Source organism: Chenopodium album, chromosome 13 (genome assembly GCF_948465745.1).
Source record: "Chenopodium album chromosome 13, dcCheAlbu1.1, whole genome shotgun sequence".
NCBI lineage: Eukaryota > Viridiplantae > Streptophyta > Magnoliopsida > Caryophyllales > Amaranthaceae > Chenopodium > Chenopodium album.
Genome location: NC_137846.1, coordinates 1,934,354 through 1,995,301, shown reverse-complemented (window position 1 = coordinate 1,995,301; position 60,948 = coordinate 1,934,354). Strand labels below are relative to the sequence as shown.

At 35.6% G+C, this 60,948-nt stretch overlaps 5 protein-coding genes and 3 pseudogenes across 13 annotated transcripts; 7 read left to right on the top strand and 1 right to left on the bottom strand.

Moving 5' to 3' along the window:
• Positions 1-394: 394 nt before the first annotated feature.
• Positions 395-5,627, top strand: LOC145574201 (glucan endo-1,3-beta-glucosidase-like). 2 transcript variants are annotated; one of them, XM_081631942.1, is made up of 2 exons: positions 395-538; positions 4,439-5,627. In XM_081631942.1, the coding sequence occupies exons 1-2, from the start codon at positions 442-444 to the stop codon at positions 5,551-5,553; spliced, it is 1,212 nt and encodes a 403-aa protein (XP_081488068.1). In that variant the 5' UTR covers positions 395-441; the 3' UTR covers positions 5,554-5,627. The 2 variants fall into 2 exon arrangements, with proteins under 2 accessions (XP_081488068.1, XP_081488069.1); XM_081631943.1 differs by lacking the exon at positions 395-538 and adding an exon at positions 4,044-4,166.
• Positions 5,628-6,812: 1,185 nt separating this feature from the next.
• On the top strand, positions 6,813-8,540 carry LOC145575909 (glucan endo-1,3-beta-glucosidase-like). Its single transcript, XM_081633700.1, has 2 exons — positions 6,813-7,031; positions 7,393-8,540. Exons 1-2 carry the CDS (start codon positions 6,938-6,940, stop codon positions 8,337-8,339), a joined length of 1,041 nt encoding a protein of 346 aa, XP_081489826.1. The 5' UTR covers positions 6,813-6,937; the 3' UTR covers positions 8,340-8,540.
• Positions 8,541-20,021: 11,481 nt separating this feature from the next.
• On the bottom strand, positions 20,022-28,605 carry LOC145574200 (vacuolar protein sorting-associated protein 35C-like). 8 transcript variants are annotated; one of them, XR_014098020.1, is made up of 7 exons: positions 28,230-28,604; positions 27,611-27,805; positions 27,266-27,346; positions 27,123-27,179; positions 26,704-26,829; positions 26,486-26,605; positions 20,022-20,226 (listed from the first exon to the last, which is right to left on the bottom strand). XR_014098020.1 is itself a non-coding variant. In XM_081631940.1 (6 exons), the coding sequence occupies exons 2-5, from the start codon at positions 27,684-27,686 to the stop codon at positions 26,741-26,743; spliced, it is 303 nt and encodes a 100-aa protein (XP_081488066.1). In that variant the 5' UTR covers positions 27,687-27,805; positions 28,230-28,604; the 3' UTR covers positions 26,326-26,605; positions 26,704-26,740. The 8 variants fall into 8 exon arrangements, 1 of the variants encoding a protein (XP_081488066.1); XR_014098026.1 differs by lacking the exon at positions 20,022-20,226 and having other exon boundaries at positions 26,326-26,605; positions 27,101-27,179; positions 27,611-27,655; positions 27,737-27,805; positions 28,230-28,602; XR_014098021.1 differs by lacking the exon at positions 20,022-20,226 and having other exon boundaries at positions 26,326-26,605; positions 26,704-26,848; positions 27,101-27,179; positions 28,230-28,605.
• A 1,226-nt stretch (positions 28,606-29,831) lies between these two features.
• LOC145575908 (glucan endo-1,3-beta-glucosidase-like) lies at positions 29,832-31,159 on the top strand. Its single transcript, XM_081633699.1, has 2 exons — positions 29,832-29,945; positions 30,067-31,159. The coding sequence occupies exons 1-2, from the start codon at positions 29,867-29,869 to the stop codon at positions 31,008-31,010; spliced, it is 1,023 nt and encodes a 340-aa protein (XP_081489825.1). The 5' UTR covers positions 29,832-29,866; the 3' UTR covers positions 31,011-31,159.
• Positions 31,160-32,370: 1,211 nt separating this feature from the next.
• Positions 32,371-33,515, top strand: LOC145575907 (glucan endo-1,3-beta-glucosidase-like; annotated as a pseudogene).
• Positions 33,516-34,340: 825 nt separating this feature from the next.
• On the top strand, positions 34,341-35,862 carry LOC145577054 (glucan endo-1,3-beta-glucosidase pseudogene; annotated as a pseudogene).
• An 8,337-nt stretch (positions 35,863-44,199) lies between these two features.
• LOC145575906 (glucan endo-1,3-beta-glucosidase-like) lies at positions 44,200-45,437 on the top strand (annotated as a pseudogene).
• Positions 45,438-47,818: 2,381 nt separating this feature from the next.
• On the top strand, positions 47,819-49,232 carry LOC145575905 (glucan endo-1,3-beta-glucosidase-like). The gene is made up of 2 exons (XM_081633697.1): positions 47,819-47,903; positions 48,277-49,232. The coding sequence occupies exons 1-2, from the start codon at positions 47,819-47,821 to the stop codon at positions 49,230-49,232; spliced, it is 1,041 nt and encodes a 346-aa protein (XP_081489823.1).
• Positions 49,233-60,948: the final 11,716 nt, after the last annotated feature.

The window sequence follows — 60,948 nt, the reverse complement described above, 5'->3', positions numbered from 1 at the left end:
TGTACATTTAATTTGGACAATGCAATAAATGAAAGGTTATTGAGGTTTTACAGTCAAATTTGACACACATGTCATTTATAAAGTTAATATCACTATTAAACTTTAAAATAGAAAAAAAGAAATTTGACACTGCTTCATTAGCTATTTCGTCAATTATCATCCAGGCCAATTACTTGATAATTTTGACAGGACTTCATTTTCATGCATTATTGAACGTACAACATTGACATCTTGGACAAATCAACAACAGTAAATTGTGTAATTTATTTGAAATTAATCAAATTTAAATTTAGGAATAAGTACTACTTGTATCTCCTACGTACTACAGTTTCTTCTACTAGTATATAAAGAGACATAAATAAGGCGTTACAAATATCAAAAATTAATACTTGAATTTAATTTGCTTTTACAATTAACTCCATCAATTTCTTTTGTTGAAAAATGTCTATGGTCACCCATAGGAAACCTCCTATGGCGGTCGCTACCTCGCTGTTGTTCATCGGAGCATTTATATTGCTTATTAGCCTATACTCCACAGGTATCTTCCCCTCTATATTTATAGTATTATAGTCACTATTTTTTTGAGAGTTTAATTACTTGAAAATAAGTAGCTAGTGATTTTCGAACTAGGTAGTTCAATATTTCGAATGCATGTTTGGGTTCAACTTTGAATTTATGAGGTATATATTAAAAATACCTCATTGTCATCAAAAATCTCTCTCGTATCAGAGTATTCATCATTATCACACGCGTATTTCCTCAGAAATTCATCGAATCCGTCTTCTTTACCTTGAGATCTTTCAAATTCTTGAAGATCAGCATCGTATGTTGTACGCTCAACCTCCATTGATTCAGAATTTCCACGAAACCCTAATTGTTTTTCTCGAATGAAAATTGTATCGAGTCTAAACCTAATTTGTTGTGTTTTTGAAAACGTCTCGTGTAAATCAAATTTTATTCGCTTTCCTATTTTTATAGTAGATGAAAATAGGTCGGTTTTTAAAGATCTACCCGCATTACACTAGGATATGATTATTTTTTTTTTTTTTTTTTAATTTATCAAAAATTACCGAGTAAGAGACTCAAGTGGAATACTAGTGACTTAGTGAGTGGCACTAGGGATGACAATGGATCCGTATTCGACCCAGATTTGTGGATCCATATCCGTTTTTATAGATATGGATCTTGTAAAATTGGACCCGACGGATCCGAATTGTATACGGATCCTATATTGAAAAACGAATCTGGATACGAGTCTGACCTAAATACCCGTATCCAGATCCTTTTACCCGTTTTTTTAAAAAAATTATTTTTAAAAATACAAGCCCATCCCACCAACTTCAACTTGTACGCTGGTTTCCTAAATTAGCATTTAGCAGGACCATATGACATGCATGAAGGAGAAAGGTAGCTTTCAACAAACATGTCTGAATAATTTACTATAATATTTATAATATCCATCTTCAAATTGCCAATCTACTTATAACAACAATTCCTCGTACTTTTATACAACTAATGAGTTACAAGTCAAACCATTGTTTTTATTGAAAACTAGACATTTTGTTAAAAAAAAAAAAAATAGGTACAATATGTAGGATCCGTTTTGGACCCGTTTTAGACCCAGATCCGTAGGATCCAACGGATATGGATATGGATCCTCCTTCTCCATACCCGACGGATTCGGATCGGATATGGATCCTGGGTACATAAACGGATCTGGATCTGGATCCATTCGGATTTGTTCCAAATTCGACATGTTGCCATCTCTCTAGATCTCAAATTCTCAACCCTTTTCCCAAAAAAAAAAAAAAAAAAAAATCCCTTTCCCTAAAAAAAAAAATTAACGTACTCAAATTTAAATTGGATTAGAAAAAATATTTACTCCTATCAAATACACACGCTGAAATAGTTAAATTTTCCATTCATACTGTCATACATAACATATACTACTTGTTGAACCAATTTGACTTTTGACGTAACAACATTTAGATCCTATTAGATAGCATCTTTTAAACCGTTAAATGTTAATGTTCTTGGAGGATAATAATAAATAATCAAATTCATTCAAGAAAATTTTAATTTAATTAGAATAATTTCACCTATTAAGGTAGTTATTAACTGAATATATCCATAATATTTGAAATGTTTGATTAATCTATGATTGAGCATCAAACGAGACTTCACATAAATTTCCCCAATAATCATGTGTTTGAGAGTGACTTTGGATTAACAATAAGGAAAATTTACTAATTGCAATCATTTAAAGTTTGTATTTTGCAAATTGCAACCTAAAAGTTCTTATAAATTGTAAATTACAGCCCTATTTAACTTTTTCATCGGTTTACATATCAAAAAATATTCGGTTAAGATTTTAGGGGCTATTTTAACCCTACATTGAGATAAATTCGAAGTTTGGTTGAGTCGTGGAAAGAAGTATTGGATTGTTGTGTACAATCTTAACTCCAAAAATATTACACCAAATCGTTGGACTTTTTTGAACAATGATGCATCATGAGATAAGCAAACTAAGAGTTTATTTTGACTAATTTGACGTCACTTGCTGTCATTTTATTAGTGCACTTTATTAAAGTTGGTACTACTCCTTCCGTTCTTTTATTTATTAAAGTTCAATTTCTTATTTTTTACGGGAATTAAGGTTTTTGTAAATTTCTTAAACCATAAACCATGTGATTGGAAGTAATAAAGTACATTAAATAATTTAACAAGTGAGAGAAAGAAAAAAGAGAATAAATAGTGTGCTCATAAATATTTGATACAAAAAATTGTAAAAATGAGGATTAAAAATATTTGGCACAAAAAATCAGTATAAATTGAGGATAATTAGGGGATTAAATTAGGAAAATGAGCTTAAAAATGTAAAAAACCACTTACTAAAAAGGGAAAGATTCTAACAATGGGACTTTTTGTGTCAAAAAAAAAAAGATTTTAATTTTGATTTGCTATAATAGGAATAGTAGATTCAAATAAAAGGACGGAGAGAGTAATAGGTATATAAGTCGATGCGTAGTTAATGACTTAATGTCACATATATAAAACAAATTTTAATTCCTTAAATCGATTTTTAAACCCTTTATTTTTTTCCTAGATTGGTAAAACTAGAAAATAATAATGTATATATGCTTTGTAACCATTGACCCATTGTATATAAAACTTTCCAACTTTAATATATTATCATAAAATAATCATTATGACCAGAATTTAAATAACTAGTTGTAGCTTAATGACAAGCAATGGAAACAAAAATGCATTAGGATAATGCAAGGACTAGATTAGTAAGGCTTAATCAACCACTATGTTCATCATTTTCTACCCACATGTGATTGTACAGAGTGTAACACAGTTTTTGAGTGGAGGAATCCTCTAAATAAGAAAAGAAAAGTAATAAGACAAGTATTTTATTTTTATTTTTTTGAAAAAGTGGTAAAATACTACTTCCGTTTTTTTAGTTGACACATATTCTTTTTAGGAAGTTTTTTTTTTAGTTGACACGTTTCCTTTTGGGGTAAGTTTTTTTACATTGTATTTACAAGCTACCCCACTTGCTTTATTATTCTCTCTCACTCTCTCTCATCTCCTTAATATATATGCCTAAATCAAACGCGTCAACTAAATAGAAACGAAGGAAATATTATTTATGTATTCTTGTTTCACAAGGGCGGCCCAAGCGGCTTTCAAGTTGCTCACTATTTTGATTTGGAGCATCATATCATACATTTTCGTCAATTAGCTAGCCTCTTGCTTGATAATTTTGTCGCAACTTCATTCTCATGCATTATTGTAAATTTCTTTGGGACCTATAGCTTTGGCATATCTATAACATTGACAAAATTCGACAGTAAAAGCATAAGTTTTTTGGAAGAGTGGATAGATAATCATTCAGATTATAATAATTAATAAATCAAAGAATAAAAACTCCAACCTACTGCTTTTGCTCTATATAAAGAAAACATACATAAGTAAGGACTTACACATGTCTAATTATGAAGTAATTATTAGTACTAATTATTTTCCTTCTTACAAAAAGACTACATCTTTTTCTTTTTTAGAATCATTTTAAGGCCATCGATAGTTCATGGTCATGGCTGTTGCTACCTCAATGTTCATTATTATTGTACCATTTTTATTGCTTGGCCTACACTCCACAGGTATCGATCTCTATATCCATTGTTTTTTCTTCGATAATCCATTATCTTAGCTTATTAGACTTCATTTCGAAGAATAAAGAACTGAAATTTATTAGATAGGGTACGGTCAATATTTTTAAATGCATGTTTGGGTTAAGTTGAGCATACTATAACAAGTTGACTTTATCAATACGAGAGACATATACATAATAATTTATAACACTATATGTTAGATTTAATAACCCACTAGTGACAAGTTTTTACTAACAATAATGATGGTTTAATATATGTAGAGGCACAAATTGGAGTATGTTATGGAACGAAAGGAGACAACCTACCAAGCGCAGAAGATGTAGTAAGCCTCTATGAAAACAACGGCATAAGCGCAATGAGACTATATGAGCCTAATGAGGCGATACTCGAAGCCCTACAAGGTACGGACATCAAACTCATGTTGGGTGTCCCTAATGAAGACATTCAGTGTATAGCGACCGATCAACCAACAGCCGACGATTGGGTCCAAACCTACGTCGTCCCCTACGCTACAACAATCAAATACATTGCTGTCGGTAACGAAATCCATCCATCTGATCCGGAAGCCACATGTGTAGAACCAGCTATGCAAAATATTCTAAGCGCGTTAAATTCAAACGACTTGGGAGGCCAAATTAAAGTTTCCACGGCAATTGATATGAGCTTAATCAAAAACTCGTATCCACCATCCCATGCCAAATTTGAAAACTTAACATATATTACACCGATATTAAACTGTCTAACAAATAATGAATCGCCTTTATTGGTAAATATTCAACCCTACATTGCTTATATAAACGATCCGAATAATATTACACTTGATTACGCGTTATTTACATCACAAGGGGCTATGGTTATTGATGATAAGGGGAAGCAATACAATAATTTATATGACGCAATGTATGATGCAGTGTACGTAGCTATAGGGAAAGTCGTTACACCACGTCAAAAGGGCAACAATTCAATCTTTGATGGCATTAAGGTAAATAAGAAACCGTTGCCACCGGCGGATTCAGAAAGTGGGTGGTCATCTGCTGGCGGTAACGATGGCTTTGCTGCCATGTTGCAAACTAAAGGTGGGGGAAAGACCGGACAACCCGGTAAGATGCTGCCGAGGGGGCCTAAGCAAGGGTTGCCGCCGCCCTCGAAGGGAGGAAATGTAGCCACACCGGAAAATGCAAAGACGTTCTACACGAATTTGATCAAACATATTAAGGAGGGCAAAGGAACACCTTTGAATCCAGGGCTAAAAATTGAGACATACTTATTTGCAATGTTTGATGAAGATCAGAAACCCGGGAATGAAACCGAGCGCCATTATGGTCTTTTTAATCCTAATGATGAACAACCTAAGTATGGCCAACTCGACTTTTAGTTTGTTTAATTTACATAACTTAATGTATTGTTATTAGTGTTATCAAATTATATAAAGTCAAATATTTACTAGTATATTTAAAGTTCTAGCTTAAATTGTGTAATCTCTCATATAAAAACTTTACAGTATGTTTGGATAAAGAACCGGGAGGGAAAAGAAGGGGAGGGAGGAGAAGAGGAGGGGAGAGAAAGGGAGGGAAGGGAAGAATGATGAGTTTTCCTTTCAAATCTCTCCATTGTTGAAGGGGTTAATTTCCTATAATTTAATCCCTTCATTTCTCTTCCCTCCAATCCCCTTCCTTCCTCATTTGTTATCCAAATGAAAGATACCCCCATCTCTCCATTTCCCTTCCCTCCATTTCCTTCAATCCAAACACACCGTTAATTTAGCTAGTCTCATCATTGCCAATCTTAAATAATGTGTTATTTAGTTGGTAATGTTTTGAGAATTGAGAGTGATACATAAAATTGGAATCTAATTTAAACTAAAACCCTTGGTGTCAGGATGATCCATATGGTTGAAAGCTCGAAACTTTACTTAATATAGTATACAATAATATTAATGGTATATAATAACATATTATAAATTGTGTATTGACAAGTATAAAATTTGAAGTTTTAAGGGTACTCCATAAAATAATCCAGAGCTGTTGCTCGATCGTGAACAATTATTTGTGCAATTATTGTGCATGCTCATCCATGGATCGGAGAAAAATAAGTATTGTACTTAAATCGTACCCAAGTGGCCAATTCAATCTAGATAGTCCACAGTTTTACATTTTATAAACTTGCTGTAAATATAAATAAAATAAAATAAAATAGTACATACAATATAAATCCCCTCAATAATAAGGCAACTCAAATCAACCAAGTTGGGCGGCGAATTTAACTAGTTGTACAACTTGGACTTGTTTAAGGTGTGTGGTGTGTCATTATGTTTTCTTAACATGATGTTAACGTATCATTGCCGTTTCAGTCATTTAGTGTTAAATTAGTTAAAAATTACACTCTTAACTCTCGACCACAAAGATAATTTCTTTTAAAAAAATAAAATTGTGAGAAAACATGTTAAATTATAAAGATTGATTAAAGAGTAAGTGCAATCAAAGATATATATATTCATAAACATGTTAAATTATTAATGTTATTAGTGGAAATTGATAACTAAGAAAATTTCATAGATTAATGAACCTTAGAGTAACTACGTAGTAAACACATTTTCACTTCGGTCTGCATGTAGTCAAAGTCTTGTGGTCTTGTTTATCTATATAAGGGGCATACAATGGAAGGACTTAAAATGTACCAAAATAGTAAGCTACAAATCTTATCAGTTTTGCTTCTTTCCAAGTGTGATATCCTTCACTTAACTTTTTTTTCTTCTATATATGGCTAACCTTGGCAACCCTTCCATGGCTATTTCAACCGTCGCCACTTGTTTGTTCATCATAGCAACCCTATTGTCATGCCAACACCTTACAGGTATTTAATTGCGCCATTTTGACTTTAATACTATTTATGTTTTATGCTCTTTAACCATCTTTTATGTGAGATATTATAGGTATATCTATCTTTAAAATCTCAACTTCTTTTATATTGACTTAATTAATTAATTGTAAGAATGCCGAATGGATCTTCTTTCTTAGGCTCCACGTTATTAACTTGCATCATTATAGTTTAAGCTTACATAATTGATGTCATGCCTAATTGTTTTATTAATATATACTTCGTACTTTATAAAAAAATTGTCACAATAATGTTCATTTAGCCTTTATTTCCCTTGTGATATTATTAAGAAGAAAAAAAATTATAAAAAAATTAATGTCGACATTGGCTTATACAGAGGCACAAATTGGAGTAGCCTATGGAAGGGACGGAGACAACTTACCATCACCACAAGATGTTGTAAAACTCTTCAAATCCAACGGCATTGGCGCAATGAGGTTATACTATCCCGACCATGCCACGCTTAATGCGTTACAAGGATCAGGCATCCGACTCACCCTAGGCGTCCCTAACGACAACATTCAGTTGGTAGGTTCTAATCCCTCAGCCGCGAACCAATGGGTGCAAACCAACATTGTTCCCTTTGCATCATCGATTAAATACATTTTGGTTGGAAATGAAATTCCCCCAAATGATCAGAAAGCCTCATCAGTCTTACCAGCTATGCAGAATGTTTTAAATGCCCTAAATGCGAACAACTTAGGTGGCCAAATTAAGGTTTCCACGTCCATTGGTACAGATCTAGTCGTAAACGCCTACCCACCATCTAGTGGTCAATTTGGTAACACCAACTACATTACACCTATAGTGAATTTCTTAAAAAGCAATGGTTCACCTTTGATGGTTAACATTTACCCTTATTTTGCTTACGTAAACAATCCACAACAAATTTCACTTGACTATGCATTATTTACCGCACCCGGGACAGTTGTTACGGACCCTAAAAATGGGAAAAATTATCAAAATTTATTCGATGCCCTAGCGGATGCTACGTATGCGGCTCTTGATAGGGTTGGTGGACTTGAAGTTTCATTGGTCACATCCGAAAGCGGGTGGTCATCACGCGGTGGGTTTGCGGCATCAGCTCCGAATGCGAAGACGTACTACACCAATTTGATGAGGCATGTGAAGAAAGGGACTCCGTTGAAACCAGGGAGGCCAATTGAGACTTTCTTGTTTTCCATGTTTGATGAGGATAAGAAACCAGGGGATGAAACTGAACGTAATTTTGGGCTTTTTAGTCCTTATCAGCAGCCCAAGTATGGCCCATTGAACTTTAATTGATAATACTCTCTATAACTTATGGACTGGACAAGCCTCGTTGTGTATGTTAGATTTGGCCCAAGTGTGGTTGTGGACCTGCTATTGACTAAGTCAATGGTAAGCCTAATTTCTTGTTTATCACTTACACTTTGTAAGTTTGTAATACCACCTCTTTTTCGTGTTGCTGTTAAAATTTTACAAGTACTTTTTAATGTTTGTCAATGTAAAACGCCGAATATCAATATAATCATACGAGTATTGTGTTTTTGTAAAAATTAAAAATAAGTTTATTATTCGGAGATACAAATTAAAGCAAATCTAATAAGATTTACATAACTATATTTTTTCCTAACGTATTAATTACTGAATCGATGGTCAAAGAGAAATTTACAATGCTTTCTCCATTATTATTATTTACTTGTATTTTATAATGTAAGATATTAAAGTGTGCCTACTGCCTTGTCGTGCATATGCACGAATGTTAATAATTTAGAGAGCTAAACATTGAGTAACTTTTAAATGTTTGTAAATAAATGACTTTGAAAAATACGATATGGGCCTATTGTGATTTACTGAATTGAGATGAATAGAACTGAACTGAACTGATTGAAGTTGAACTGAACTGAATATTTTATTAGAGAAGGAAATTAGGAACTGAACTGAAGTAAACCAAACTAAACTGAACTGAAATTAAGCTAGAGAGAACAGGCCCTACAAATTTGTTTTACAAAGATGACTAGGTTGTTGCACATTTTTTATGTTCTTTTATTAAGACTAGTTGTTGGTGTGCGCGCAATGCGCGCGCCCCTCCAACGTCATGATATGGATATTGGTGCGTGTTTTCGTGTTGTTATCTTGAGAATCATTAAGATGTATGATAAATTGCATAATAGTATACTATATTGTATGCCTTAATTATGTAGGTATATATATAAGGTAGATTAGTGATTTATATTTGGGTTTTTGTATCAAGGCAAGTTTTTAGTAACTTAAAGCATATGTGATGTAAAAATAAAAAATAATAAAAAAAAGATCACATTGATTTATAAGCAATCTTGTAGCAAATGAATCAAAGTGTACCCGTCAAAAATAAAATGAATCAAAGTGTGAGATGAACGCGAAAAATAAAACAGTGTTACATATATGAATACCATTATAGGTGCAAAGGTAAATACTAACATTAGTAAACATGTATAATATTGATTTCATTTTTCAGTTCCATTCATGTAACTATCATGAGATATGACCATAATCATAGGATTACATTATATTACACAATATTGAAGTTCGGCAAAAGCTTAATGAATAACTAACTCATAGTTTGGCCTAAACAGTACATATAAGAGGATGGATGCAAGGCTAGTTATAAGATAATAGGACTTTCACTCTTAAGAAATATGATACCAATTTTTCCAACTTATGTTCCTGCATCTGCAAGTACTTGAAGTTCAGTAAAATCTTAATGAACAACTTGAAGGAATTATGTCTTCGATAAGTGCAATTACTAGATATATCAAGGATCACTATTATGGAGATAATAAGTTCATTCTATAGGGTCGTCAATATCTGGTGCTAGATATGATAATTGATCTTTGGGTTAGTTAAATAGTCCAAAGCCTTATAGAATGGATCCTATATTGGTCACACACAAGGGTATTGGGTTAAGCAAGATAGAGGCCCATTTATGGGCCTCATGAGCAATCAATTAGTCATAAGCATGAGTGGGCTAAGTATAGTTAGAGTGGGAATAGGAAGTGGGCTTGGATTTGGACTTGGGTTATTATTTAGAGATGTGATCTATAAATAATAACCTTGCCTAGGGTTGAATAGATAAGTCACAATTGACAATACAGTGAATTGTGAATCAAGCAACCACCATCCAAAGGCCCTCATCCTCCCTCTCTCACATACACGCCTCTCTCCTCACCTCTCACCCACGGCCGGCCACCCCTAGTGGTCACGTGGTGTTGCGCGGTGGTTCTTGCCTAGTTGATCGTTCGTCCATCTCCGTAGAAGGTCGATAGAAGTGTTCTCTCGCGACTAACTAGCATTAGTGGAGGTCTTAACTTGTGCCCGTGGACCAATTAGAGGAATCACGCTTGGGGTTCTTTATCTCCCTTTGTTCTTGCTCGATCGCACGTGGAATCACGCTTCAAAGGTACGATTATTTGTGCTTTATGTGTTATGCATTAGATCCTTGGATTAGGTACTGTATGAATATGATTCATGTTATTTCCGCTGCGTAGTACCTATAAACTCCTACAGTGGTATCAGTTAGCCTATTGCATTTACGCATATTGCCAATAATTCTTTGATAATCCACAATTTTAATTCAATTAGGAGGGAGAATATTTAATTATGGTTCGATTATTATATTTAATATGATTAAACTTTTGGAATCGATTAAATGAGATTTAATTATGCTCAAATAGCCATGAAGAGATCCGAATTTTGCCCTAGTTTATTCGAATTTATTCGAAAACCCTAACCCTAGATTCAAAAATTTCGAAACCCTAAACCCTAAAATTTTGATTTTGTGTTTTGGTTTTGAATAATTTTGATAGTCTCATGCTTCATGATTTTAATCTATTTGATTTCATGATAAATTATGAATTTTTCATGATCAAATTATTTAATTTAAGAGTTAAATTGAATTGGGGATTAAAATTCATGAAGAACCCTAGTTTTAAAATTAGATTGTGAATTTAATTTTAATTGGATGAATTATCATAAAAGTTATGTTTTAATTTATCATGGACCACATGATTTTTATTTAACAAAAGTTGTTGATTAAAATTGAAATTAATAAATAAATAAATAAATATAAAAGGGTTTTAGCAGCGGCAACCGCGGCTGGGTGGCGCAGCCACGGCGGCTGCCGCTGCAGGTGGTCCGGAGGGAGGGGTGGGATGGGGCAGCAAGTCGGGTCAGCGAAGTGCAGCAACAACAGCACCGTGCAGCAGTTGCGCGGCGCTGCTGCTACTGCTGTGTGCCGCTGGCAGCAGCGTACACCCTGCGGTGTACGGCCACCGTGGCTGGCTTCGGCTGGCCACACCACGGTGGCTGGCGCACGTTTTTTCAAAAAAAAAAAAAAAAAAAATTTATTTCAAGATAATTATGAATTATTTTGGGATAAAATCAGTTTTATTTTGGATAAGTTAAAATATTTTGAAAATATGATCTTTTATTTTAAAAGATAAAGTTGGTTTTATTTGGATAAAATCTTTTATTTTAGGATAAAATCAAATATTCAAAAGTTGTTATATTTGATATTATCCATATTTAAGTTGTTAAATTGGCAATTATCCTAAATTAAAGTGGTTAATTATGGATAAGATTTGTTAGGATATTCTGAGCATATTCCAAAAGGATAATAATTGATTTAAATAATGTGATTATCCCATAATTAATTTTGGATATAATTGATTTAAAATATGATTGACAAGTAATTAGGATAGAATTCCTAAATTATTTAGGATAATCATGGAATATAAATATGATTTATATTCCATAATTTCAAATAAGATTTGATTCTATCTCATACCTAAATTAAAATATATGATATTTTATAATTGGTCATGATTAATATATGATATTATCTAATTACAGTAATTAATTAAAATATGAGATATTTATAGCCATGTTTCCTTTATTATAGACATTCGATGTTGTAGTTTAGGAAAGCATGATGAGTGATTTATTATATGGCACTTTATAATATATGATATTATTTATTGCTATATATAGACTAGTATGGCCCATAGATTCTAAAATACGATTTGCGCATCGTGATGTATTTTTGTAATCTAAATACGGTCTGCGTACCGTTGAGTATTTTTGTAATTTATTTTATTTTATTTAAGTAGTAGATAGAATAGAATAAAATTACAGGTTGCAGTTGATCCAAAAACCAATGAAGTAAAGGCCCAATGGAGCAAGATGGATGAAATCCATGAAGGTTCAAGTGGGAGCATTTTACTTTATTAGTTTTCTTAGGATTAAGGGGCCATACTATGTCATGTTTTATTGCATTAGTAGATTATGCATGTTTAGGTTTATTTATGTTGCTTGATGATGCGCTAGAGTTCACTATAAAATCACAACATAATAAATCTAGATCCCAGTAATATTGAGGCAGCTTTTCCAATTAAAAACCCGACGAAAACCTTTGACATTTATGATGGGTCATGCCAAAGCTGGGCATCATATTTTTCATTGGGGAAGTGGGGGTAGGACAAATTCTACACTTTTAATTGGTTATACTCAACAAGGTTACCTAAAGATAAAGTTTAGAACCTTGAAGCTAAGGGTAATAATTAAACATGTGATGGTTAATTATTCAACCAAGAATTACAAAGAGTTGTAATCAGTAAAGAGTTTACTCACCTTGAAAATGTAATGGTTGATGGCAGGGCCAAAGTCCGGTTAATTATTGCACGAATAAAGGATCTTGGAATCATTTAATTCAATAGGGATCAATTTAAAATTGAATGAAATGCTTTAAAGTTACCAATTTAATTCGCTTATGGTACTTTAAATTTTATAAACATAATTGAATTTTGCGTTTACTTATTAGTAACATGTCGTTCTAATTTTATTATTATATATAATCTCCTCGATTGAAAATAAAGTTGAGAAACGTTCTCAAAAGAGTTTAAAAGATAATCCATAAACCTATATTCCAATTTTGCTAAGATTGTTCTAAAAGGCAAGTTTTAGAAATTCATGTCACATGTCTAAGGTTGGTTTTATTCAAAATGTTTGAGTAAAATACCAACACATCTTCATTTTGAAAAATGTTTCAAGAGACATAATGAGATGAGAGGTACAATCCCTCAAAAGACAAGTGTACAAATCCAATAAAATCTCTTATCTTCAATATGATTGAATATAAGAAAGTGATTGGAAATCTCTGTGATCAAAAGTTGATCAAATGACAATATTCTTCATCTACTTTATATAGAGTTTAATACTTGATTAAACTCAAATATAAACAATGACAGAATAGACTTAGCAAAATCATGAAAAGTGCTTAAAGAAGCATCATTTTGAAGCTAAGTGGCTCAAACGGGAAAGGTTTAGGAATATATGAGGATCGCATTTAAAAGTTATAGGACAAGAAATGCAAACAAGTTGCTACTTCTCAAACCTAGAACTACTTATATGCTAAAAGTTGTTATGAACAACAAATGTTTCAAATTAAATGGACCAATTCCAATTGATTAGAAACTACCTCATATAGTTGGAAGGTAAAAGAATGGAAATGTTCCAATTTAAGAAGTATACTATAGAAATTGATTTAGCGTATTGCTACTTCTTGGACATATGATGTCTTGTTTAGATCACTCATTGCACAATGTGATTGAACTAAAGGAAGAAGTTATTGCTAAAGGAGAAATAAATCTACAAGTTTAGAAACAAATGTTGCTACTTCACAAGTAGAATCTACAAGTATGGAAGCAAAAGTTGCAACTTTACAAGTAGAACCAGTATTTCACCACTAATAATTGGCTAGAGTTAAATAAATGTTATTCATTCTTGCCATTATCAAAACACCATTCAATGTTAGTAATGACTAAGCATCGAAGATTCAAAAACATGGAATAAATGTTATTCTATGCTTCATTGAGTCACAATGTGTTTTGAATTGCTAAATAGGTTCAAAATTCTATGTGATAGAAATAATTAAACAATTTCTATATATATATAAATTGTCTCTAAAATATCAATTAATTCGAATGAAAATGAAAGTTGCATGCGGAAGATCCAAAGGGATGGACTTTCAATATCATTGGATTATGAATCTATTGATATATGTAATTATCATTCTAATTTGAAATTTTGACTAAGTCACCATTTAGAGAAATGATGATGCGAACTCGAGGTCGAATACATATCGATGTAAGAAAACCAAAGGTTCAAGGCTAGAGACGGACAGTGAAACTTCATTTGTGATATGATCACTTGTGCTTAGTTGAAGCATAAAAGTGAAAATTTTGAAAGGTCAAAATGTTCAGTATGAAGTTCAGTATCAACCTGACAAAATAATGATTACACTACAATATGATTGTAATTGTGAAAATTTAAAGTCAAGACATGTACTTGGCAACACATTCGAAATATTGCGATATGATTGTAATAATGAGAATTTAAGCCAAGACATTGATAAACATCCAAGAGTTGTGAAAACGTTTTACAACAAATTCCAAAAGCAAACCTTGTGAAGTGTTTATGGAGGAAGCTATCAATCTATATGAGATATATTTTGATAATGGATGTAAATTACCTATCTTCCAACCATTGTTCAAGGGATATACTTTTAAGAAAAGCTACAAAACTAAACAAACTACATACGTCAAATCAAATGTAGCAAAGGCTTCATATATGATATGGATAAGAAAAGTTCTTATTAAGTCTTTCTACAAAGCAAGGAATAAAACATGTATTAAACCGTTTGATGCACGTTCGATTCCTACATAGAGCACGGGGTACTACTATACAACCATACTTAGCACAAAATGTTTGTTGCTCAAGTAGGTGCCCTTATGGAAATTGTTCCAAAAGGTCAAGTGGGAGTAGTGTAAATCTCAAAAGAGTTTGAGAAAAGCAACAAACAAACGTGGCTCAAACCATGATTGGTTCACCCTATGCTAAATATGCCTCCTCAAAAGGCAAGTGGGAGTATAAGAATCTTGAAAAGTTTGAGAACCTTGAAAGAGTTCAAGAAAAGTGATTTCGAAAATCTTGAAGAAATTTGAGAAATAATCGAATAAAAGCAACAATATGAGCATGATTCACCTCATGTCACGAACGACAACGCGTGGTCTCATTAAGTGTAATGGGATTAATAACCATGTGTTGAAGGTAGTACATTCTAAGTACAAATCCTCTATTGTCGTTTCTCATTGAAAACTAAACAAAGTTGTTGTATGAGTTTCAATTGTTGCATTCAAACCCACAATGATGACTAGCATATGTAAAACTTAGCCAAAGAAATATGATTTCATATTGACTAAGAGTTCTAAAATATTTATTTTGGAACATTATGATTGTGCAAGTAATAAAGATGATTTGACAAGTTATAACTCCAAGTGGTTTAAAACCATGAAATTTGAAATAGATTCTAAATCTGTAAGCAAGTGTATGACACTTGAATAATTTGCCTAAGTTGGGTGAAACCCATTGTAAGCAAAACAGACAAGAAAGAAAAATGTTTTCTAACTAAAGCAAAGACTTGTTAATGGATTCAACAAATTCATAGTATGACTATGATTACGATGAAACCTTTACATTAGTCATGTTGCAAAGATCTATTAAAGATACTTTAGTGATTTCTACCTTATAAGATTTGGTAGATGGGTTTCAAAACACTTTCTTGAAATTGTTCATGAAAGAAGATTTGTATATGATACAATCAAAAGTTTGGAGATCCAATAATCCTAGGGATGCCTAAAAGATCCATAATGGATTGTAGTTAGCATCAGGGAGTTAATGTTCTTAATTTTGCGAGTTAATCAAATCGTTTGATGTTCTTGTAAAATGAAGAAAAGGTCTTGTGTGTACAAGATGTTTAGTGGGAGCTATGAAGTCTTCTTGGTCTAGTACAAAGAACGATTATTTATTGCTTGAATAGTCAAGTAATGGTTAATGCATTTTGTATGAAAATCTTGAAGAAGTAGATGAGTACATTTGGGATTCAAGATCTATATAGATAGGTCTCGAAGGATGTTTGAGTTTTGATTAAGAAACTTATATTGATAAGATTCTTATAAGGTTCAACATTATATTGAAAAGAGTTTCAATCCCATGTGACATGGCACGTTGATTAACGATTCAATACCTTGAGAAAGGTTGATGAAATTTAGATTTTGAGTGATGATACTTATGCAATTTGCAAAGGATGCATCATGCATGCCATGGACTATACTCGTCTATTTGATTCACGTGTTTTAAAGAACAAGTGAAGATAGATTTCAATCGAAATCCAATGTGATGTTGGAATACAAATTAGAAATTCCAAAGTTCCTTGCGAAAGGGCGAAGGAAAATTATTAGTGTATGGAGATGAAAATGATTATAAGATTTAGAAATTGCAAAGTTCATGTTTATGAGAATGTCTCATGAACTCTACTTACAAAACCCCTTCCATGACCAAGGTATGAAAGTCATGCTAAGGTTCTTGGATTGAAGCAAGTTATGTAATTTTAGTTGTGTATGTTTTGAGAAAGTATATTACAAAAGTAAATACATTAGCTTGCAGAATTATGTTTATCAATTGAAACAAAGTTTCAATCTTATTTAATCGTGGTTTCAAGATTAAATAAAATGTCCAAAAATAATTATGGATTGATGGGCTCATCAGGTTATCTATTCGATAGAGACCTGGTGTATGAAACCCCACAGGTGAACAAAATCCACATATTATTTAAGTTCCTAGTTCGAAATCATTAAAGTGGACATAAATGATTTAAATGAATGGACTAGCATGTAAGATTGATTGGATAGCTCGGTTTCATGGGCTATAGGAGCATAGTGATGAAGCTCGGTCAATCACATGGATATGCATGAATGATGCAGGATCGAACTATAGACCAACTTTGAAATTCAAGTATAGAATTTCCGGATATATTAGTGGATTCCTTTGACATGAGTGGAACACTGATTCTATTCAATGATTGTTTTGACTGTGGTACATTCAAACGTCTTGCCGTAAATGGGGATTATAAAGGATGTTTCCCGGTCACTTCATGAATTGAGTGGGAGCTTTGGTTGCCACAAGATTGGATAGAGTCTACCTATTAAATTAGGAATGTGTCATGTTTTGGCCTCTTGAAGAAGGAGAATTCAGAAAATGCATGGCCGTGCTCAAATGTGTTACATGGTAACCATTTGTTTTGTAATTCTAACTCAGATTTCAAGAAATGATTTGTAGATTAATATAGATTACATAAGATGCAATCATATTATCAAATCGACACAAAATGACTTAAGGAATTTGAATATTGCGCACTTGTCTCAGACAAGTGGGAGATTGAAGGAATTATGTCTTCGATAAGTGCAATTACTAGATATATCAAGGATCACTATTATGGAGATAATAAGTTCATTCTATAGGGTCGTCAATATCTGGTGCTAGATATGATAATTGATCTTTGGGTTAGTTAAATAGTCCAAAGCCTTATAGAATGGATCCTATATTGGTCACACACAAGGGTATTGGGTTAAGCAAGATAGAGGCCCATTTATGGGCCTCATGAGCAATCAATTAGTCATAAGCATGAGTGGGCTAAGTATAGTTAGAGTGGGAATAGGAAGTGGGCTTGGATTTGGACTTGGGTTATTATTTAGAGATGTGATCTATAAATAATAACCTTGCCTAGGGTTGAATAGATAAGTCACAATTGACAATACAGTGAATTGTGAATCAAGCAACCACCATCCAAAGGCCCTCATCCTCCCTCTCTCACATACACGCCTCTCTCCTCACCTCTCACCCACGGCCGGCCACCCCTAGTGGTCACGTGGTGTTGCGCGGTGGTTCTTGCCTAGTTGATCGTTCGTCCATCTCCGTAGAAGGTCGATAGAAGTGTTCTCTCGCGACTAACTAGCATTAGTGGAGGTCTTAACTTGTGCCCGTGGACCAATTAGAGGAATCACGCTTGGGGTTCTTTATCTCCCTTTGTTCTTGCTCGATCGCACGTGGAATCACGCTTCAAAGGTACGATTATTTGTGCTTTATGTGTTATGCATTAGATCCTTGGATTAGGTACTGTATGAATATGATTCATGTTATTTCCGCTGCGTAGTACCTATAAACTCCTACACAACTAACTCAGAATTTGACCTAAACAGTACATATAAGACAATTTAGGATGGATGTAAGGCTAGTTATAAGATAATAGGACATTCACTCTTAAGAAATATGATACCATTTTTTCCAACTTATGTTCCTGCATCTGCAATTACTTGTAGAAATTCATTTGTTATTTCGCTGTAAACATCGCCATTGTCGAAATATAGTGTTTCAACATGAGCGTCTCACATCATGTGGCACTGGCGCACTGCCATAGCAAAGCTGAATTTGTGTATGCTTATTGACATAAAAGAAGACTTTCTTAGCACTCTTTTTCGGCTCGCCTTCTCTCTCACGAGAGTCACGACCCTTCTTTTTCCCGGCTCCTTCTCTTTCACATATACACTCTCTCTCGATCTCTCTCATTCCCGGAACTTTTTCTCTCCCTTCCTCCCTTCCTATATCTCATCCTCTCCCTCTCCCTTTTTCTTCCCCTCACTTTCTCTCCCCCCTCTCCCTCTCCTCTTTTGTCCCTCCATCCTCCATCTCTTTTTAAAGCTAGCTATTACTACGATTGTACAAACAAAATAAAACAAAACAAACAACACTTACTGATAAACCTAGCACGATTTTACAAGAATGATTTAAATATTTTTTTTTGGCTCCTTATAACTCCTTTGGTACGTTTTTTTTCTTCTCAAAATTAGAGTTGAATATATTCGAAAATATTTGTAAGATATTTCACCCCTATTATTGACTCTAAGGTCATCCTTACTCGAAATATATACTAAAACAACTTCTTTGTTTAGGTTTATTTATTACCAACCCATTTTGAATATCATGGTGATAGACTATAGACAAACAATAGTGAAAATTTAACACTTGCTCCATCTTCTCCTTTTGTCTTTCTTCATTTTTACACTCTTAATCTTGCAACTTATAATGATCATTAACTTATTACTTTTTAACACTTGCTCTCATTATCACCCCTTCTCACTTTCTCTCCTCTCCCTTTCTATCTTTCTCTAAATTTTTACAATTGACTTTTATGATTTTACAAATGTTAGAATCTTTTTTCAAAAATGCTCATTATATTTTCCTTGATAACGTTATAGAAATGGTCTTCTAAAATGTTCATCTATTTCGATCTCCTTTGTTGAAGCCTCTCAACCTTTTTTTTCATTCTCATACTCCTAATTTCTATCCTTCCCTTACTTCGTAGCCTTTTTCACTATTAGACATTCAAAATGGTCTTTTGAAGGGCTTCGCACCTCTTCCTTCCTCTATTGCCGCGAGATCTCTCTCTATCTCTTTCTCTCTCCAATGACGACCCCTCTCTGTATCTTTGTAATTCTCCGTACGCCCTCTATCCTAAAGTAGTGAATTACATATTTGCCCTTCCCTCTATTTCATGACCTAACTATTCTTGATTTCCCTCATCATCATTCATTTTGTTTGTTTCCATGGCTCCCTTCCCTTCTACCTCTTTCCCAATTTTATTTTCCCTCGTTATTTTTCATTTTCAAGCATCTCCTCCTTCTCAAGCAAATTATTTTTTCAATCCTCGTTTAGTTGGTTGATTAAATGTGTTTTTCTAAGAGTATTAATGTGTGCTTGTGAACATGGAATGCATGATTATGTGTTTTCTTCTTCTACAACTACTCATTTGTCTTCTACAATCAATTTTACAAATTTCAAAAGCCTTTTAAAATTTGATCCCCTTCTTTCTCCTCATTTCTATTCTTACTTATTCATTATAATTTTGCATAATTCATAGATATTTGATTGCTTATTCCCTAGAAAATTTAGTTTTTTATATAAAACAAACTATTCTCTATCTCCCTCAATCTTACAACCTTTGATTGGAGCCAACATCTTTATCAATATTAACTTTTTGTCTCATCTCCAAAGTGGATTAAAACCATACCATATTTCAGGTATTAACATTCAACCAATTATTTAGCAATGATTACATAATTTTATCTGATATACACTTTGAAAGTGAACAGTCAAAACCAAACAGCAAAAGGGGGGAAACCCCACAAAGATTACATGTTCATTTAAGAACTTGCCCCTCAATATATTCTTGCAATTGCACATCATTGTTTTTCTCAGACTGAAAACAAAAAGAGATATTATTGTTAGCAAGACCTGCAAAGCTAATTTTACACCTCAATCCTGTTTCACACATTATTTTACAGGCTTGAGTTTATATACAAAGCTTCATTGACACAGAAATAAAATGGAAGTATAGACATCTAACAATTGAGAAATGGCTTGCTAGTTCACCAATTTCTCATTTATAAGCTTCTCCAAGGACAGGGCAAGTTCCATAGCTGCATCACAAAAATCAATGCACCCCCTTTTTTCTCCTCTATTGAAGCGTACTCCGAGTTCTCCCTCTTTTTAAGTGCTTCATAGTTCATCCTTATTTTCGCTCTAAAACGCTCAAAAGTGATCATCTCTCTCTCTCTCTCCCTATATATATATATATATATATATATATATATATATATATATATATATATATATATATATATATATATATATATATATATATATATATATATATATATATATATATATATATTATATGCTTTTAAAAAAAATTCAAAGATGATTATGGTAAATCCCTAACCTACTTGAATATATACCTTCCTCGCATGGCTTCACGAATATGAGAGGACTTATCTTTCTCAATCTTATTAAATATTATCAAATCTCTCTCTCTTTCTCTCTCGCTATCTCTTCATTCCATTCCTTTATTCTTTTTTTAGATACGTAGCTATTTATGACATTCTTATCAAATACACGCGCCCCCCCCCCCCCATGCTATGATATGTAAATTTGTTCATGTTAATATGTGTGTTATTTTGAAGATTGTTAAAATGCATGCAAGTTTGGTTTATGTTAATTGGATATTTTTTAATGATTGTAATGTTTAGGTTTGTATGCATGTGAATGGTAAAAGCAACGTACTGGTTAAGGAAGTTGTCTAGGGCTTTCCATTTTCCCAAATAAATTCTTTTTATTTTGAAAAATTATACATTTCATTAACTATGACTGTCTACGGCTAACATCATGTACATAACGTATTTCGTAATTTTACTCATTAGAAATAAGTTCGATTGTTGGTCACTGTTGATGCCCAAGACACTGCAAAATTGATATTATAGTGTAACATTTGACTTATAATATTAATGCATATTGATATTTATGTTTTATTTGTTATTTGATTGTTGGATGACTCATCTCTATTTCTTTCTTCATTTTCACACTCTTAATCTTTCAACTTATAATAATCATTAACTTATTGCTTTTTAACACTCACTCTCATTAGCCGCCCCCCTTTCTCATTTGCTCTCCTTTCCTTTTCCATCTTTCTTTATATTTAGTAATTGACTTATATAGTTTTGCACATTTTAGAATCTTTTTGAAAAATACTTTTTATCTTTTCCTTGATTACATTATAGAAATAATGGTCTTGTAAAATGTTCATCTCTTTCTCCTTTATTGAAGCCCCTCAACCTTTTTCTTTCTTCATTTTCATACTTCTAATTTCTCCCCATCCTATATCGTAGCCTCTTCAATTCCACAATTAAAAAACACTATGTTTGGATAGAGAGAAATGGAAAAAGAGAGAGAGAGAGAGAGAGAAGAGAAAAGGAGGGATGCATATCCTATGTTTGGATATCTAATGCAAGGACGGAAGGGAGGAAATTAGAAGGATCCATTTCCTTCCCTATTTAATAAATCAATTCCCTCCATTTTCCTTCCCTCACCTCCCTTTCCCTTCCCTCTTTTTCTTTCCCCTTCCTTTCTCTACTATTGTTATCCAAACATAGTGTAAGTTGGTCTTTTGAAGTGCTTCCAACCTCCTCCTTCCTCTATTGCCTCGAAATCTCTCTCTCTCTCTCTCTCTCTCTCTCTCTCTCTCTCTCTCTCTCTCTCTCTCTAATTTATCCCTCTTCGTTCCTTATCCAAATATGTAACATAATATACAAAGTTAATCCCTACTTGGTATTCCGTCCCACTCTAGCTTCTTATACCCCTTCTAACCCTTTTCCATCTTCGTTTACAGCTTAACACTTGATTCATATGATTTTACAAAATTTAAATTCTTTTCAAAAAGTATTGTTTACCTACTCCTTGATTACATACTAAAGATGGCCATCTAAAGAGTTCTTTATCTCGTTCCCTTTCCTCAAAGCCCCTCGCCATTTTTCTTTCTTCATTTTACATTCCTCTTTTTTATCCATTTTCCTCTCCCATAGTTTCTAAGCCTCTTTTACAATTAAACATGTACAAAGAGTTGAAGTGTTTCTTACCTTTTCCTTCCTCTATTGCCCTAAAACCTCTCTCTCTCTCTCTCTCTCTCTCTCCCCCCCCCCCCCCTGACCTTGTCTCCCTGTTCTCTTTAGTTTTTTTAATGCTTTGAAATAGGTTACACTTGCTTCCCTCTCACTCAATTCTTTCTGTATTAGCCCAAAAACTATGTGCGGATAAAGAGAAATTGAGGGAAAAGAAGAGCAAAATAAGGGAATTGAAGCATCATTAATCAAAAGGATTTAGTTTCCTTCCCCTTATAATAAACCAAAATCTCTCTATTGTTGTAAAGATTTGGAAGGAAATAAAAGTTTATTTCTCCCTCCTTTTACCTCCCTTTCCCTTCCCTCTTTTTCTTTCTCCTCTCTTTCTCTTCACTATTATTATCCAAACATCATGAAACTATTTGTCATTCTCTTTCTTTGGTTGCCTTGGAACCTTAACATGCGTCAATTTTGGTTGCCTTGGAACCTTAACATGCGTCAATTTTGTCCAACTACATGTGAATATAGTGCTTGACTAGTTGATTTGGTTAGGAATGTGTGATTAGTTCCTGGTATGTCAATGAATTTGAGTATTGATTTGCAACTATGAGTAGTGTTTCATAACTCACTATTATGCACATGTGGAGGACGAAGGCATTTGTTTTTTTAGGTAGCTTTCAGATTTATTTAGATACATTTGTTCCCTTCTTGCTACCCATGTTGTTGCCTTGACTTTTTATTGTTTTTAGCCACATTACAAGCCATGTTTGCCCCATTGGTTACTAGTCCCAAGCTTGGCTTGGGGGAGCTATTAGTGAGTGAGGTGAGGGAGTTTGTAGTGTGCACATTATTTGCACAATTTGGGTGGGTTTGAGAAGTTATTTGTTCTTGATCATATTTTTATTTTGATGAGTTTTATTGTGTATATATTTGAAAAATAAAAGTGTGATGAAAAGGAAAAAGAAAAAAAGAAGTTCAAGAAAGAAAAAAAAGTGAGAAAATAAAAAAAAAGAAAGTGAACTTCTAATAAAAAAAAAAGGAAAAAAAATGAAAAAAAGAGCAAAAAGAGAAGAAAAAGTGTTTCATGTTCAAATTATCTAAGTGAAGGTTTATCAAAAGAAAAGAAAGAAAAAAATTGAGTATCATTGTAAATATTTGAGTTTGATTTTGTTTATTCACTCTAGTTTATATTATCATATTTTTATGAGTGAATTTTGTAAGTATTGGGTTGGTTTTTATGATTGGAGTATATTTGGTGGACTTGTGTTGGAGTTAGTTTTGTTGGAGATGTGTATGATCATTATATTTGGTCATGGTTTTATTAGGATATGGCTCCCTTAATGCATAGCTTTTCTCTCACATTTCCCCAAATTTATCCTACCCTTTACCCTAGCCTTACATTACAAGCTTTAAAGACCTTTTGACCTTGTGCATAGAGTTGTGTAAATATGAAAGTGTTGTTTATCAATGCAAGTTATGACTTGACATATTCCGAGTCGACTATTAGGTTGAGTGTATGTCTTTTTAAACACACGAGTGTTGTGAGTTTGGGAGGGCATTGTTCACATTAAAGGGGTTGGTTGGAGAGCGATCGAGTACATCTTTTACTCGCCACATATATGAGAGTTGAGTGTGTGAGCACTAGTCTTGAATTCTATATGCTCTTGTGGTTTGCTCTATTTGACAATTGTTAGGGAAGATTGGTAGTTGGATGAATTTGATTGATTGACTTTGATACATATTTATCGGATTTACCTTGAATTATATTTATTGATTTTAATTGTATTTGGGGTGAAGTTTTGATTTATTTATTCATTGCTTTGCTTAGGGACAAGCAAAGGTTTGGCTTGGGGGAGTTTGATAAGTCTATTTTATATATATATTTACTCCCTGTCCCACGGTCATATTTGTGCTTATTTGAGCTCTACGGAGCTATTTTTATTACTAATATACGTTTTCTAGTATTTTTGTAGAGTTGGTATTATTTTGTAGGAATTTACAAATTTATGACGATTCCCGAGCTTATTGAACCACTACAAAGATATTGGAGTTTGATCGTATTTTATGACCAATTATTTTAAGCCCAAGACCGAGCTAAAGAAATTTGGTTCGGTGATTAAGGGCTCGATATATGAAGAGGTCCAAGATATTACAAGTTATTTTATTACGGACCAAACAAGGAAGAAAATTGGGTCCAAGCTTGAGGAGCCCAATCCCAAAAGAGCAGCTCAAGAAGCCACGAGATTGATTGTTGGGCGTAATGTCTGGCGGGCCCAATCAATCAAGAATCTTTGGGCCACGGAATGCGCATGATTGCTGAGCTGATTTTGGGACTTTGATTCCTAGATTAATTTTGGCAATTTTATCATAGTTTGAGACTTTGAGTTAAGCTAGGATTACCTTTTTGTTTCTTAATAAGATTCCTTTTCTTTTCTTATATTATAAGGGATGTAGTAGTACGTGGGGGGCAAGTTTTTAGCTTAGGTTCTTAGTTTTAGTTTTAGTTTTTAATTTAGTTTTCTTTTCTCTTTTCACTCTCTAACTTTTCCCTCTCTCTCCCTTAATTAAACTCTTAGTATTATTTTCTCTCTTGTTTCTCTCTCTACAACTCTTGGTTTAATTTCAGTTATTTATTTTCTTTCTTCTATCATGTCTTCTTTTATTGCTTTGATTAGTTTAGATTTAATTATGCGTGAGTAGTTCTCTTTCTAGGGTTTATGGGGATCCATGAATAACATGAAGGGGTAATTTATTATTATTGATTGTCAATGCTAAATTAATTTCCTATTGATTGATTTAATACTATGCAATTAGATTAGCGCTGGTTTAATTGTATGAGTTACGCAATATTGATTCGAGATTCGAGAGATGAGAATTAATATTAAGGCCTAGTTTCAATAGGCAGTTTAATTTATAAATGGTTAAGTCGAGATTCGAGAGATGAGATTTAATACCGGTAAATTAACTCTGTGATTGTAATACGTAGCGAAAGCCCTTTATGATCTGATTAATTGATACATTGATGATTGATTTATATGTTTTACCCTGGAGTATTATTTATTGGTGAACCTATGCCCTAGGTCTTTTGTTCATTGTTTTTCTCCTACTTTTATTTCTCCCTAATTTTATTCTTCGTAGTATAATTCCTTTAAATAACAACAACATTCGTTATCTTGATAATTTAGATTATAATAATTAATTAGGAATAGAAAGACTAGTTTCCCTGTGGATTCGACCCTACTTCCCTATCTGCATTAGTTAGAGGACTTAGGTAATTCTTTTGATTAGGGGATACGACTTTACCCTGTCACTAAGCCAACAATATATGATTGACATTAGTTTGATGTGGAAAGAGGAAGCTAAACTGAAAAAGTATGGTCAATCTACTACTACTCCTTAAAAACTTTGTCCAATTATAATTAAAAAAAAAAAGATAAGATAATACTTGGTAATTTTCACGAATCATGATTTTCCCTTGATAAATATTAAGTTCACATATGATAGAAAACTTTGTAAGCACTACCTTGATTGAGCACTCGTATTAATAAGGATGTATTTGAATCCAATAGACAAATAATTAATTAGAATAATTAAAACTTCGGTTTTGACATAAAATAAACCAACCTCTCGAGTGCCCTCCTTTCACAGACGCTTTGGAGAGTATGGACCATTTATTATCATATTGTATCTTTTGACCAAATCTGGAAGGGGCATCTTAAATTTGAGACAATTCTAAGTTAACTGGAGTTGGGATAACTGAAGAGAAGGATAAATATCCTAACTATTAAATTTCTAGAACAAAGTAGGCTAATTAAATGCAGAGATTGCTAGCTTATTCCGAAGGTCTAAGTTTATCAGCATATATTGAAAAACTTTATAAGACAACAGGAAACCATAAAAAGGAATAGAAGGAGCACTCATCAGCAAAGTCAATAGATCAGAAGTGTGTAGAATAATAATACACTAATCCTCAGGTGTCACACTCATAAAAAATATCAAGGGTTCATACCATGCAGTGGTATTATCACTTGCTAAGTGCCAGAACACGGGAAAGCTTTGAATTACCTTCATCAACTCCTCAAGAAGACGAGGTGCAAGTTCCAGTACACGTTTCAGATCACCGTTTAATGTTGGAGGTAGGTCTGATGTTTCCCTTGTTAAATGGGCTTGAATTAACAATTGTGTCTAGCAGAAAAGATATATGTTATGTAAGAAGTCAACTCATAATTTTATATTTCACACCTAATGAATTCGAAAATAAGCTTTGAAAAGTGGACACATACAAATTGAAATTTGAGATTAGATTTTGAAATTATGTTGTCATTGCCAAGCAAATGGTAAGTTGAATTCTTCTAGCTTCTTGACACTGACCTTGAAATCAATGCTTTGCAAGAAATCTCCCTGTTTACCTATACCATAGAAGTGCCCCTTTTAATTTGGGGTTAATTGAAGTTACTTCACATTAATAAATACTTTTGCACATGGTAAAAAGTAAAATAGATTAAGACAATTAAAATGACAAAAATCATGTCTTTTTAACAACGATGAATTCACATTTGTACATTTACGCATGGGCGCATGGCTGATTGGCAGCTACCATATGTCGAGAATCTTCTTAAGCCCAATGTTTACATATTCAAGCAATTCCCACAATCTTCAAATTAAGACTTAATAACTTACACAAGCTCGACAAAAAACATGCCTGCTCTCATCCATAAGAACAATTCCAGCTTCCTCAATTCGTTGAAAGCTCCCATAGCTTCCAAAACACATATTAAAAAATCAGAAAAAATAAAAATTATTATAAACATTTGCAAAAAATCATAAATGCAAGAAATTACTCACACGAATCGATATACTTATGAGGAGAAGAAAGTTTAGAGTTTCGGAGCTCCGTAAGCATTTGAGCAGAGTACTTGAGAGCTTCTGTGAGATTATCCGAATCCAACAATTGAATTTACAACCCAAATTAAACAAAATTAGAAAGAATAATTGGAATGCTATAGAAAAGCGATTAAATATTTTAAATAAATTAAAAAAAAAAAAAAAAAAAAACTAATCTCCATGTACAATTCTCGGAACAAAAGAAAAAAATTAACCCCATAAATTATGCAGAGGAGTATTAGCAACCCAGCCAAAAAAAATATCCTTAGTTCAAACATGCAATAGTAGAGATTTAGAGAAAATTACCTTGATAATTTGACACATTTAATCCCGAATCAAACCAAACAAATGCTAACATAAGATCAAAGACGAATTCAATCATAGCAAGAAAGCAATAAAATCATAGAGAGTTAAGGATTAGAGTTTGCGAACCTTGAGAGCAAGGTCAGGGTGTTCATTCTGTTGAAGTTCCTGAATCGGTTCAAATTAAAGAGAGGATACCTAGAAAAAATCAATTACAAACTTAAATTAAACCACAAAAAACTCAATTTTTCAAATACCCACAAAAATTCACATCACCCGATTTCACAATCAACAAAAGTAAATCAAATGTTGGGTAATTAACCATCAAATGAATAACAATAATAATCAGAATTTAATTTTTTCTAATTCAAAAAAATGCACCAAAACACAAAAATCAGCTTTGAAAACTTAATAATCAAATCAAAACCAAACAAAAAGTTAGATCTCACATGCAGATTAACACATATAGCAAATCAACAACAATCTAGAAACGAAAACAAAAATTGAATAGGAATCAAAATAGGTCAATCGCAACAGAAAAAAAAAATCAAACACGAATCAAAATAGATCTGGAAAACTAAAATTGAATCGCTGAAAACAAGAATTAGGAGAGAGAATTTACCGGCGGCACCGGTGACGAGGACGCGAACTGGTTCTTTGGCCATTTTAGAGCGACGAATTCGAAGGAGGAGAGAGAAAGTGAGATGAGCCAAGCAGGTGAGTGGAGAAGAAAATTACTCAAATTCAGCCCAAAAATGACCAGAGCAAGTAATCTATGGAGAGAGAAAGCAGTCAAACACCACCGCCATGAATGAATGAATGAAGGAGCAAGAACACAGGAAATGGGGAAAAAAGCACCGACTTAAGGGGAAAAGCAGAAGGGCAAAATTGGCAATGTATTAATTTTGGGGGCAATGGGGTAATAGCGCCAGAAGTTACTATTCATAAGAACAGTAACTTCTTCCCTCTTGAACTTTTATATGGTTTATTATATTATTATTATTATTTATAGATAAAGAGTTATAAAATTAATTTATACTAAGACCAAGAGGACGGATGTATAGTATTATATACATGTGGAAGGATTGCATTATTATAATTTTGTCTCACTAAAAAGATAAGAACAAATCAAAATGCTCTAAGACCTAACAATCAGAAAATCGGGACTCGATTAATTAGTCATACGTAGACCATAACATGTATATAATCAACAAGTCAAGAGGAAAACAAAACTTGTGGAAATTCTGATATATATGGACTAGTTAGTTACTTAATAAATAGGTTAGACTTTTCAAATTTGGAGTGTTCAAGGTTTACAAAGCTACGCTAAGCCACGTACGAGGCACTAGGCATGCACGCCACACATTCATACTCAGCTGGCACATAATATCTCAGCTACACTCGTTTTAAATTAATTGTACATTAGCTTTTAATTAATTTCATGTCGCATGATCAACTCAACAAAAAGATCTACATAGTATAAAAAATTAATATGTTAGAAGATAGATGATTCCTTAAGCATTCGGATCATTATATACCTAAAATGGAGTGATGGTTGTATTTAGAGTACAATTCAATTACGAATCAAGTAATCTAATTTGATCATTCGAGTTATGTGAGGTTTAGAAAAAATCGATTGTGAGTTACATAGACAATTTCCTCAAGCTTGCTTCCCTCCCTCAAACTAATTAGGATCAATAGTTTTTCTTGTACTGTCTTTGTTGTGATCTCTATCTCAATATTCAAGATCCCCTACTTTTGTGTACAGTCTGTATACACCAAATGCATTAGTTTAAAGGTTTCAATCAATGTAAATGATAAACTCACATACTAATTCCGTTTCATATTAGAGATGATTCGTTCATATTAGTGCAATAAGTAGCTCATTTTTGTAAATATAAAAAATTCAATTGATGCACATAATGTGAAACAGAACGAATAGTATTAACAAATTTCTAACCCACATCACAAGTTAATCCATACGAGGGCTGCTATATACGCAAAAAAAACGTTCAACCTGGCCTAATCATATTTTATTTTTTTTATGCGATTTGAAATGTTGTAGATAAAGGACATAATTTGCGTTTGAAATAATATACCAAGCAGCCATATTGTTAGACTTATTCATATTTATTATTTATTTTTTAATTATCGTGTGGACTTTTCAGCTACTCCAATTTCCTTATAAATATTGACCCTTGCATGATAATATAATCTACAATTAAAACTATTAAGCTTTGTTCTTAAATTCAATTTCAAATGGGGTTAATAAGCAAATTTTCTGCAGTTGCTACTTTGCTGCTTCTTGCAACATTTCTACCAAGTCTTCAAGTAACAGGTATGCAAAATGCTTAATTATTTGTTCTTCTTTAGTTATAGTAGTAGAAATTGAACTTAATTAAAGTGGTAGATAAAAATCAATCTTATAGATCAAATATAATTTGTTTCATGTAATGCAGAGGCGCAAATTGGTGTATGTTATGGAAGAAATGGGGACAATCTACCATCCCAACAAGAAGTTGTTACCATGTACAAAAATAATGGAATAACACGGATGAGACTATATGATCCCGATCAAGGATCCCTCCAAGCCCTTAGAAATTCAAACATAGGGCTAATCCTCGATGTCCCTAACGACAAAGTCATATCACTCGCGAATGCTGCAAATGCAAGGACATGGGTCCAAAACAATATAGTCCCTTACGCGTCTAATGTGAATTTTCGTTACATTTCAGTAGGTAACGAAATCATGCCTGGTGAGGCCGCGGCAGGATCAGTCTTACCTGCCATGCAAAATGTCCAAAATGCCCTTAATGCAGCTAACTTAGGTGGTAAAATCAAAGTCTCCACAGCAATCAAGAGTTCAATCGTTGTAAATTTCCCACCTTCTAATGGTGCTTTTATATCTTCACAATACATGAATCCAATTGTTAACTTTCTAAAGAGTAACAATGCTCCTTTATTAGCCAATATCTATCCATACTTCTCTTACCTTGGTACTGATTCTATAAAACTAGATTACGCGCTCTTTACTTCACCCAACGTCCAAGTTACTGATCCAAATAACGGTTTGAAGTACCAAAACCTCTTTGATGCTCTAGTAGACACGGTGTATGCTGCATTGGCAAGGGCTGGAGGCTCTAACGTACCAATTGTCGTGTCCGAAAGCGGGTGGCCTTCGGCTGGTGCTGATAGACGTGGTGCTGCTAATTTTGGTAACGCCGGGCAGTATTACAAGGGTTTAATAGGCCATTACAAGCAAGGGACTCCCTTGAAGAAAGGAGCAATTGAGACGTATTTATTTGCTATGTTTGATGAGAACAGAAAGAGTGGTGGTACTGAAAATAATTTTGGACTGTTTAGGCCCAATAAGCAGCCCAAATACCAACTCAGTTTCAATTGAAATTTAATTACTCGTATATAGTTTTCTGATATACTTCGTATAATGTTATAATCACCATAATGAATAAGTGAAATAATGTTACACAGGCTTTGCCTAAATATGTAATAAATGTTTTCAATTTTAGTTGTAATATAATATTATTGATATTATGCCCGTCCAAAAAAAAAGTATTATTGAAGTATTATGCACTACTACATGATACTTCGTATTAATTTTATGACGAGAAATTCGTTCAATATTATTGGTATTTCGGTTGCTTTGGCATTGTGGGCCAAATTGCCCACGTACTTTTTGGGCCGCATGCCTTTTGGGCCTATAATTATAGAAATGTATGTGTGAAACGTGTATAGAATCATTCAATATCGTTAATATGAATATTTATTTTTGGTGTATAGAGAATAAAAAAAGACAAGTGATGAGAATTGATTCTAAGATCTTTTAAAAATACTAATTGAATATTGGTGTAGTGATAATAGGGACTACACTTGCTAGGTAGTACCTGTGTTTGATCTCCCAAAATAACAATTGGGAGGGGATTGGAAACTAATTGAAAACAAATTGATACACTCTTGTCACTTTCTTTTATTTTATTTTTTTAGTATCAAAAGTTCTTTGTTATATAACTACTAGTATATACAAAAACAAAGATAAATTATGACACATTTCATTTCTTCATTAAACACTAAAAAATTTCCCATCTAATTTTTTTTCTATTTTTTTTATTTGCCAAAATTCTCTTAAAAAATATTGTAAAAAATTAAAAGCTACTCCGTATTACGGAGTATATTTTCTTTCCCATTTGGCTATCATCTTTGCTCTATAGTCCATATACATTCAGCTATGTTTTTTTTTTTTTTTTTTTTTTCTTAAAGGAAGTTTTAACAAAGATTCATCAAATTCCTCTATTCTTTTTTATGATTTCAATCTTCAAGTCCACTTTACTTTAGCGTACACCCCATGCATTTGTTTAAGGCTGGTTTCGACCAATGATGATGATGATGATATACACATTACATATAATCAAATTTCTAATTACTCTCGTCACAAGTTAATTAATAAAATGGCTAGCTACTATACGCAAAAAAAAAACGTAAGTTCAACCTGGCCTAACCAATTAACTATGATTTGTTTTTTAATGCATTTTGAAATATTGTAGGTAACAAAGGACATTTTGTGTTTGAAACAATGTACCAAGCAATTATGCAGCTAGTAATATTAGTAGACTTTTATTCATACTAATTAATTATTTTTGAATCATAGTGTGGACTTTGAGCTACTCCAATTTCCTTTAAATATTGCCCTTTTCATAATAATTTAACTACAATTAAAACATAATCTTAAGCTTAAATATATTTTTTCAATGGGGCTATTAAGCAAACCTTATGCAGTTGCTACTTTGCTGCTTATTGCAATATTTCTACCTAGTCTTCAAGTAACAGGTATGCAAAATGCTTAATCATTTGTCTTTCTTTAGTAGTATAGTAGTAAAGATTTTTTTTTTATGATAAATGGAAGCGAATAATCAATCTTATTCATGTAATTTGTTTCATGTAATGTAGAGGCGCAGATTGGTGTATGTTATGGAAGACTCGGAAACAACCTACCATCCCAACAAGAAGTAGTAGCGTTGTATAGAAATAATGGAATAACACGAATGAGATTGTATGGTCCCGATCCAGGGTCTCTCCAAGCCCTTAGAAATTCAAACATAGGGCTAATCCTCGACGTGCCTAACTCCGATGTCATATCACTAGGCTCTAATGCTGCAGCCGCAAACACCTGGGTCCAAAACAATGTAGTCCCTTACGCGTCTAATGTAAATTTTCGTTACATTTCAGTAGGTAACGAAATCACGCCTAATGATGCTGCGGCAAGATCACTCCTACCCGCCATGCAAAATGTCCAAAATGTCCTTAGGTCAGCTAACTTAGCTGGTAGAATAAAAGTCTCCACATCAATCATAAGTTCAATCGTGTCCGGTTTTCCACCCTCTGAAGGTGTATTTACATCTGCATCATTCATGAATCCAATTGTTAATTTCCTAAGAAGTAATAACGCTCCTTTATTAGCGAATATTTATCCATACTTTTCTTACCTTTACACTCCATCTATAAACCTAGATTATGCACTATTTACTTCACCCAACGCACAAGTTACCGATAGAAATAACGGTTTACAATACCAAAACCTATTTGATGCACTAGTCGACACAGTGTATGCTGCATTGGCAAAGGCTGGAGGCCCTAACGTACCAATTGTTGTGTCCGAAAGCGGTTGGCCTTCGGCTGGTGGTGATAACCGTGGTGCTGCTACGTTTAATAACGCTCAGACGTATTATAGGGGTTTAATAGGCCATTATAGGCAAGGTACTCCTTTGAAGAGACAAGCAATTGAGACGTATTTATTTGCAATGTTTGATGAGAATCAAAAAGGTGGTGCTATGAGAACAATTTTGGATTGTTTAGGCCTAATAAACAACCAAAATACCAACTTAATTTCAATTGAAAACTATTTAATTAGGGCTTGTTTGGCATTGTTTTTTGTTTTCAGTTTTTTTGAAAACAAAAAACCAAAAACAGGAAACAAGAAAAAGGTGTTTTCACTTTTCTGTTGTCAGTTTTCAAAATTAGCATGATTTTAATAAATTTGACTAATTTTGGATTCATTATATTACATATATTATACACTTTTAAAATACAAAAAACCAAAAAACTGAAAACCACAACAATGTCAAACGAACCCTTAGTTTTCGGATATGTATTTTAAACTATACATGATGAATAAGTGAAATATAACACACGGGCATAGCCTAAAGATGTAAGTAATAAAATGTGTTTTTTTTTTTTATTTGATGAAAAGATGCAACAATATATTATAGTTGAAAAAAATGTTATGTTATTATTATTAATATTATGTATTACAACGTGATATTAATTCTTACTACTGTATAATACAAATCTTGTGAAATTTGTGTTGGTTCAACATATAGTCCATATTAATGTTTTATAAATTCTTTGTGTCAAAAAAAATTGTTCAAATATTTGAGGAGAAGTTTTTCAACATCATTGCTGTTTCGATGGCTAAATATCATGGGCCGAATTGCCCGCATACTCTCTGGGCCGCATGCCTTTTGAGTAATGTATCCACACTTTTTTTTTTTTTTTTTTTTTTTTTTTTTAAGAAACACACATGTATTATTATTATGACTTTAGTTTTATTCTTTTTTATTATGACTATTTTTTTTATTAGTAGTATGACTTTAATAATTGTCTATATAAAGTGGCATGTGACAAATGAAATGATCGACTTCAAATAAACTTCACTCCTCCAATGGCTGCCGCTACCTCGTTGCTCATCACAGCATTCATATTACTTAGTCTACATCTTACAGGTATCTTTGATTTTGCCTATTACTGTGCCAGTGAGTAGTAACATTTTTATGAATCGGAGGTAGTCATTGATTTATATCCGATTATGTAGGATGACCAAGTTATCTATCCTTGTATTTCATGTCAAATTCGAGTCATATTATCTTTTCGTGTAGATTCAATTCATAGGCTCTATGGTAAAATATATATTTAATATGCTTTAAAAATTAAAATAGTACATATGTGTGTCAAATAACAAGTTTTTACTGCAAAAATGTAACATAAGTATTCGTAACATAAATCTCATTATCTCATCTAAATTAGCTAAGCAAGCTTATTGAAACTTGTACTAATGATGAGCAAAATGTACTGTAGAAGCGCAAATTGGAGTATGTTATGGAAGGAAAGGAAACAACTTACCAAGCGGAGAAAATACAACACAACTCTACGACTACTACGGCATAGACGCAATGAGACTTTACGAGCCCGATGAAACGACACTCGAAGCCCTACAAGGAGCAGGCATCAAGCTCATGTTGGGTGTCCCTAATGAAGAAATTGAATGTATAGCGTGTGATCAACCCACCGCCGATGAATGGGTTCAGACCAACGTCGTCCCCTATGCAGAATTTATCAGATACATTGCAGTCGGAAATGAAATCCATCCGTCTGACAAACCAGCCTCATCAGTTGAACCAGCTATGCAAAATATTTTAAATGCACTAAATTCAAACAACATAACAAGTGATATAAAGGTTTCAACGGCCATTGACTCGAGTTTAATCATAAACTCGTATCCACCATCCAATGCCGAATTTAAAAACTTAACATATGTTGCCCCAATAATAAACTTCTTAACAATTAATGAATCACCTTTGTTGGTAAATATTCAGCCCTACACTACTTATATGAATGATCCGAAAAATATTAGACTAGACTTTGCGTTATTTACTGCTTGTGAGGTTGTATTTACGGATGAAAATAGTGGTAAAAATTACCAGAATTTATTCGATGCAATATATGATGCAATGTATGTAGCAATAGAAAAAGTTGATACAAATGCACCTGATGATCATGAATACACCTATTCAGTCGATAATGGTCGTAGGCACAACACGAGGCACAAGCCACCTAGGGTGGTGGTCTCGGAAAGTGGGTGGCCGTCGAAAGGTGGATTTGGTAACGTAATAGAGATGAAGGCTAGTAGAAAGACGCACCACCAAACGAACGGGGGCTTAGAGTGTGGAGGGGCGTTACATAACAGAGAGGAAGAGGCCGCCACACCGGAAAATGCAAAGACTTACTACACAAATTTGATCAATCATGTTAAGAAGGGTACTCCTTTGACACTAGGTCAAGAGATTGAGACATACTTGTTTGCAATGTTTGACGAGGATCAGAAACCCGGGGATGAATCGGAGCGTTCTTACGGGCTTTTTACACCCGATCAACAACCTAAGTATGGCATACTCGACATTTGTTGATCGATATTCCGTAGTATTACCTATATGTACGTATGTATAATTGCAAAATAAGTATCTTTATAATGTTGTCACTAGTAGAAAATAGTAAATGAGAAGCCCCAAATGGCAAGCGGTTTTCAAATTCCGCTTCCAAAATTAGAAATGGCAAGCGGTTTGGGGTGAACCGCTTGCCAAATTGCAAATGGCAAGCGGTTTGGGTTGAACCGCTTGCCAAACTGCAAATGGCAAGCGGTTTGAACCGTAAACCGCTTCCCATTGTTTAATAAAAAAAAAAAAAAACCCTACCCAGCCATTTAATTCACGCCTCTTTTCGCCATTCTCACTCCTCTCTTTCTCAGTTTTCACTCTAGCTCCTCACCGGATCTTTTTCGTTCTCACTCCTCCCTCCATTTCTCACTCCCTTCATTTCACACTCCTCTCTCGCTTTCTTTCTCACTCCCTCCATTACTCACTCTCCTCGACCAAAACCCGCAAAGATTTCGGGCAAATTCGAACCAAAAACCATATTATTTCGAGCAAATTTTGACTAAAATTTTGAGCAACTTTCGAGTAAAATTTCGTGCAAATTTCGAGCAATTTCTTGCAAATCTTGTGGGTTTTCAAGTTTTTTTGGTCAAATTCGACCATGAAAACTCTAGATCTAGAGTTTTCGTGGTCGAATTTGACCATTGAAACCATTATTTCAAGCCAAAATCGGGACTTTGGTTGATTTCAAGGTATTTTCCCTTTTTCTTTCTTTTATTTTGTTTTTTGAGATTTTTTTTAAATTTTCATGGGGTTTATTTTCTGAGTTTGAAGAGTTTTTTAAATTGTTTTGGTTCATTTTGATTGAGTTTCTGGGAATTTTTGGGGTTGCAGTGATAAAAGGAAGAAGAAGAAGGGTAAAAGAGGAAGATTAAGGTGCGCGGCTGGTGGTGTGCGTGGGTGTGGGTGTGGGCTGCTAGGTGCGGTGGAGGTGCGAAAGCCAGCGATTGGCGGTGGGAACAGGGGATTGCTGAAATTGGTGGGCAGAGATGGCGGTGATTGAGGTGAGAGCTGCGTCAATTTGCGTCTGGGCAAGTTGGTGTTGGTGTTGGGTTGAGTTGGGCAATACGAGGGGAGCAGGGGATTGCTTACATGATTATTAATTTTTTGTAATTTTTTTTTTTGATGAAATTGTAATATTACAACAATTAATAAATAAAAATATTAATGTTTTTACTTATATTTTGTTTGTGTTTCAATTTAAGTGAAAAAAAGCCAAAAAAATTTTTTTATTTTTTTTTATTTTTTTTAACCATAATGGGCAGCGGTTTTGGCGCCAAACCGCTGCCCATTCTCTACAAATGGCAAGCGGTTCAGAACCGCTTGCCATTTAAAAGGCAATTGGCAAGCCCCCCAAGAGCATGCGGTTCAAAACCGCTTGCCATTAGGGGGTTTGAACCGCTTGCCATTTAGTTTTTTCTACTAGTGTGTGTGTATAAGAATTGGAAAAGCTTTTGATAATTTTCCATTGAGTAGTACGAGCCATTAAATAGGCTTACTGAGGTAACAAACTAAAGAAAGATAATTACAAACTAAATAATAAAAGCAAAGGATAATTACATAAGCATACATATCTACATCTAGCAACTAAGTGATAAGCACCGACTATATTAACAATATGATAAACATAGTAGTAGCTATAACAACTATGATTTATCTTCAACACTCCCCCGCAAGATGGACTGTCGGTGAGAAAGACCAATCTTGGAAAAAAGATCATGATACCTTGTCTTGGTAAGTGGCTTAGTTAGACCATCTGCTAATTGGTCTGAACCGGAAATATGCTGGACACGCAGAATACCTAGATGGACTTGCTCACGCACAAAGTGAAAAGCAAGTGCTAGATGCTTCATTCTGGAGTGAAAAACCGGGTTTGCCGAGTAGTGAGTTGCACTTAAATTATCACAGTAAATACTCGGAGTATGCTGTAATTCAATGTTAAGTTCAAAGAGTAGAGATTGTAGCCAAAGAATTTCAGCAGTAGTGGATGCAACAGCGCGAAACTCTGCTTCGGTTGACGAACGAGCTAAGCCTTGTTGCTTTTTCGAACTCCAAGACAACGGGTTTCGGCCAAGGTAGACTATGTAGCCGGTTGTGGAGATATAATCATCACGATCTCCGGCCCAATCTGCATCTGAATATGCATGAAGACGTAGAGGAGAGCTTCGATGAAGTGTAATGCCATAATCAGAGGTACCTTTCAAGTATCGTAGTAGTCTTTTAAGAGCTGTCCAATGTATGTCAGTTGGTTTGTGCATGAATTGCGAGAGACGATTTACAGCAAAGGCAACATCTGGGCGTGTCAATGATAAGTATTGTAAGCTCCCAACTAGTGCTCTATAAGTAGTTGGTTCTGCCAGAGGAGTACCATCCGTGAGATTGAGCATTGGATGTGCTACCATTGGAGTGGGTACTGGCTTTGCGTTAGTCATGTTTGCTTTACTCAGGATGTCTTCAATATACTTCTTTTGACTAAGAAACATGCCTTTTGGATGAGGAAGGACTTCAACACCAAGAAAGTAAGAGAGAGCACCTAGATCTTTTAGTGAGAATCTTGCTGCCAAACTAGTGATAAAGTCCTGTAGAACAGTAGTGGAAGGGCCTGTGACAATAATATCGTCAACATAAACAAGGAGATAAATATTAGTGCCATTGTTACGATACATAAACAGAGAGGGATCTGCTATAGAGTTGCAGAAGCCATATGATAGAAGAAAATTTCGAAACTCTTGATACCAAGCTCTCGGAGCTTGTTTGAGTCCGTAAATTGCTTTGCATAGCTTGCACACATGAGAGGGATTATCTTTGTCAAGAAATCCAGGAGGTTGGGACATAAATACGTCCTCTTTCAATGAGCCTTGTAAAAAGGCATTGTTTATATCGAGCTGACGAAGCGACCAACCATTTGTTACGGCAAGAGAAAGAATGAGGCGAACTGTTGTTGGCTTGATTACTGGACTAAACGTTTCAGAGTAGTCAATTCCAGGCCTTTGTTGGAACCCTTTAGCCACAAGTCGAGCCTTAAATCGGTCAATAGAGCCATCTGGTTTGTACTTTATGCGATACACCCATTTGCATCCTACCAAATTTTGAGACGTGGTAGGTGGGACAAGATCCCAAGTAAGATTGCGAGTGAGTGCGTCGTACTCATCTTGCATTGCTGCACGCCATTGAGGGTCTTTTAAAGCTTGGGTTATGTTGGCTGGTTCACTAGGAGTAGTAGTGATTGTGGAGTGGTGAGCAAATTTGGGGTTGGGTTTGACAATATTGTTTTGTAATCTGGTGACCATTGTTCTTCTAGGAGGAGGTGGGGGTGGGGGAGGAGGGGGTGGGGAAGGAGAGTTTGGGGCTGTAGTAGTTGGAGTGGGAGAAGGCGGCGGAGGTGTGGTCAAGGGAGCAATACCCACCTGCTCTAGAATGGGTATGTCCACTGTACACCATTCATCAATGGTTGAGGCTTTGGAAGGTGTGTAGGATGAGCATAGGTCAGGATAGGGGAAAATATTTTCAACAAATTTAACATGTCTTGATGTGTAAATGCGGTTTGTAGGTGGATGGAGGCAATGATAAGCACTTTGGGTTGCAGAATAACCAATAAATACACAAGGCAAGGAGCGAGAATCCAATTTGTGAGATGAATAAGGACGTAACCAAGGATAACATAAACACCCAAAATTTCTTAGCTTGTGATAACTGGGAGGAGTCTTAAATAATTTGAGATATGGAGACATGTTTTGTAGGGAAGGAGTTGGAAGACGATTTATAAGATAAGCGGCAGTGGTAAGAGCGTGAGGCCAGAATTGAAGAGGAAGATTAGCATGTGAGAGGAGAGATAGACCAGTTTCGACAATGTGCCTATGTCGACGTTCCGCATATCCATTATGCTCGGGAGTATGCGGAGGAGAGGTAAGGTGAGAGATTCCATTAACAGAAAAATAAGAAGACAATTTCTCATATTCGCCTCCATTATCAGAAAACACTCTAACTATTGGACACTTAAAATAATTTTCCACAAGTGCTCTAAATCGTAAGAAGACATCATAGGTGTCTGACTTTTTTTTCAAGGGATAAAGCCAAACATACTTAGTGAAATGATCTACAAAAATTACATAATATTTGAAATTATCATGAGAGTGAATGGGTGATGTCCAAACATCAGTAAATATGAGATCAAGAGGAGATTTAGAAGTAAGAGTGGAATCATAAAAGGGTAACTTGTGGCTTTTATTCATATTGCAAGAATTACAATGTGACATTGAAAAATCTGAAATTGACATATTAAAATTTGAATTTAAAATCCTAAGAATAGAAAAGGATGGATGTCCAAGACGATGATGCCACTCATGCTTGGGAAATTTTAAGGTTGTGTAGACTTGAGGAGGACTTGGATTCCACTCATAGACTCCGGCTATAGTGGGACCTTGGAGGAGAAGTGTTCCCTTCGAAAGCTCCTTGACACGAAAAAAAAAGAGGGTAAGAACTCAATACTAGTGTTGTTATCTTGACAAAATTTATTAATGGAAAGAATATTTCTCGAGATAGACGGGACGTGAAGAACATTAGAGAATTGAAAGGAATGAGAAGGAGTAGAGATAGAGAAAGAACCAGTGTTTTGAATAGGAAGAGTGGATCCATCACCAATCACAAGTTCCTCGGTACTGTCATATGGAGCATGGAGAGAAAGATTTGCTAAGTCATTTGTGACATGGTGGGATGCACCACTATCTAAGAGCCAAGCATTTGAGGCCGGTACATTTGCTGTGGCTAGGTGAGCATGGGGAGGTTGGTAGCCCTTCTGAACTGCACGAGCTTGATTTGCATTAGGGACCAAGATAGATGGAAAAAGAGCCTTAAAAGTAGAGCATTGATCAAGAGCATGACCGTGATTGCGGCACCATTGACATTTACCAAGGAATGGGCGTTGTTGATTAGGAGCTGGAGCATAGCGAGGAGGAGTAGTGTGGCGTGGAGTGGGGAGTAGGGCTGGTGCGGGTGTAAGGTATTTTTGTGGCTTGGTGTTGTTGGTGGGTGCACGGTATTGTACGGCATGAGATGTGGCAGGAAAAGAGGGAAGAGAAGTGTTTGATGGAGCCATAAGTTCTCTTGTAATTAGCTTCTCATGAAGTTCTTCAAAGGAGATGGGAGAATCCCTAGCATTGACAGCATCAATCACGGGTTTATATAAATCATAATCAAGACCAAGAAGTACCTTATCAATAATATCTTCATGGTCCATAGGTTTTCCCATAGAGGCAAGCCGATCCGTGCATTGCTTGATGGCTTGCATATACTCAGAAATGCTTTGGTTTGTCTTGGTAATTTGGTCAGGTGATCCTTGATTTGCTTGAGATGTCCACGAGAGGAGTTTGCATAGGTAGATGCAAGGATAGTCCATGCCTGTTGAACAGTGGCAGACTGAGAGATAAGAGGAACAAGCTCTTGTGATAAGGTGCCAACCAGAGCACCAAACACAAGTCGATCTTGACGAAACCAAGGCAAGGCATCGGGATTAGTAACCGAGGTTCCGTCAGCAGCAGTTATTGAGGCAGGAGGGGAAGGGAATGAGCCATCCACAAACTTGTAAAGATCATACCCTAGAAGGGTAGCCTGAACTTGAGTTTTCCAAGCAATGTAGTTGGTGGGAGTGAGTTTGATAGCATTTTGTAGATGGACAACCGTGAAAGGCTTGGTTGGGTCAGTGTTATTTGGGATGAGTGATTGATTGTCAATGGGCATATTGAACAGAGAGAAGAAGACTAGAGAAGAGGGAAAAAAAAGGATCGATTGCACTGATACCATATAAGAATTGGAAAAGCTTTTGATAATTTTCCATTGAGTAGTACGAGCCATTAAGTAGGCTTACTGAGGTAACAAACTAAAGAAAGATAATTACAAACTAAATAATAAAAGCAAAGGATAATTACATAAGCATACATATCTACATCTAGCAACTAGTGATAAGCACCGACTATATTAACAATATGATAAACATAGTAGTAGCTATAACAACTATGATTTATCTTCAACAGTGTGCATTACGAGTTTCCCTAACAAGAAAGTTTTTCTAAATGTCGTGCCCTTTTTTTTTTATGATCTTTAATATCTTTAATAAAGATAAGTACTTGAATTAGAATTTTGTGTACTAAGCTAACATGATTTCCTAGTATTATAAGTTGTAACCGTATCATAAATCAAGCATATTAATTAACTACGTGCTCATAAAAATATCCCAAAATAATTGATCGATGATATATAATTCTTATAAATTTTCTTATTTTAACTTTTTGCTACACAATCATCAATCAAGAAAAACTTTGTGTCGAAAAATTACCACATAAAATATGTAATAGAGAAGATTAATAATAGAATTTGTTATGGTGGTGAAGTGAACCATTAATATCAAGTGATACATAAAATAAGGCGTTATATTAATGGAACTTAGACTTTGAACTCGATTTAGACACTAATACAATTGTTAATGTATTATGCCAAGTTGATCTTAAACAAACCACTAGATAGTAGATAGACAGGTATAAGGCTTATTTAATTTAATTGGAAGCATTATATCGTTAGAGATATGATATTTAAACTATAATGTACACTTATGTATATTGCTCCTATATTTTATGGAGTACTCTTTATGATATCCCAAATAAAAAGTCAAAAACTTTTTAATATTTGTACTTCGTAGTTAAAATGCCTACTAAATTTTAGACTGAATTAAGATCAATCTTTTTTTTTTTTTTTTTTTTTTTTTAGGGATTAAGATCGATCTTTAGCTTGCATGTAATGTTATGTTTTGGCTGTGATTTAATTTCAATATTTGACTTCTAAAACATTTTTCTTGATGTCCAACGTAAGCCTACTAAATTTTAGACTGAATTAAGATCAATCCTTTTTTTTTTTTTTTTTTAGGGATTAAGATCGATCTTTAGCTTGCATGTAATGTTATGTTTTGGCTGTGATTTAATTTCAATATTTGACTTCTAAAACATTTTTCTTGATGTCCAACGTATTTACACTCAGTATTGACAACGTGTTTATGAATGTGATGTTTTTAGACCTTTTTTTTATTATTATTATTTTTATTTTATTTTTTTAGAGAGCCACAAGGGCAGGTGATGGGAATCGATCCCAAGATCTCTTGGGATCGAGAGAAAAACTCTAACCACTTGTGGGTATTAATTGTTTACTAGCAACTATACGTAGATAAGATATTTTAGCATGCAAATTTTGTGGACATTAGACTTAATGACTTATTGAGCACTCCCACTTAAGAAGGCCTGTGTTCACATTTACAAGTAGGCCATCCACCTACATTTCCACTATATACTCTGAACTTGTTCAAGAATGTCTACTTACATGCTAAGACGACAAGAAGTAATAAGATCTAAGCTAGCTACCACCACTATACAACTTGACTTGCTAAACTATATACTTATATATATCAACTGAAAATATAATTGTTTAAAGAGAAATGATATCACTGATTATTATGCTGTCAGCTCAACTTTTATGGCAAACTAACTAGGGTTTATACATTCTAATTGGCCGCCCCTTGATTCAACTCGAATACTAATTAATCACCAGGTGGCTATATGGATAATAATTTAATACATTTAGGACATTCTTCTGTGAAGACTAAATTTAATAATCTGTGGCTCACGATTTTCTTTCTAGTACTCTCTTTATCCTAAAATATTTGACACAATCAACTTTACACACATGTTAACGCACTAGTTTGACTTTATTTTTATATATAATTAAATATTAATGAAAATTATTTTTAAAATTATATTATAAAACTTTATATTAATACCTATCTAACAACATATTTTTTGATAAAATACGTTTTTATTATGTTTGTAAAAATTTATAATCAAAGCTAATACATGAATAGTGAAAAAAGTCAAACATCCTAAATATTCTGAGACAGAATGAGTATGCATGGCGAGAATTAATTAATTAAAGGGTGAAACAAAGTACAACTTTTGAAATTATATATTAAGGGGTGGAACCAAGTATATGTACCTTGAGTATATGGAATAAATCAGCTTAAGCGGTATAAAATACTATCAACTTTATATACCTTTTTATGGTGCACTTTATAAAGACCGTGTAAATATCAAGTGAATTGAACTTTTAAAAACATATTTAACTGTGATGATAGCTAGTATTATACATTAGTAGCTCTTTTTTTATTTGTACACGCTCGACCACTACTCTTGAGTTGTGTCGCATACATAATCTATATAAATAGGCAAATGAAATGATCGCATGACTTTAAACCATTAACTTAGAAATTTAACTCGAATGGCTGCCACTACCTTGCTGTTCATCGCTGCATTCTTATTCTTTTGCCTACACCCTAACGGTATTTCTCTTATTACATTCTAATCTTACCATTTGCAAAATGTAAATAATCAAAACTTAATGTATGCTTTGTCATTATCTTCTTAAAAAGCTAGTTAAATTAGTTTTTATACATGCAATAACATTCCATACCCTTATACTTATAAACCTATTAAGCTAATTAATGTGTTGATTTTCCTATTAAAAAATAATGTGTTGATTAATGTATTTATTTGATGTATAGAGGCACAAATTGGAGTATGTTATGGAAAGATTGGAGACAACTTACCATCTTCACAAGAAGTGGTGAACTTATACAAATCAAATGGCATAAAAGCAATGAGGCTCTATTTTTCTGATCAAGATACTCTTCAAGCCTTACAAGGAACAAACATCGAGCTCATGTTAGGAGTCGCGAATGAGAATATTGAGTCCTTAGCATCATGTTCGTGTGCTGCGAAAAGATGGGTCCGAAGAAATGTCCTCCCTTTTGGATCATTGGTCAAGTACGTTGTGGTGGGGAATGAAATTAACCCGTCTGATAAACAAGCCTCGTCAGTCTTACCAGCTATGCAAAATATTATAAATGCATTAAACGCGTCTCAAAATTCAAATAACTTAAACGATGAAATTAAGGTTTCTACGGCCATTAACACAAACTTAATTAAAAACTCGTACCCCCATCTGCTGGTGAATTTCAAGACCCATCATATATTACCCCAATAATAGACTTTTTGAATAGTCACAACTCACCTTTGTTAGTAAATATTTACCCTTACTTTGCTTACATAAAAGACACACAACATATTGCACTTGACTATGCATTATTTAACGCCAATGAAGTTGTTTTCACCGATCCTAACAACAAGCTGGACTACAAAAATTTATTTGATGCAATGGTGGATTCAGTGTACGCGGCTCTAGGGAAGGCAGGAGCGGACCACCCTCGTGTTATCGTGTCGGAGAGTGGATGGCCATCTAGCGGTGGCTATGGTGCTACAATGGACAATGCAAAGGCCTATTATGAAAACTTGGCCAATCATGTGAAGCAGGGGACTCCTTTGATGGCAGGGCAGCCTATTGAGACGTACTTGTTTGCGATGTTTGATGAGAATCAAAAACAAGGGGCTAGTAGTGAACGCAATTTTGGGATTTTTTACCCAAATCAACAATCTAAGTATGGCCAACTCAATTTCTAAATGTATACAATAGGGAAATTCCCTGCTTCTTACGGTGAGAAACAAAATTTGTTTCTCAATGAAGGTATTTTCGTCAGTATATCAACAACTTTTTCATTGTTGTAGGCTCCACAGTTGAATAAAGTTGTTGGTTTATTTACAAAAATGCCATGTGAGAAACAAAATTTGTTTCTCACCATGAGAAACTAGGGCATCCTCCTATATGCTTAGACTACTAATAAAGTGTTTGGTTTGGTTACCAAATGAAGCTAAATCTTGCATCTATATGAACAATAATGCTTGAATAGTGTTTTGGCCTTGCTTGCAATTTGTATTTCGAATGTATATACTACCTCCGTTTTATATTATTTGCAATGATTAGACATTTTTTCTCTCTATTTTACATCAAATCGTTGCAAATAATATGAAACGGAGGTAGTATACAAGTATAATCAATTTCGTATTTTCACTTTCTCATAAATGAATTGGAATGGAACATCAGTGCTAATATCGGATAACTATGGATAAGGGGATATTCGCGCATCATGGCAATGAAGGATAATTTATATTTATTTTTGGTGTAAAGAGAGTCACAAGGATAAGTGATGTTGACGACCACCCCCCTCAAAGTTGATCATCCACGGCAATGAGGGATACTCCAAGTAGCTAAAACAAAATTTTTGAATGACTCACCCTATTTATCTTAAACACACGATGTCAAGTCTGCAAAATGTATATGGACTGCACATGCAAATGCACCCAAAAAAGCTTCCATTATTTCCAAACTATTCAGAAATGGGAGAAGTATTAACCCCTCAATTGGCTAATTAAGATGATTTGAGGTGTTACGTACACCCTTTCCAAAAAGCACATCATCATATTTAGGGGTAAAAAAATAATAGACTAACAATAGTAAAACCAATTAGGGCTCAATTATTTAACGCACTAAGTTTTGCTATAAGAAATCTAGATTTATATGCATGTGATGTGTGCTTTATGCTTCTAAATTTACATGCACCGATCATTTTAAGAGATCGAGGAAGTATAAATTAAAGGTATTTTAGGTAATTTAAGGGGACACTATAGCCTCCCCCTTGGCTTGATAGATATATAATTAAACAATTAATTATTTAATTTTGATATATATAAATTAAAAAAAAAATATATAAACCTTGATAGGCTTAGTTTGTTTGATCTGAGGGATTTGAATTTGGTAGCACGCGAGATGAATGGTTAGTCCACTTGAGTAGCAAGCATCATTAAAAATAAAATTAAAAATAAATAAATAAAACCATCTTTCTTCCTTATAATGTTAGCTTGATCTTAAGTATGCAAGATATTCAATTAAATTAAGATATTATATTGTAACACAAAACATATGATATACCAATTGGATTGTTTAAAACTAATTATATATGACTTTTCTTGCATACTATACGAGCTTAAGCCAGTTAACAATCCTCAAATTGGACATAATTTAGGCCACTGAAGGCTAATTGCGCACACCCACTTAAGAAGACCAATATTCAAATTTTCAAGTGGGCATTCCACTACTACTCTTGACTCTTGACTTGTTCTAGTATGTCTATCTACTTCGTTGCTAAGTGCTTGCTAACACCATTATACACACACTTAATTGCCTTATACTAGCTGCTTCAGTTCTTCCACAAGAAAATTTGTTACAATCAAGCCAGATTCGAGACCTTTATGTATGTATATTCGAATAATTTAGCTTAAACCAGATGTATGTAACATTGTATGTGTCCAATGTGTGATGTGCGTGCTTGGATCAATGGATGTCATACATCATTTAGGTATATGTCCGAGTTATAATAGTGGTTCTTCATTAAATTGTTATTTATCCTAATAAATCAACATGCTTTATCATTTTAATTAGACAATGTCATGTAAAGAAACTAAACCTCGTACTACGCACATCTTTAAGACTCTAAGTAGTCTTGTCAAGCAATATAACAGCACTTAGCTAATTAGTTACCTAGGTTGAGCAAAATTAAATAACTTTGTTCCTTTTGTAATGCTACAATTTTTTTCTCAATCTCTAAAAATGTTTCTTACACAAAATTTCAATTACCACATTCTCTTTAATATACTTTTGTCTTTTAAAAACCCCACTTATAGCAGTCGTTCTTACTTTTTCTTACACATGCCTCACTTTTTACACTGTACATCTGTATCATATTCTATCCTTGTTGGTGTAACTATCCATTTAGGAGGGAGCATATTTGCATTATTCCTCCATTAGCTAGTTGATGTGTATGTGTATCCAAACTAGGGAGTTGTGTTGCCTACTCTCTATATATAGTGGCAAATCAAACAAGTTTATAGTAAAAACTATCAAAGAAATTAAAACAACATAATATTAGAAATTATATATGAATGCCATGGCTACCCTTAACGTTCCTCGAATGGCTGCCACTGCCTCGCTGTTCATCGCAGCATTCTTATTGCTTAGCCTACGTCCTACAGGTATCTATTTCTTATTATCTTCATATCTTGCCGTCAAATCTGAAACTAAACATGCATGTGTTTTTTTTTTGTTTTTTTTTTTTTTTTTGTTTTTTTTTTTTACAAGGAAGGCATCTAGGTTATGTTATATTGTTATGTACTAGAGAAAAGATACAGCTAATTAAAGCTTGTTACACAGTACAACGCTTGATAATGTTAAAGAACATTAGATGGATATGCTTTTATAACTTATGAATTGTAGTCACTTTGACTAGACTATATTAGGTTTTTGGAAAAGTTAACTAAATTTTGTTACAACTTCACACTTAAACCGTTACACGTAAGTTGGTATGTATACTAATTATGTTTAATTTTGTGATATTATCAATGGCAGAGGCACAAGTTGGAGTAAGTTATGGAAAGATTGCTAACAACTTACCATCACCACAAGATGTGGTGAACCTCTACAGATCTAACAACATAAAAGCAATGAGGCTTTACTTTCCGGATCAACCAACTCTTCAAGCTTTACAAGGAACAGACATCAAACTCATGATAGGAGTCGCAAATGAAAATATTCGGTCCATAGCATCATGTCGATGTGCTGCATACCGTTGGGTCCGAACCAACGTCCTCCCCTATCGATCCTCGATTAGATACATAGTGGTGGGAAATGAAGTTGACCCGTCTAGTCAACCAGCATCATCAGTCGCACCAGCTATGCAAAATATTCAGTATGCACTTGACGTACTAAATATAAACAACGAAAACGATGAAATTAAAGTTTCCACGGCGATTAATGCAAACCTAATAACAAACTCGTACCCACCATCTAATGGCCAATTTAAGGACCCGTCGTATATAGCCCCAATAATTGACTTCATGAATAATCACGACTCGCCTTTGTTGGTTAATGTTTACCCGTATTTTGCTTATGCTAATGACCCAAAAGATATTTCACTAGACTATGCCTTGTTTACTTCACCTGGATATGTTTTTACGGACCCTAATAACGGGTTACGTTACCAAAATTTATTTGATGCAATGGTGGATTCAGTGTATGCGGCTCTACGGAGGGCGGGTGGACATCATCATGGACGTACCGCAGTATCCGAGAGCGGATGGCCATCCAACGGAGGGTTTGGTGCCACGTTGGAAAACGCGAAAATCTATAATAGAAATTTGATCAATCATGTGAAGCAAGGGACTCCTTTAACACCAGGGCAGCCTATTGAGACGTACGTGTTTGCAATGTTTGATGAAAATGAAAAACAAGGGCCTGAAACTGAGCGTAACTTTGGGCTTTTTCATCCAAATCAACAACCTAAGTATGGCTACCTTGGTTTCTAATGAAATCAAAGGGTGTTTATATGTAATGTATGTGTGTTCAAATGTACGTGGTTTTATGAACTACGTCGAATAAGACAATCTTCTTTGTCCTTTGTTACACACTTAGCGAATCTGACCTGCGAAACTAGACTAAGCTAATTTGTTAGGAGTGTCGGTTCAGTAAGGTATTTCTATCTACCTTTGCGAGAAGTAATAATAAGAAAAACTTATGTTATGTACATGGTAACTTTTTTGTGTATGTAGAAACTTATTTATGCAACTAATTATTACAGTAGAAAAGAAGTTATGCTCCAATCAAAACATTAATTAATGAGAAAAACAGCTAGAAGTATAAGTAGGAGTATGTTTTATTAAAAAAAAAAAAGTATAAGTAGGAGCTGAAAAAGGCTTGGTTTCCTATACTGGGCCATCATTTAGCCGTACAAAAAATCTCGCTAGCCCAATACAAAAAAAATAACATACAGTTTTCTAAAAGCACATAGTTTGCGCGTACACTTATCACTGCATGTTAATACTAGTATATATTTTATTGTTTTTGTGAATGTCAACTACCTTAGTTGTAAACTTGAAAAATGGTACTTAAGATATACAAAATAGGATAAAATCTTTACCTTTACAGTTTTATTTCATTATTTTTGAGGTAAGAAAGAAGAAATAACCTATTAAATTTTTATTTTTTTTCTTTGAATGATACAACTATACAAGAGATGGTTGGCCTATGACTCCTCAGTCCTCACACCACACATGCATCGAACCTTATTATAATCAAACCAAAAATAAATAAATTGGGATCATATCTTCTTATTGCCATATATTGTTAACTACGGAGTACATATTAAAAGACAAATTAAAAAAAAATCCAACTTAATTAGTAATTTTGTATCTTGTATATCAAGATAATAATAAATTTGAACCTTAGAATATCTATATTAATATATTACACCATATAACCTAAGTCTAAAATATGATTTATAGATATTATTTTTAAAATGAATACAAACTTTATTACTAAAAAATTAAACTAAGCCTTTAAAACATCAACTCAATGACAGAATGATTTCAACTACCCCTCTAATTGTGTCGAGCTTTAGGAGTATAGTTTGCTCCACTTATAAAGATACTCTAAAAGTCTAAATATATAATTCACTCCAACAAATTAATGCAATTAACTAGCTAGCACAATAATCAGTTAATCATATATAAAGTTACATAATTTTTGCACCTAAATTAAGGTCACATAATTTTGCACTCAAATTAAGGTCGCATAATCTTATTCTACTCAATTCATACTACACTTAATATGCATAGTTGTATGGGATGATATCTGGGCATGATCGATATCTTGCGAAAGCACATGACCAGATCACAAGAAGATGCTGATATGTTGCAGAAAGAGGACATGTCGGCCTGCCGCAATTTAACACGTGGCAACAGAAGCTCGACACTTGGCACAAAAGGTTGTGCATGGGTGAAAGCCACCTGTCAAGGTAGATTACTATAAATAAGTAGGTAAGACCTCATTAATGGGGGGATGAATTACACTCTCTCTCTCTTCTCTCTTTCTACTTTCTCTCTCTTGCTTATCTTCTTTTCTCAAACACTTTCTGACTTTATCATCGGAGTGGTTATCCTCGGACCACCCCGGGGTTAGCTAACTTCTTCTCATTGTGTAGGTTCTCAGCTTGCCGATAGGAGTATCAGAATCTCAAGTCCGAGTTCTTGGAGGGGTTGGGATCAGACAGAAACAATTTGTGTAATAGTGGCAGCCAGGAAGTTGAGGCCTTACTTTGATGCACATCCGATAGAGGTACTCACCAATCACCCCAAAAACACATTTCTCCGGATTCAGCTTCATTTGGTATTTTCTCAAGGTCTCAAATGTTTCCTTCAGATCGGCTATATGGTCTTCTTTGTTCTTACTCTTTACTATTGTGTCATCCACATACACCTCAACATTTCGCCCTTTCTGTTTCTCAAAAATTTTATCCACCAACTTCTGGTAGGTTGCCCCTGCATTTTTCAGTCCAAGCGGCATTGCCTTATAACAATATACACCCACATCTGTTATAAAAGCCGTTTTATTCCTATCAGCCTTATGCATGCTGACTTGATGGTATCCCGAAAACGCATCCAAAAAACTGAGCATAGCATGACCAGAGGTTGAGTCTACTAGCCTGTCTATTCGGGGTAGTGGGTAGCAATCCTTGGGGCAAGCCTTATTGAGATCTGTAAAGTCTACACACATTCGCCACTTCCCTGTCGGCTTTCTCACCATTACCACATTTGCTAACCACTCTGGGTATGTGCAAGGCTCAATGAACCCTGCCTCTAAGAGCTTGTTAACCTCAGCCTGGATTGCTTCTATCTTCTCAGTTGAAAAATTGCGCTTCTTCTGTCTTATCGGCCTGAACTTTCTATCAACATTTAATTTATGCTCCATCACCTCAGGATGTATACCTGGCATCTCACTAGCCGAAAACGCAAAGACGTCGGCGTTCTCTCGTAACAAACTTATCAGGTTACACCTAGTTTCCATATCCATATCAGCCCCAACCCTCACTGTTCTACTGGGGTTGCCTGGTTGTAATTCAACTTGGACGGTTTCTCCTCCTAGTAACGGCCTTGGTGTTTCCTCAGGTCTTACATCAAAGTTTTTCATAGTCAAATCCTGAGCAGTCGGTTCACTTTCTCTTTTTGAGTTGCACGGCACCGTGGCATTTCCAACTGGATTTTTCAGAGCTGTCACATAACAAGCTTTTGACATAACTTGCCCCCCACACACCTTCTCCACAGCACCCAGGTTCGACACATAGGCTATTGCCAAGTGGTAAGTTGACACAACAGCCTGCATGTCATGAATTATCGGTCTGCCGATAATTGCGTTATACGCCGACTTAACATCTACCACCAAAAACTCCGCCATCACATCTCTAGACTGCGGCCCATCACCCATTCTTAACGGCAACACAATACTCCCTTCTGGCCTCACTGTTGACCCATTAAACCCGATCACAGGGTATGACACCGGCTTCAGGTATTGCCTTCCTATATTCATTTCAGTAAAAGCCTGCATAAACAACACATTCGCCGAACTGCCTCCATCCACCAGCACTCTTTTGATGTCAGCCCCATTGATCTTGGTTATCAGGACTAACGGGTCATCATGTGGGAACACTACACCTCGCGCATCTTCTTCTGTAAATACTACTTGTGGTATTGATGCCGGCCGAGGACGGTTATCCACATCTAAAGCACAAACCAGATGTCGGTGCTCCGCTAAATGCTTTTTTGCCCCGCTAATCGTTCCTCCATGAATCGGTCCCCCTGTTATCACATCTACCCTTCCTGTAGATAACGGTGGTATTCCTGCGTCTCCTTGTCGGACTATCTTTCCTTGAGTTCTTTCAGGCCTTGCTTCTATCTGCTGCCTCTCAACAGCTTGTGTCGGTTGTTGATTTCTGCCGGTATTCATCCGGTATTGTGTTAGGTGCCCTTTCCTAATCAACTCTTCTATGTTATCCTTCAACTGCGTACACTCCTCCGTATAATGCCCCACATCCCTGTGAAACATACAATATTTCTTTACATCCCTCGACCTTGCTTTCATGGGAATCGGCCTTGACCAATCTTCTTTATTCTGATTCACTGAGTAGATTGCGGCCCTTGGCGTATTCAGGGGGGTGTAGGTGATGTATCTCATTGGCAACCTTGTCGGTCTGGTATCTTGCCGACTTCCTCCTCCCCTTCCTGGGGCAGGAGTTCTCGGCCTGCTCCCTCCAGACGAGGTCCCCTCATTTTGACTTTGCCCCTTTCCAGCTACCACATGCCTGCTACTCGTCTTCATCAGCTCCTCGCTCTTTATGTAATCGTGAGCTTTGCTGAACGCCGCCGCCAATGTCGGCAGACTCTTCCTTGTAAGATACCTTTTGAAATCCGAATCAACTAACCCATTCATCAAAGCCATCACGGCTATCTCCTGTTGTAACTTCGGAATAGTGTTTGCTTCATTGTTAAATCTCCTGATGTAATCCCTCAAAGATTCATCTAGTTTCTTCTCCACAGCCATCAATTCTCCAGAAGTTCTCTGCCTCACGCTGTTACTGACATATTGCCCTACAAACATCTCAGTCAGTCTTCCAAAGCTATCTACTGATCCAACTTCAAGGTTGTTAAACCAATCGGCTGCAGCCCCAATCAAAGTTGTCGGAAAGACCTTACACCAAACTGCATCTGAGTTTGTGTACAGCATCATGTGTCCCTCATAAGACGTTATGAATCTTGCCGGATCCCCTCTTCCATCATATCTACAAGTCGGCATTTTCACCTTCTCCATTGGTTGATCTAAGATGTGTTGGGCAAATGGGGATGCCCTTAACTGCACCACCGTGCGCACTACTTGACCCTCTACTTGTGAGCTTCTTTGCTGCTGAGTTCTGGTACTCACAACACGACTCGAGGATTGCTCATCCTGCCGTGATGTTGTATGCGTCCTCACTGGCGACTCATGTCAGGGTCTCCTCGACGGGTTCTCCGACTGATTATACTGTTCTTCCTGGTTTCGGTGCGATGCTCCCCTATCTGCCTGAGCTGCTTCCCTTTCAGCCCGTGCTGTCTCAGCCTCCTTCCTTTTCTTACTCATTGCACTCATCACCCTGGCGGCCGTTTCCAGCTCGTCTGGAGTGAATGCCGCCATAGGATCCTCTGCCTCCCCTCCTCCTGCAGGGGGGGTTATCGGTATATGGAACTGATTATCCCCTAGGGTATGGGTTTCATCTACTATCTCCACCTGGGGTTGTCCTAATGGTATTCCATTGTTTCCGGCCATAACTATTATTGTTATATATGTGTTTTGTGTGAGGTTCTTAGGCGATAGAAGTAATCAACTGCCCCTCCTTCTAGCGCCAAATTGTTTCTGTCTGATCCCAACCCCTCCAACAACTCGGACTTGAGATTCTGATACTCCTATCGGCAAGCTGAGAACCTACACAATGAGAAGAAGTTAGCTAACCCTGAAGTGGTCCGAGGATAACCACTCTGATGATAAAGTCAGAAAGTGTTTGAGAAAAGAAGATAAGCAAGAGAGAGAAAGTAGAAAGAGAGAAGAGAGAGAGAGTGTAATTCATCCCCCCATTAATGAGGTCTTACCTACTTATTTATAGTAATCTACCTTGACAGGTGGCTTTCACCCATGCACAACCTTTTGTGCCAAGTGTCGAGCTTCTGTTGCCACGTGTTAAATTGCGGCAGGCCGACATGTCCTCTTTCTGCAACATATCAGCATCTTCTTGTGATCTGATCATGTGCTTTCGCAAGATATCGGTCATGCCCAGATATCATCCCATACAATTAGCCCCCCAAGTGAGGACGTATGATCATTCATCATCGTGCTCAGTTAATCACGGGAGACAAGCTGAACCTAACAAAACAAACTTTGGGTTCCACATCTCATTCTTCAGACTCTTCCTTAAATTGGAAATTTTATTGTAACAACGTTTCTTGTACTCTGTCAAGTACTGCCTACTAACAAAGTTTCATTACTAATCTTGCCGTTGTCGTAATTCATTTTAATCGCTTGGCCTGTATCCAGGCAAATTAGCTTCTACATATTCATATATTTTTAAGCTCTATGTTCTTTTGCTGAGAAGTGTCATTTTAATTTGCTACTTTTACTACTTTTTATTATTACTATTTATGTAAGAGGATAATTTTTGTGCCGTAACGCCGTGTTCTTCATCAGTTTCATTAACTCATCAGTTTCATTAACTCATCAGTTTTATTAACCCCTCTCCTCCCCCAAGTGACCTTGTATGCTGGTAGCGTACATGGTCATTTTATTACAAAAAAGCTGGACGCGAAAAAACTCCGTTTTCCTCCCCAATTGACCTTGTATGCCGATAGCTACAAGGTCAATTCATTATGAAAAACCTGGGAGCGAAAAAACTCCGTTTTCCTCCCCAAGTGACGTTGTATGCCGATAGCTTACAAGGTCAATTCATTATAAAAAACCTGGGAGCGAAAAAACTCCGTTTTCCTCCCCAAGTGACCTTGTATGCCGATAGCTTACAAGGTCAATTCATTATAAAAAAACCTGGGAGCGAAAAAACTCCGTTTTCCTCCCCAAGTGACCTTGTATGCCGATAGCTTACAAGGTCAATTCATTATAAAAAACCTGGGAGCGAAAAAACTCCGTTTTCCTCCCCAAGTGACCTTGTATGCCGATAGCTTACAAGGTCAATTCATTATAAAAAACCTAGGAGCGAAAAAACTCCGTTTTCCTCCCCAATTGTCCTTGTATGCCGATAGCTTACAAGGTCAATTCATTATAAAAAACCTGTGAGCGAAAAAACTCCGTTTTCCTCCCCAATTGACCTTGTATGCCGATAGCTTACAAGGTCAATTCATTATGAAAAACCTGGGAGCGAAAAAACTCCGTTTTCCTCCCCAATTGACCTTGTATGCCGATAGCTTACAAGGTCAATTCATTATGAAAAACCTGGGAGCGAAAAAACTCCGTTTTCCTCCCCAATTGTCCTTGTATGCCGATAGCTTACAAGGTCAATTCATTATAAAAAACCTGGGGGCGAAAAAACTCCGTTTTCCTCCCCAATTGACCTTGTATGCCGATATCTTACAAGGTCAATTCATTATGAAAAACCTGGGGGCGAAAAAACTCCGTTTTCCTCCCCAATTGACCTTGTATGCCGATATCTTACAAGGTCAATTCATTTCAAAGTGTACGTTATGGTAGTTTAACCGTTTTTCTTCTTCTCTCTTTTTTTTTTGTTTGGGCGGGAAAAATGTTTACACGTGTCACAAATCCTGCCGCTGCTTTTTGAAAAAGTTTGTCAATTAACAGCCGTCGGATCTCTGAACTGCCTTTCACTTCAATTGGCCATTCAGTTTCCCCTTTTTAGATCAAAATTTTGCCATTTTCTTATTACTTCGCATTCCTTCCTAGTTTCCTCTCCAAAAAAGCTTAAGTTGCCGACCGAAGTTCTTTCCTTTCTTATCTTCCTCGCGTTTAGTTTGTGCATTCCGTGTCCTCGAGCGTACTTTCTCCTTCTTCATCGTTTCTTAACAGTTAGAGGCACTAAATCAGCGATTTACATCGAAGGTACTGTCGCACCCTAACCCCTGATTTTCATGCTATTTTATATTATTTTTTTTATATTCAATTAAATGTCTGAAGATAGTGTCGAAGAGAATTTTCCTAACCTTAGCACTGCTAGGCGTCGTTTAATTAGACAATCTTTAGGCAAAGAAACTGGTAGTAATCAGGGTAATTCGTCTTCCCTTTCTGATAATATTGATTACCCTTTTGAGACGTTAACTTCTGAAGAAGAAAAACGCGCTTTTATGATACATAGGACCATTGCTCACCGCGAAAGTGCCCTTCACCCTACTAACCCTGATATCCCTGCCGATAGTGAAATTCTTGACGTTGAGCCTGTTAGTGTTCGTTATCACTTACGCAGCTTTATTGGGAGATGATATTTTAATCAATACGGCACTAACGTTGGCAATATAGGTATAAACACTATGCCAAGGGTAAAGAGTACCAGTTACCAGCCTCGAGCCGCTGCCCGTGAAGCCGCTGAGGCCGCCAAAGCAGCTAAAGCAGCTGAGGCCGCTAAGGCAGCGGAATCTAGCAAAAGACCTGGACAAGGTCAGGTTGTAAGTTCTTCTGAAGAAGAACCTGAGGACGACATCCTTTCAACCCCTCAAGAAGGTCCGTCATCTCCCGTTCATGATTCTGCCGTCAACTCAGTTTTAAGAGATGACGAGACTCAGGAAGATAGCGTAAATAATGAGAGTAGGGATAACATTGTTGATTTAACGGCTGAGGTTATCCAGGAAGAGAACCTGGATGAGGGGTATAATTCTGAGACCGATAGGGCTGAGTTCCGACAACCTATGGTTCTTGCCAACGAGGGAAAAGTTGCAAAGGCGAAGATAAGTGAAGCTTTTTGGAAAACAACGATTGCAAAGGACTATTGTCGTCGTGCAAAAAGGTTCTTTAACTTACCTGATGGGTACGAGTTGTCTCTTCCTCCATCTGGAGCTTCAGTGTTGGATTGTCCAGTTGGCTCCGTGGCCGTGTACATGAAACACTTGGATTTTGGCCTCCGTTTTCCTCTACATCCCTTTGTTGCTAAAATTTTGAAGGCTTGGAATGTTTGCCTAGTTCAGTTAACCCCCCAAACCATTCGTGCCGTTATTGCTACAGTTTGGGTCATGCTATATCGGAATTTTCCTCTAACCCTTAATGTATTCAGGCGGCTTATTACCCTAAAGAGGGATGGTCAATCAGATGGGTGGTGGTCTTTATATACCCAACCTCACAAATATACCGTTCACCCTAAATTATCCAGCTGCAAAGGTTGGAAGGATAAGTTTTTCTTTATGTCAGTTCTAGAGGATTTTCCTTTGAGGAGAACTTTTTTCAAGCCTCACCCCCATTTTGATTCAATCCCTGAGAGAGATCTCGGGAAGCATGAAGAGAGGGCTGTCAATCACTTTGACATCTCTGAATTTGATGAAGGCGACGGCAAGGTCCGTCTAATTCCTGCGGTGTGGGTGCCGAATGTGAGTTACATTCTAGGCAACGCGCCGCTATCTCGTGTCGGTCTTTGTTGGACTGACCAGCACGGTATAACTTATCCTTCTTAGTTTTATTATTCTTATTCACTTATTATTCATTTTCTTATTTTCATAATGAAAGCGGCATAGTTTACTTGTTGTTTATCGTTACCTTCCTTACCCTTTTATTGTTGTTTTCTCTTTTTTTTTTTTTTTTTTTTTTTTTTTTGTATCCGCATTTAACTGATTGAATTTATATTCCCTCTTACCAGGTACTGATAAGTTGGATAACAGACAACTCGGCCTATCTTCTGACGGGACAAGGGTTATTAGACGCTGCCCCAAAGCCTTTGACCCCTACGATACTCTTGCTTCTGTTTGCGGGCGTGCTCCAGCTATCAGTGCCAAGAGAAGAGCTGAGATCATGGCCGATGAAAATGCCAAGAAAAGAAAGCTAACACCTCTTGCCAATCGGCGAGGTGGAATTGTGATCTCCAGCCCTAGGCAACCTGAAGGGCGGGCCGAGAAGAAGAAGGATCAACCAGTGCCCGAGAAGAAGAAAGATCAGTCGGTGTCTGAGAAGACCCCGACTGCCAATAAAGCTAAAAGCCCTGAGGTCGTTATGAAGAAGATTATTCAGGGTATTGAGATCGAAGATCTCACTTCTGCTGAATCTCCTCGTCAACCTCAGGCAACCACCATGATTGCTCCTACAACGGTTGGGTCGGATTCCAGCATCCCAGCCTTGACTTATCGGTCCAATCAATGGATTGAACGCATTTCTGGAAGGTTTCCAGATGAAGTTCTGAAGGGGTTTGCCGTCCCTACTGGCCACTCCGGTGATCGTTGGCAACCTGCTATGGATGTCGGCCGGAATGAATCTATGATAACCGATGATCCAATGCAAGGTGGGAATCTCGGTTATCGGCTTTTGAGTAATTTGACGCTGCCGATGGACAGACCTGCTGGTCCAATCGGCCCCCTTGCTGCTACCCACATGCACAACATGATGAAGGTACGTATATATATTATTATTTTATTTCTTTATATATATATTTTTATGTAGCGTTCTCGGTTTCCCTATTTTTACTCAAATATATATTTTTTATAGGCCGTCATGTCTGGCACAGAGCTGGTTGAGATGTATCGTTACTACCAGGAGAAACATCATCAAGCCTCCGCCAGCGAAAGTGCCATGCAGGAGGTTATCAAAAATGCTGAAAAGGCCCTCGATGATCTGAGGAAAATAAAAGAAAAAGATGACAGGGAGATGTCGGAGCTGAAGGTTAAGGATGAGAAGGTTGTTGGCTTGGAATTGGAATTGCAGAGTCTGAAGACTCAGATTGCCGAAAAGGATAAAGCCATTGAGCGCCTTCCCTCCGTAGAGAAAGATCTCGACGATGCCAAGGTTAAAATTAAGAGCCTTGAAGAAAAGGTTCAAAAAATGAAAGCTGACAAACCTGGTATTCGTCAAAGAGCAGTTGGCCGTTATATTGCCTCCGATGAATTCTGCTCCAAGCTTCAAGACCGTTTTGATGGAGGTTGGACAGCAGCTCAGAGATGTATTGCCCATGCTGCCGGTTGGAAGAAGGACGATTGGGCCAAGGTTGAAAAGGCTTTCGGTGAAAAAACCTACAAGATCCCTTCCGGCTTCGAGGCGCAGCAATTCTCTGAAGAGGACTTGTATAACTTGGCGCCAGCTGCTGATGACGGCCTTAAAAATCCCGGCATTTTGGACTCCCCAGTGTCTGAGAATGCACAATCTTAAAGGGGCGGGCAGTCATCACCGACATCCTCTTGTGGGTCTTGTATCATTGGGCCTTACCAGCCATAACTTGTTATTGTCTTTTGTATGTATGAACATTTATTTTGACAATGCTGTCCTATCGGCATATACCCCTTTTTTGTGGTGATGCCTGTCGATTGTCAATTTCATCCGTTGTGTTAAACTTATTTTTGTTTTCGCCGTCTGTCAACTATCTTACAAATTTCTACACTTTTATCATAACTGTTTGCTTATCTATTTTTAGTTTGCCTGTTTTTTTTTTAAAAAACAACATTATGATAGTTATATTGCCTTGCTAATTTTCAGCATATAAAAAATTGCAAAAAATAAATGCTTACCTAAGACTTTGTCTGAAATCTGAAAACTTCCAGTTGGAAATCTTTTTAAAGACACCAGCTTTTGAGGATATCAGATCTAAAAGCCTGGCTTGAGAGATTACATATAAAAATTACCAGCATACTATGGGTACCATAAATCAGTAATATATTATGAACATCATATCACTCCTTGCTCCCCCCAGTGTACATAGTTCGTGTTAGAGCTATGCACACTGAGCCGCGAATGGTTGTTGCTGGTTCAGATTATAACATTGGTCACCTACTGCTGTGTTGTTTTAGCCAGTTAGGTACCCTCTCGGCGATCATTTTCTGAGCTACGCCTCACGTCGGCGTATACTCGAATTGATTTGGCCGGTATTTATATTTTGAACCAGCAACCTCATGAGTTAACGTATACAACTGATCAGGTTGTATAACTGTTATCTTCATGGAAGCGGTTTTGAGCTGTCCGTCCCATTTAACGATGTTCTGTTAAATGGAGGATGCCTATTTCATTGCGCATTTTCTGAATACTTCTTCATTCATCACTGACATCTTTCTTGATATCAGCTTCACATTAAAAATGTTTGTTACACATAATATTTCTTTAGTACAGCTGAATTCCATACATTTTTTAGAGGTGTGCCATCCATAGTTTCCAGGTAAAATGACCCTTGGCTGACGACATCTCTTACCCGATAAGGCCCTTCCCAGTTTGCAGTCAGCTTCCCGTCTTCATTTCCCTTACCGGTTGCTGCGGTTCTTCGTAATACTAGATCTCCTTTACTTATCGGCCTATGTGATACTCTTCTGTTGTAGGCCCGTGACATTCTTTCTTTAAAGACAGCTGACTTAACTGCTGCTTTTTCTCTTAGCTCTGGCAAGAAATCTAACTGTTGCCGCAGGAGTAAATCATTTTGATCTGCACAGTAATGCTGAATCCGGAATGTCGGCAACCCGACTTCTGCTGGTATGACTGCCTCCGTTCCAAAAACCAGAGTATAAGGGGATTCACCTGTGGCTTCTCTCACCG

Coding starts and splice junctions, on each gene's coding strand:
- LOC145574201 (XM_081631942.1), top strand. CDS start 442: ATGTCTATGGTCACCCATAGGAAACCTCCTATGGCGGTCGCTACCTCG. Junction 539..4,438: donor TATTAGCCTATACTCCACAG/GTATCTTCCCCT, acceptor TAATATATGTAG/AGGCACAAATTGGAGTATGT.
- LOC145575909 (XM_081633700.1), top strand. CDS start 6,938: ATGGCTAACCTTGGCAACCCTTCCATGGCTATTTCAACCGTCGCCACT. Junction 7,032..7,392: donor GTCATGCCAACACCTTACAG/GTATTTAATTGC, acceptor TGGCTTATACAG/AGGCACAAATTGGAGTAGCC.
- LOC145574200 (XM_081631940.1), bottom strand. CDS start 27,686: ATGATTGAATTCGTCTTTGATCTTATGTTAGCATTTGTTTGGTTTGAT. Junction 27,180..27,265: donor TCATAAGTATATCGATTCGT/GTGAGTAATTTC, acceptor GTGTTTTGGAAG/CTATGGGAGCTTTCAACGAA. Junction 26,830..27,122: donor GTTCTTATGGATGAGAGCAG/GCATGTTTTTTG, acceptor TCTATGGTATAG/GTAAACAGGGAGATTTCTTG.
- LOC145575908 (XM_081633699.1), top strand. CDS start 29,867: ATGGGGTTAATAAGCAAATTTTCTGCAGTTGCTACTTTGCTGCTTCTT. Junction 29,946..30,066: donor ACCAAGTCTTCAAGTAACAG/GTATGCAAAATG, acceptor CATGTAATGCAG/AGGCGCAAATTGGTGTATGT.
- LOC145575905 (XM_081633697.1), top strand. CDS start 47,819: ATGGCTACCCTTAACGTTCCTCGAATGGCTGCCACTGCCTCGCTGTTC. Junction 47,904..48,276: donor GCTTAGCCTACGTCCTACAG/GTATCTATTTCT, acceptor TATCAATGGCAG/AGGCACAAGTTGGAGTAAGT.